Source organism: Carcharodon carcharias, chromosome 13, assembly GCF_017639515.1.
Source record: "Carcharodon carcharias isolate sCarCar2 chromosome 13, sCarCar2.pri, whole genome shotgun sequence".
Taxonomy (NCBI): Eukaryota; Metazoa; Chordata; class Chondrichthyes; order Lamniformes; family Lamnidae; genus Carcharodon; species Carcharodon carcharias.
Window position 1 is genome coordinate 33,968,609 of NC_054479.1, and position 51,061 is coordinate 34,019,669.

Here is a 51,061-nt window from a genome sequence, read left to right on the forward strand (position 1 = left end):
CTCAATTTACAGAAGTAAAAGAGACTGAGTGGTCAGGTTGGAGAGGACGTTCGGTGCAAATGACTCAACACCCCAAACATTTAAATGCAAACGAGCAGCCATGAATAATTATTCAATTGAGCTGACTACAGAATACTGCAGGCAGTCACATCATGGTGTTGTTTGTTAGCTTCGAACTGGCTAAGTTTGGAGTGAAAAATGGGTCCACATCTCTCTCCGCCTACCCGATCCCACCACCCCCTCCTACCAACCTTGTCCCAACAGTGTAGTCTAAATATCAGAACAGTTAATTGAATATCATAAATGTCTGCTCCAATCTGTTTTTATGTGGATTGCTATAGACAGTTTCCTCCAGGGTACAGGAATGGAGAGATCAAACGCAGACTGGGTGACTACTTTGCAGAACATCCTCGGTCTGTCCGCAAGCATTACCCAGACCTCCCTGTCGCTTGCCATTTCAACACTCCACCCTGCCTCATGCCCACATGTCCGTCCTTGGCTTGCTGCATTGTTCCAGTGAAGCTCAACGGAAACTGGAGGTACAGCACCTCATCTTCCGACTAGGCACTTTACAGCCTTCCAGAATGAATATTGAGTTCAACAATTTTAGATCATGAACTCCTTCCTTCAACCCCACCCCCTTTCCGATTTTCCCCCTCCTTTTTGTTTTTTCCAATAATTTATATAGATTTTTCTTTTCCCACCTATTTCCATTATTTTTAAATGCATTTCCATCCATTGTTTTATCTCTACCTTTTAGCCTTTTTCGATTCCTTCACCCCACCCCACCCCCACTAGGGCTATCTGTACCTTGCTTGTCCAGCTTTCTACCCTTATTAGCACATTCCTTTAGATAATTTCACCACCTTCAACACCTCTTTGTCCTTTTGTCTGTGACATCTTTTAGTTATCTCCACCTATCACTGGCCCTCTATCCAGCTCTTCCTGTCCCACCCACCCCTTAAACCAGCTTATACTTCACCCCTTTTCTATTTTTCCTTAGTTCTTTTGAAGAGTCATGCAGACTCGAAACGTTAATTGTGCACTTCTCCACAGATGCTGCCAGACCTGCTGAGTTTTTCCAGGTATTTTTGTTTTTGTACAGGAATGTCTATATCATGCCAACAATCACTGCTCAAGGAAACAGGTTAAGTCTATTGCCACCGTCAAATACTGACAAAGACACGATTGTCATAAAATTAAAGTGTGCCTCCTTGCATCCTTCTGTGAAATTGTTTTTATTTGCACAAACCATTACTTGTCCTTCTATTCTGTTTGAACGTTAAAAGGGGTAATATTACTTACTGTTTATGCAATCAAGATCACTCTGTACAGATACATAGATTGGCACAAGTGCAGTTGATTACCCCCTATATCCTGGAGATGCCATATTGGTTTAACAAGTTGTATTTGTTTCACTAATAAAGCACAGCTGACAGCAATCTTCCTGCATCAAGCCCAATAAACCTTTTTTGCATGGACATCCAAATCTGACATTTTGGCAAGTATAGAACTGCGGAATAAACACACTGGGCAGAATTTTGTCAAGATTTCAGGGGTCTCGCTGGGGAGCCGGCAAAAGACCCACACCGCCTCTTTTCAGGAAGGTATGTTGACAGGCCCTCCCACAGCTGGGTTAATACCAGCAGTGGTGGGATGAGGCCCTTAAGTGGTCATCAATTGGCCATTAAGGGCCTCAATTAGTAGCCAGGTGGGAATGGCCGGCCATGGGCCTTCCAGCCCAGCACTTGATTCTGGTGGAGGCAGGAATGAGGCAGGGTTCCGGTACACCATCATCCTACCTAAGTAAATTCCCTTTCCCCATCAAGGGGGTGAGGGGTGGACTTTGGGTGATGGTGTAAAACAGACAAAACTGACTGATTATAAATATTTCCTGATTTTCTTTTAAGTTCCTCTCTTTATAACTGAAAAAGTCTGTCCTCTTCTTCCAAGACTGCAATCTGTAGCGACCAGGACACGTTATACTTGTACAGCATAAATCCAGGTTCATTCAAATAAGAGCTCTCCATATCACACAAGTACCTGATACAAATATTCTGAAAAGTAGAGTAGGCTCCACAAAAGGTTCTATTGCCATCCTTGACTTGATATTTAATTTAACTTTTAATCAAAACTCAGAAAAGTGTACTTCTCAAGGCAGCTTCCCATTTTAGAATATAAAGGCCCAAAAAACTTCCATAAACCCTACATATGTGGATTCTTAGCTCAGAACCTCTGCCCCCATTTTGTTTCAATTTCTTTGCTTTTTATCCCTCTCTTGTTTCTCTCTTCTTTCCTTGACTTTGCTTTCGGACAGCAGCTATTCAGAATCCTGCCATTCGCACCTCCTCTAAACACATCTTTTATTTCATCATCACTCCCTTTGGCTTTGCACCATGAAACATTTTATTTCATCTCTCCCACCCTATTACAGACATGGCCTTTTGATCTTCTTCCCACCCTCCACTCTCTGTCTGACAACTCATTAACTTCTTCCAGGACTGTATGTGCCATAAATGGGACCCAGAGCTATTGGTGAGAGCAATTCCTTTCCTCCTGTGCGAACATCTCAATTCTAGGCCTGGGAAGGTAGCCTGGTCTGATCCCACGCACTTTTGCAAGTGAGGAGATTGTGACTCTGGTTCACCATACCTTGGCCGGCACTTTGACCATCGGCTGCACTTATTTTTAGTTAATAATTTCGCAGGGCTGGGATTTTCCAGCAACCTTCAGCAGGACCGACAAACCATTGAAATCCCCATTCGCATCGCTGGGACCGGAAGATGGCGCCGGTGTGAGGGGCGGGAAATTTCCGGCCCTAATCTTCTCTCTGCCAACAGCCAAGCCTTCTAATTAACCAACTAACGAGCACAGGGTTTAGTCTCCCTAACCAAGTATTTTTGGTTAATGACATCACAGAGCTGGGACTCCCCAACCTGATCTGGGATCTTTTGGCCGATTTCGGAACTCTCCCATGGGCCCAAACTGGGGTAAATCTGCTCCTTTTACGTAAGGGAGATCAAGCCCACTCCCCACCCCCTCTTTAAGCCCGACAAAAAGACCCAGCAAATGGGCAAAACTAAAAAAGGATTTGCACACAACAAAGGGTTAAAAGTCGTCTGGGTGTCAACCTGGGTCAGTCCCTGCAGCCGAGACCTGGAGGCTTCACAAACGCCACTTCGGAAACAGGTCAAAGGTTGGAGGTGACGTTACATTACAAAAGCGGGACTGCCCAGGTCCCGCAGAAGCGTCATATCCGGCCTGATGACGTCGAATGGTTAACCTGGTCCCGCTGATGGTGGGCGGGCTGCGTATATCGGCAGCCATTTTGAAATGATCTGTTAAGGGCCTTTTAAGCTCGTTCTCAGTCCCTGTGACGGCAATAAAACATTCCCGATTATATAATAATGAAACATGTCCAGTGGGAAGGTTAATCTTTTCCAGGCTCTGATGAAAGGGTAGATATGAAGGCTGGAGGTGGTCTGTGCCTGACTTTAGCAAGAGAGGATGCTGACAGTTATTTTTTTCAGAGGTTGTTGCTGTTCATAAACCTCAGGGTTATCCCTCAGGGGAGGGTCCGAAAATTGGTGCTCCAGTCACCTTTGAGCACTGCACCATTTGTAGTGGGAAATGGTGCCCCTTATGGGCACTGTACATTCTGTGGGTGGTACCTCCTCCAGTGAGGAGAAGGCCAGCTGTCCAGGGGCAGGAGTGTCATGAGGTGCAGGAAGGTGGGAAGCGCTGAGCAGCGAGGGGCCTGCAGAGGGGAGGCAGCAGAAGGCACTCATCTGCAGACAAAGGCTGTACCCTGCTAACTGTGTTGAAGAGGTGCAAATGTCATATCTTCAGATGACGGAGCAACAGTGCCTCAGCAAACTTCACCTTTCACAAAAGACTGTCATGTTTCAGGCTGCCTGTGGTGACCTGAGTGGGATCACTCAGCCTGTAGCACATCACTACATAAAGGTACTCATTGATGCCATATTTAGGCCTGCCGTTCGATATATTTCACATTTAGGCAATAGCACACAATTGGAAAAAGCCAGAGGCTTTACTGCCATGGCTGGTTCCCCATGGGCACAAGAGGTAAGCGATTGTACACACGTAGCTATCAAAACACCTGCAGGACAGCCAGGGGCTTTAATAAACTGCAAGGGAAAGCACTCAATAAAGACCACAATCAAAAAATCATGCAGGTGTATGCAAGTACCCGGGAAGCAGCCACAATTCATATATCCCACTCCCAGGTGGGAGGGACGTTTACAGACCCTGATTGATTGGATACTCAGAGACAAAGGGTACCCCCAGGGATCCCTTTAAATGTGGGTCTGTGATCTCCTTCCAGGTCATAGCTTGCCGCCTCTGTTGGCAGATGTTTCACTGTTAATTTTGAATTGGGTGTGCTGCCCACCATCTCCCGTTGCTATAGGCCAGCTCCCTGTTGGCAGTCGTTAACTGGCCGCTGCACTTATTATTCGCCATCTTTCAAAGTGGGGTGGGGTGCGGTGGAAGTCAGTGACTTCCAGAATGGACTCCCACCACCGAGGTATGTAAAATTCAGCCCCAGCTCTCGATTTACCAACTCCTACTAATCTGCAGATTCCCCACCAACTCCCAGATACCCAAATGACAGTCGTCCAATCAATGGGAGGAATTTGACTTTGGTGTCCAACCTTCTGAAACTTATTTCACCCAAATGTGCTGAGATTTTTAAGCTTCACCTCCCTTCTCTTGGATTAATAATTTCCCACTTCCAGACTTCGTCTCCAAGCATTATTTTCAAACTTTTAGCTCATGATTTGTGGTTAATTGTTTATCATTTCAGACTCAGGGGAGAGTTTCACTGATGGCAGGACTGGCTTTGGACAGGCTACCTTCAAGAAAGCAGGTGGGAAGCATATTTAAATATCAAGGGCTACTTTACCAGGTGGACAGCACTCTGACCTCCTTGGGAAAATTCCGCCCGTTAACTCCAATTCTCTCTCCTCAGATACTGCCTTACCTGCTCAGTACTTAACCAGTTTTTATTTTTATTCTTGATTCTTATCATATCCACAATCTCACCTCTCCAGAAATTTTCTTGCAAGTATTGTCTACTTCAATGGCCTTCCCTGGTAAACTCATCAATTCTATTAATGTTTAGCTGAAAAAATTCTGTTTTATGATCATTCGTGCACATAACTCATTTTAAATTTGACCTCCCTATACCTGAGCCTTTCACCCAGGTGCATGATTTGCATAGGAAATATAAAATTTGCGCAGCGATTTATAGTGATATACTTAGAGATTATGCAATACTGCAAAATATTTCACAATGTTTCTGAAAATAATAGATTTCTGACAATTTATATGAGAAAGTGAATGAAAACACATGCCCATTCAAACTCTTCCAATCTACCCCATTTCATTTATTGTTTTCCAATTAAGATGCTAGTTACTGATCTCATTCCAAGTTATTAAATAATTTACATGTTGAGATTGGGATTTTAGTTGCTGGTAGCACTGATGTTTTACATTTTTCTGACCCATACCCGTGAGGCCCTGTGACATCAAAGGAACGGAGTATTAAACTTTGTTTGATTGACTTTTAATCAAAGCTGGTCCTTTAGTTTGAAGTAATGATATCCCTGCTGACATTTTTCTCCTTAAAAGTGGCTGTTACAAATTTCAGGTCTGCTCTAGGTATTCTCTTGGATTCAATATCACCGATCTCTCCCATAAAATAATCCCATGCCTCTTACTGAGAACTAAGTTTAAGAACAGGATACAGTAATCTTGACCATTCTCCAATCAGCCAAAAATAAAACATGGTTTAGTGAGTTGGAGCCAAAGATAAATTAATAACACTGATTTATTTGATATAAAATGAACAGAATAACATCTACCATTAATTTTGTCTTGTTTAATTCAATTTTATCACACCAAATCACAAAGAAAATAAAATAGTCCACATTGTCTCAGTATGTAGGCTAAAATAAATTAACTTTTTTGCCCAAGGTTTTCTCTGGACCTGATTGGCATCACATTGTCCCTCTCAGTGGACCTTCTTGAACTCGCCATATGGAATGTGTGCATCTTCCAGACAGTACAACACCAATTGAAAAGTAGGGCTACCAATTAAACTGGCTGCTGCCAACCTTGGCAGCCCTCCCACCACATAAACCATCTCCTATGCCCAAATCAAGAAAATTCCACTGTCTTATGTAAGCAATCTGTTTAAATCAGAGGTGGGGAACCCATGGCCCGGGGGCCAGATCTGGCCCATTGCACTTTTTCATCCGGCCTGCAATGAGATTTTAAACAATATATCATGTCATGAAAATATAATAATTTTCCTAATATTATTGTGATTTATTGTAAAAGTAGGTTAATTGTGGGGTTTGGATTAGTTTCTCTGTCTGTATGTGCGTGATATAATTGAATTGAAGACAGCTGGTCTGGAGGTTTTGCGTTATCAACAAGAAGCTAGGTTCAAAATGCTAAATATGTAAACATGGCTGAAGTTTTAGAATGTGAGGTGTGAGGAAATTTTGCATTTGTAGATAAATTAGGGTAGTTTGAATTGCAAAGAGATGGTAAGCTGTCACACCTAGCCAGAAGAAGCCAAGCCAAACAGTGTGTTTATTTTTCCCAAAGGTTACTGATAAAATTAGTACTATGAAAGATTTATATTATGAGAAAAGTAAAGTTGCAAAAACATATGGGAACAATGGAATTTGCATTAAAAAGGGAGAAACACGTATAAAGGAGATGAAGCTCTGTGTCAGAGAAAAAAGGCATTCTAAGATCTAACACAAATGTGCAAAGCCTCCCATCTCTGTGAATCAAGTTGCTGTCTACAGGAACCGAAGCTGAAAAAAAATCACTTTGAAACTCACTGTCCAGGGTATCATGTTGCTTTGCCTGGGTCAGTTTGAATCTATTTGTTTTTACTGTTGCCTTAATGGAGATGTAACTGGGAGTCGGATTAATTAGGGGTTTTATGAATTATTATAGCAGTAATTTGTAGTCCCCAGTTGCTGTCTTCTCCCCGTTACCCCCTCCTCCCCCGTTCTCCCTCACCCAAACCTCCCTCCGACACCTTAATTCCTCTCCCCCACCTCACACCCCAGACACCCTCAGTCCCCCCTCCCAACCTCACCCTCCTTGACAACTTCATTCCCCTCCTCCCAACCACCCCCCCGACACCTTCATCCCTCCCCTCCCAAGCTCGCCCCCCAAAACCTCTTCCTCTCCCAGTCGATCCTAGACCTTCCTCTCTACCCCCTCGATCATCATCCATTGTGAGTAGACCCTCATTGGTGACTTTCCACCTTCCGTGAGCTCCTTCACAGCAGAGCCATATCCATGAGAATCCACCCAGCATGCCATGGACATTCCTCCAGTGTGCATTTGCTGTCGGGCTCCAGCATCTTCTGCTCCTCGAATGTCTGTGATGCGAGCAAGGCCCTGATGGTAAGTCCTGACTCCTGCACGTCACACTTCTCAAGACATGTCTACACCAGCATGTTTTCTCACTGGCGTTGCTGGATGATCTGGGGTTGGGGGAAGGGGGACAATTCCGGCAGGCAGGCCTAATTATGATTTGCTGATGAGGTTCCTGACATCCAATGGCAGGGAATGTGGCCCAACATCGGCGGGCTGAGCGGACAATTGTGAACTGGTTTCATGCCATCATGAAACTGATCGCTCCATATTGTTCACTCATACCACTGGACACACCCAACGCTAGGGGCACAGGAAATCTCAGCCAGTATCACTAAACAACTTGCAGTAAACCCCTTCTGTGATCTACTGGCCACAAATTTTGAAAGAGGACACTGTTTTATAAAAGGGGACAAAAAAGAAGGGGCCAAAGTGGTGGGGGGGCGGGGTGGTGAATTGAAAGAGGGCAGAGTTTTTTGATGAAGAGTGCCTTGTACAGACCTGCAGGTAAGACTCTGGTATATGAAACACCACTGGAGAATATATTGGGGCAACTTCATTTCACAGCATTAAGTTGTCAATGTAACCTGCATCAAAACAAAACTCTTAGGCCAGGATTTTCCGTGCCCCCTAGCATTGGGCGTGTTCAGTGGTATGAGCGGACAATATGGCACAATCGGTTTCACGACGATGGGAAACCAGTTCTCGATCATCCGCTCAACTTGCTGATGGTGGGCAGCATTTCCCGCCATCAGACATCGGGAACCTCATCATAATGCATTAGCATATCATTGTTAGACCAGCCCACTGGAATGGTGCCCACCACACCCCCCCCCCCCCCCGGCCCTGGCCACCCCACCACCACCACCCCCCTGCACCCCCCCCCCACCCCAAACCCCGCTGGATTGTCTGTCCACTTTAGCGGGAAAGCACGCTGATATGCTTCACAACAGCACATTAAAGGCATGTACCTGGTGGGCTGTACCAATGTGCAGCATTTGCCAGGGTCGCCTGTTGAACTTCAAGCTTGAGAAGCATTGGGCGGATGTAAAGGGAAGCCCTGCCAAAAACACATCCTGCAGGTGTGCGCATGGTTTCCAGGGAGTGTGCGTGACTCCTACATCCTCAGTTGGTCACAGATCCCTGGAGTCTTCCAGTGTCCACAGAAGCTTCAGGGATACCTCCTCAGGGACAAGGACTACCCTCAAAGACTATGACTGATGACACCCGTGCGGTGGCCTCAGGCTACAGCAGAGCGATGGTATAATGAGCCTCATGCTGCAGCTTGCAATTTGGTGAAGCAGACCATCGGGATGCTGAAGATGAGGTTCTAGTGCCTGGACCGATCTGGTGGAGCACTGCAATACAGCCCACAGAGGGTGTCACGCATCATCACGTCTGCTGTGCCCTTTAAAACCTGGCACTATAATGGGCAGACAAGCTGGCTGAGAAGGAGATGGAGCAGCTGGCCAATGAGGAGGGTGCCGATGGGGATGAGGGTGAGGAAGTACTCGAAAGCGATGATGACAAGGATAAGGCCCTCACACTGGCTAGACAAGGCAGGTGTGCTTGGGAGGCCCTCATAGCTGCTAGATTTGTGGAGGATGATGGCGACATGCAGTGAGGAGACACCATAGATCCTCACGTCGCATCTGTGAACATTTGACTCCAGTCTGGCTTATCGCAGCGTGAATATCCTCTGTGAGAATGCTCCTATCATGGAGATGTAGTGGAGGCCCTAATACTCACTCTGTTGCAGGAGAATGATGATGGCATACAGTGAGAACACTCCATAGATCTTCAAATAGCCTCTTAGAATATCTGACTCCAGCCTGGCCAAGGGCAGCTCGCTTGCACTCCATGATCAGGGCCATCTCAGAGATGCAGCCATGAAACTTCAGAAGAACCCGATCCTTTGTTCACCTTCAGTACCTGAGCCCTTCTGGACCACAGCATCACTGGTCACAGATGCTGAAGAGATGGGGGCCAGCCCCTCCTTAAAGGTGCTGAGAGCACACAGGGAATGACGGAACTCTGTGGCGCCTGCCCACTACATTCTGGCAGCAATAACAAGCACTGTCACGGTGCAGGGATCACTAATGTGCCCAAGGGGTGTGAGGCCGGCCAATCACTTTGGTTTAAAGGCTGCACAAAGCACAGGGAAGAGGCCCTGAACTGAGACACCTGCCTTTATCTTGTGCAGATATGTTCACTTCTGAGTGACAAGAACACTACTAATCGGAGCAAGGAGCCACAGGCAGGGAGACATTCTTGGGAGTTTATTGACAGTAGTGAACAGCATGTACAAGTGATTAATACCCCAAGCTGTACAACCACATCTTCCTAAACTTCTCCTCCATCCATCGAATTAGATATTCCACATATTTTGAATGATCTGATGACAGTTTGTGCACTAATAGTAACCCACAATTTGATTATTAAACCACACAAAACATCAAGTAGGGCAGCACACATATTTCCATATTTCTCTTTGATAAGGTTTTTTTCATCAACCATCCACCGAGTCCGTTCAGCATGAATATGATCCTTGAAAGGCTTGTTGAGAGACACATCCAAAGGTTGAATTATGGACTTTGGGCCCCCTGGTATAACTGGGAATTATTTCTTTGCAGTCATCTCTTAATCTCATTGGTTTTGTGGGATCCTAATGTACCCCATACAAATAAGCTGCATTGTTTACATAGGCCATGGGGACCCTATTCCACAGGTTATCGGTTCACAATTTCACTTCATCCTCATCTGCTCAACATTGTCATGAACGTACACAAAAACGCCTGCAGGAAGCTTGATGTTTGGTATGGTTTTACATTTTAAAATTACCATTGGTTTTAATTTTGTTCCATTGGACATGAAGGCTAGTGGTTTTCATGAGAACTATTTTTGAACCTTTCCATTCCACAGTTTGGTAATATTAAAATTCATGGGCATTTCATCCTTGTTGCTAGTGTGATGTAATGAGTACTCATACACAAAAGAACCAGGAACAGGAGTAGATCATTTGGTCCTTTGAGCCTGCTCCACCATTCGATAAGATGGCTGATCAGATTGTGGCCTCAGCTTCACCTACCTGTTTGCCCCCCCATAACCCTTGACTCCCTTGTCGATCAAAAATCTAAATAACTGAGCCTTGAATATACTCAACGGCCCAGCCTCCACTGCTCTCTGGGGAAAAGTATTCCACAGACTCAGGACCCACTTGAGAAAAAAAATTCTCCTCATCACCATCTTAAATAGGAAGCCCCTAATTTTTAAACTGTGACCACGAGTTCTAGACTCCCCCACAAGGGGAAACACCCTTATGTTTCTGTTGCTGTCGGATGATGGATCGTTAGAAAGTGGTAATTTTGACATTGTGGTTTTTGGTAGTCTCTGAGTGATCTTGGTCTTCTGCTGCAACACTAGACATTTTTGTTCCACAAAGAGGCTACACCACCTGGCTATTGCTCTGAAATCTTTGCTGGACCCCGGGTTTGATTTGGCTCACATAAGTACATGTATGTATTGCATTTCTGGTGAGGATGTGACCATTCTGACAATTTTTGAGGACCTGTTCCGATACATACTTCTTAAGACCAGGCCAGTGACTGGTTCCATGTTCTCTTGAGTCATTTAGTCTTAGACATCTTCTTCAGGGCAGATTCTTCCCTACTTCCATTCTCACGCCAGTTTTTCAGTAACACTGAGTTCCCTGAGCGCAGCACAGCTTTTTTTGACAGGTTAGTAAATATTATGACTTTTAGCTTGAAATCAACTTCAAACTTCATTCATTCTGTTGGAAGACTCATTTCTCTTCATCATTTGCCATGCAGGGTCTACTCTATGTGGATGTGTCTTAAAATCCTGCTCATCTCTGCGACAGTCTTTATTACCTGTTCAATCCCTAGAGTCCAGTAAAAAGTAAGTAAAACATGCATTTGTGGGGTCAAAAATTGAGACTATTAATGTGAGTATAGAATGTCATGGCTGGAAAGGGATTGGGGGGTGCGTCTGGGTGACTTACATGTCAGCATATGCAAAAACACGATTTTTGGGACCAGTAAAATGGGATTATCTAATATGCTAGGTCAACTTATATGACATGATCTATGGTACATATAAGATGTATTTCCACCAAATAAGAATGTTTTAGTATTATGAATATTATGATATATATTGCACATGGGGAGAAATGCATTCACAAAGCAGCACTATGTAGAGTTACATCAATTCTCCAGAGGTAAGTAACTCCATGGGCTGCTACCTGAGCAGTCTGCACATTTTCCTCATTGTTATCATTGAAGAATGCCTCATCAGCTGTGCAGGTAACAGCGCATGATTCTGTCTGCCTCCAGGGAATCAATGCATTCTGTGTAGCTCTTTTTAAAGCAGTGCTACACAAACAAATTTCTCCCCCATCGACTCCACAGCACAGAAACAAGCCATTCAGCCCAACTGGTCTATGCTAGCATTTATGCTCCACACAATCTCCCTCCCTTCCTTCTTAACCTAACTCCATCATCATAGCCTTATTCTCCTTTCTGCCCCAGGTACTTACTTGCTTCTTCTTAATGCATCTATGTTCTTTGCCCCAACGACTCTTTGTGATAGAGAGTTCACATTCAATCTCTCTTATTTCCCTACTGAATTTATCATATGTTTATTAACCCACAAATGGAAACATCTTCTCAACATCTACTCTATCAAACTTCATGATTTTAAAGACTTCTATTAGGTCAGCCCTCAACATTTTCTATTCTGGAGAATAGAGTCCCCACCTGTTCAGTCTTTCCTGACTGATATAAATTCTCAGTCTGGAACTCCTTTTGTAAATCATTTTTGCAACTTCACCAATACCTCTATATACATTTGTAATATGGAGACCAGAACTGCGCATGTCTAAGCATGATTTCTCTCCTTTTCAATTCCAGCCCTCAGTAGAAATGAACCAGTGCTTTGTTTGCTTCTGTATGGCCTTGTTAACCCGTGTTGCAACTTTTCACAAATTGTTCCTAGATCTCACTGCCTCTCTTATTTTCCAAGGAGTATGAGGCCTCCTTATTATGTTCAGCAAATTATTTTTGGAAATTAAGTATCAACAAATGGAACAAATGCAAAAAAATGCTAATATTCAACAAGTACATTGAAATCAAAATATTGTTGCTGCTGGAAAATGCAAAACCAGTTGATGTATTAATCTCTCAGTTATTTTTGTGGATTAACAACCAGATTAAAATGTTTCATTCCCTGGTGTTTGTTTCTCCCCATTAATTCACCAGTACATTTTCAGCGTACACATCTTTATTTCAGATCTCCATAGTTACACACCCTCAAAATCTCTGAGGAATGGCCACTTATCTTTACGATGCACTGATGTTAAAGCTCCTCTTCCAAGCAGTAAGCGAGTAAACAGCACTGGAACCTACCAGTACCATTTACAATTACCAGGTTCCAGCAGGAGGCCTGAAAACCTAACCAAGTTAACCATTAACCAGGTAAGTCAAAGTGCATCTTTTGACTCATTTTGCTAACTGCTAAAATAAACACCTCACTGTAAATGTAGGTATGGGTGGTTTTTGAGATGACTAGATGCCTAAGTGCAGCCTTTGTTCTGTTTTTCACTGGCTGTTGGATCGATTAAAATGCTAAAATAATTTTTCAGTCCAAAACTTACACTTATTACTTTTAATTATTGTTATCATGCATTGATATAACATTGGCAGAATACTGTATTGGGATATATTATTAACCTTCAAGGTAAGAGATCTATATTAACCTTTGAAAATAAGTTCATTCCACTCACTGGAAAAACATATTTACTATATAATCTGTATTTATATGATGAACTGGATTTGATCTAATGCTGAAACGAGGATACAGCAGTTATGATGTATAAATGTATAAGCAAGTGTAATATTCAGTAGAGTTGTGCTAACACTAGCAGTGTAGCAATGTTTTCCTCACAATGTGGAGGAAAGGGAGGTATTTTGTCACCCTGGGGGATATTTAGTTTCAGTGTAAAATGAGGATTGTCATCCCACAAGAAGGAAAAGCATCACCAAAGATATAACACCGGGCTTATTTCATACATGTCTGCAGAATATAAATGCCTTTTGAATCTGGTTTCCTATCTAAGTTCCCAATATAAAAGCACCTCTGTGACCTACTCTATACTTTTGTGCCCAAAGTGATTAATTTATGTCTCTGTGGGACTTACAGTGTGTGTACGCATGCTTGGGAGGGGAAAATAGGAGTTGCTTTATAGCTGAGTAATACCTATTCTGCAGAGCTACATTCAGTTCAAACTGACAGCATTGAAGTCAGAAAGGAGAGTTGCTATTTAACGATCACAGTATCAGAGGATTGGAGCAGAATCACAGGTATGATGGGTTTATAAAGGATATGGCAGCTTTCTCAAGGCATAGTAGTGTAATGGTTACGGTCATGAAACAGCAACTGGAGGAATTAATCTCATTCATGGGATGTGGATTTTAACCATGCATTGGTGCCTTCCTTCTCAACACCAACAAGTGCTGCATTCTACATTTTGGGAGGAATTGTTCATTTGATGTTGCAGTAAGGTTGTTGGGCATGTTGGTGAGGAGGGGACCATTACAGGCCAATTCGTGAAATACTCTGGAAAACACAGAAGTCTTATTGGGAGCTCATTTATGAAACCTATATAAAATATATGCCTTGGCTTGTATTGCTAAGGACCAATGCAGGTAAATGGAGGATCACACAGTTAAAATAACAACTTAAAGCCCATGTCCCACTCTTCACAGATTTGATATCCAGCGGGATAATGTTCCAAAGGATTAGACAGTCTTGGTGTTGGATTGGATATGGACTTTGAAATGAAGCCCAAGATTAAGTACTCCACTGAAACTGTGCATTGTCTAATCCTTTGGAACTCCCAGCTTCAGTGTGAGAAAGCAACCAATATTTAGCTGGAGTTCTGGCTCTTTCACAACTAGCTATTTGATAGGCAGTCAGACAACCTATCAGCAATCAATTTGGACTTAAAGCTACTTTTCTCCAGCAGAACAAAGATCTGTAAAGATGACCCTTATCTTATGCATAACCTGCATTTTGCTCTCTCCTGCCCTTTGAAGAGCTTCCAACATTAGGGTCAATATGGGTCGAGAGATCAGTCACATTATATAAGTGAAGCAGACTTCACAAAATCAGACAAGGTCAACACTAATGGTTGAGTGAGTTTTGACAATGGCCTGCCCAACAAACCCCAGGTCAGAAAACTGCTTGATAGACTAGAAAATTCTGAAAGTTTTCACATACAGATTTTATGCTGCATCACTCAAATATCTATTTCTAGGTTACAAAGTCTTCTCTTCCTACTTCCAGTTATTAAGATACTTTTCTTTCTCTCTCCATAGGAAACAGATTACTTCTGCTCATTTCTACACGAGGCCTTTCACAGCCCCTTTGAGATCAGGTGCATATACTGTGGGATACTGTGGCCAATCGGGGACCTCCTTGCAAAGACTTCATTATATTTTCCCACTGCCCTACTTCTGTAGATTCCAGGAGGTCTTCAAAAATCTCAACAATGAGTTTTATTAGAACTGATTTTGAATCAGGACCACACTTTTGAACTTAATCAAATCTGCAAACAAGAGAGAAAATGCCCCCAGAAATCAGTCTCCAACGTGCATACTGTTGTTCAATATTTCCTTGCTGAACAATTGTGTGCCCAGGAATGAATATTATGATGTTGTGGTAAGCACATTGAGTAACAGTGAGCATTTTCATACTTACACCATATCCTCATTTTATTCATCTTGGAACAATGAAAGGCTGAGTGAGCATCAACAGAATTCAAACTCAGGAACTTCTGAGCTGGAGTCAAGTACTCATCCAGCTCAATAATTCAAGAACATTTGTGCACTTACTTAAATATGATGAAAGGGAGAAGAAAATACTTTTTTAAAGTAGGAAAACAGTAAGGAAAACATGATTTCAGTTTTAAATTTTTCGTGTAGGGAATAGACGCGATCATGTATGTTCACTGTGCCGTCAAAGTTACAAACCTTATGCACAAAACAAGGGCTATCCGGCCCATCAGCTATTTGGCAATTGTGTCTGCGCTGTCTGTAAAACAGCTATACATCCTAATAGCATTTACCAGCTCTTGGTCCGCAGCCCTGTTGGTATTGTTTTAAATGCAATGACGATTTCTGCCTCTAACACCCTTTCTAGTTCGAGATCCCCACCACCTTCTTTATGAAAAATATTCCTCTCAACTCTCCTCTAATCCTTCTACTAATTACTAAAAATCCATAATCTCTCTTTATTGATCTCTCTGCAAAGGGAAATAGGTCCTTCCTAGCCATTTTATTTAAGCCCCTCATACTTTCCTGCAGATCAATTAAATCTCCCCTTAGCCTCCTCTGTTCCAAAGAAAACAACCCCAGCCTATCCAATCTTCCCTCATAGCTAAAATTCTCCATTCCTGGCAACATCCTCATAAATCTCCTTTGTAACCTCTCAAGACCAATCACATCCTTCCTGTAATATGGTGACAGAACTGCATGCAGTACTATAGCTGTGGCCTAATTGGTGTTTTATATAGTTTATATATAACGACTCTGCTCTTATATTCTATGTCTTAGTTGATAAAGAAATGCATCCCATGTGCCTTCTTATCCACCTCATCTATCCCTCACTCTTCCTTCAGGAATTTGTGCACATGCACATCAAGGTCCTTCTATTCTACTATACTTCTCTCAGTATCCTACCATTTATTGTGTATCCCCTTGCCTTGTTTGCCCTCCCCATTTGCATTACCTCGTACTTTTTCGGATTGACTTCCATTTACCAATTTCCTGCCCACCTGACCAGCCCATTGATAGCATCCTGTAGTTTGCGGCTCTCTTCCTCACTATCAGCAACAAATTTTTGTATCATCTGCAAACTTCTTAATCATGGTCTCTACATTTAAGTCTAAATCTTTGATATATATCACAAAAAGCAAGGGACCCAGTACTGAGCCCTTCAGAACCATCCCCACCTAAATACCCCCCAACCCCAGCCACAGAAATAACCTTCCATTTACAAAAACACCCATCAACCATTAGCCTTTGTTTCCTGTCTGAGCCAATCTCGGATCCAACTTGACATTTGCCTTTGGATCCCAAAAACCTTTACCTTTTTTATCAGTACACTGCATGGGACATTGTCAAAAGCCTTGTTACAGCAAATGCAGCACCCTCACCAAAACCTCCTTGTTACTTCCTCAAAATGTTCACCTATCTTGAAATGTATTAACAAGTAATGCTTGAAAAAAATTTCACATCCTTTTGACACGCATTTGCTAGAGACTAAGGAGTATATATCTTATACATAATGAATTTAGAAGATGAGTTCAACTATGAATATATTGGGGAAAACTTATCTTCAGTACCAATGAGTTCAGAAACAATTAGGTAGATCGTTAAACAAATACCATACACCTTATTGTTTCCTTGGACTACTTAAACATAACTAATCCTTTCAGATTTTTAGTGAACTAACTAATTACTATCAAATTCCTAAAATTCCTGTACTAATTAATTGCAGTATAAGTATTCTAGGTTAATCAGATACAGTACCAGCAACTCTTTACCTGATGTTGTATATTTCAATAGCCTGGACAGCTCAAAGGAAATAGGAAGGCACTTTGTAAAGACTATTCTTAAAACAAGCTCAGCTAATTAGTCCAGTATGGAATTGTAGAATCACATTGCACAGAAAGGGGGCCATTCAGCTCATCATTCCTATCCTGGCTCTCTGAAGCAGCCATCCAATTTGCCCCCAATCCCCTATTTTCTCCCAATAATCATGCACGTTTCTCCTTTTCAAGTATTTATAGCATGGACAAAACTAGCAGCAACAATGCTAGTCAGACTTATTCTTCACTGGTAAGCAGAGCCATCATTTCATTGAATCAGAACAGATTAATGGCACTTGAACTCGCCCTCCAAATTCTGATTCCCGCTCTCAATGAGTAAGTAAAGCAAAGGTTAAATTAAATAAAAACAGAAAATGCTGGAAAAACTCATCAGGTCTGACAGCACCTGTGGAGAGAGAAACAGAATTAGCGTTTCGCGTCAGCACGGCTCTTCTTCAGAGCTAAAGAGAAGTAGAAATGTGATAGGATTTATACTGATTAAGGGCGGTGGAGCAGGTGAAACTGGATAGAAGGCCAGGTATAGGTGGGGGCTAAGGAGAGAGTGACAAACGTGTCATGGGCACAAGACAATGGGAGTATTAATGGTAGTGGTGAAGACTAAAAAAAGGTGCTGATAGTGGCATAAAGGTAGGAAAGCAGTTTGTGTTAATAGCAGAACAAGGTCAGCACTCTGTGAAAAAAACAACATAGAACAAGTGACAACTGGCCCTTTCATTATGGGGTGGGGTGGGATGGGGGTAGGGAGCAGTGGTAGGGGAAAAGGATAAAGAAAAGCAATAAAACAATGATTGAATGAATGAAAATAAGAAAATAAAAAATAAAAATATTTTTTTAAAAAGCGGTTGAAAAAGAGGTGAAGATAGAGGAGAAAGTTCCCGGTTTGAAGTTGTTGAACTCAATGTTAAGTTCGGAAGCTGTAAAGTGGCTAATCAGAAGATGAAGTGCTGATCCTCCAGTTTGCGTTGGGATTCACTGGAACATTGCAAGATGGTATGTTGAAATGGCAAGCGACAGGGAGGTCTGGGTCATGCTTGCGGACTGACCAAAGGAGTTCCGCAAAGCAGTCACCCAGTCTGCGTTTAGTCTCCCCAATATAGAGGAGACCGCATTGGGAGCAGTAAATGCAGCAGACCAAATTGATGGAGGTGCAAATGAAGTGTTGCTTCACCTGAAAGGAGTGTTTGGGCCTTTGGGCGGTGAGGAGGGAGGAGGTAAAGTGGCAGGTATAGCACCTTCTGCAATTGCATGGGAAGGTGCCGAGGGAAGGGGATGAGGTGTTGGGGATGATGGAGGAGTGGACCAGGGTGTCCTGGAGGAAATGGTCCCGATGGAATGCTGACAGGGGGGTTGAGGGGAAGATGTGTTTGGTGGTGGCATCATGCTGTAGTTGGCGGAAATGGCAGAGGATAATCCTTTGAATGAAGTGGCTAATGGGGTGAAAAGTGAAGACAAGGGGGACCTTATCATGGTTCTGGGAGGGAGGGGAAGGTGTGAGGGCAGAGGTGCGGGAGATGGGTCAGTTGAGGATCCTGTCAACCACAGTGCAGGGGAAACCTCATTTAAGGAAAAAGGAAGACATGTCAGAAGTGTCGTTTTGGAAGATGGCATCATCGGAACAGATGCGACGGAGACAAAGGAACTGAGAGAATGGGATGCAGTCCTTACAGGAAACAGGGTGTGAAGAGTTGTAGGCGAGGTAGCAGTGGGAGTCGGTGGGCTTGTAATGAATATTGGTGGACATTCTATCACCAGAACTGGCGACAGAGAGGTCAAGGAATGGAAGGGAAGTGTCGGAGAGAGACCATTTGAAGGTGATAGAGGAGTGGAAATTGGAAGTAAAATTGATTAATTTTTCCAGGTCCAAATGAGAGCATGAAGCAGCACTGAAGCAGTGATCGATGTACTGGAGAAAGAGTTGTGGGAGGGGGCATGAGTAGGACTGGAACAAGGAATGTTCCACATATCCCACAAAGAGACAGGCATAACTGGGGCCCATGTGGGCACCCATAGCCACACCTTTTATTTGGAGAAAGTGAGACAAGTTAAAGGAGAAATTATTCAGTGAGAGAACAAGTTCAGCCAGACAGAGAAGAGTGGTGGTGGATGGGGATTGTACAGGCCTCTGTTCAAGGAAGAAGCAGAGAACCCTGAGTGGGGGATGGAGATGTAGAGGGATTGGATGTCCATGATGTAGAGGAGGTGGGTAGGGCCAGGAAACTGGAAATTGTTGATATGACATAGGGCATAAGAGGAATCACATTTAGGTGGGAAGAGACTGGACAATGGGGGAGAGAGAATGGAGTCAAGATTAGAAAGAAATGAGTTCCGTGGGGCAGGAACAGGCTGACATGTTGGGTCTACCAGGACATCCCTGTTTGTGGATATTGGGAAGGAGGTAGAAGCGGGCTATGCGGGAGTGGGAGATTATGACGTTGGAAGCTGTGGAGGGAAGATCTCCAGAGGAGATGAGGTCAATGGCTGTCCTGGAAACAATTGCTTGATGTTCAGTGGCGGGGTCATTGTCCAGGGGGAGGTAGGAGCAAGTGTCTGTGAGTTGACGCTCAGCCTCTGTGAGGTAGAGGTCAATAAGCCAGACAACAACAGCACAGCCCTTGTCAGCAGGTTTGATGACAATGTCAGGGTTGGACCTAAGAGAACGGAGTGCAGCAAGTTCAGAAGGAGACAGGTTAGAGTGGGTGAGAGGAGCAGAAAAATTGAGATGGCCGATGTCACGCTGACAGTTCTCAATGAAAAGATCAAGAGCAGGTAAGAGGCCAGAGGGAGGGGTCCAGGTGGAGGCTACATTAATCTCTGCATCACATTACAACATAAAAAATTGAAGTCATAACTTTATTTTCATTTTGCGAGGTGATTAAATGTCTCTCTGTTTCCCAATATTTTCTGAACCTCTTTACTCCCGCCTTCCTGAATCAAGCGGCTATGTGGGCAGGGAGATGGGCAGGCAGTGTCCCCACCAAAACAGAAACAGAATTACCTGGAAAAACTCAGCAGGTCTGGCAGCATCGGCGGAGAAGAAAAGAGTTGACGTTTCGAATCCTCATGACCCTTCAACAGAACCAATGTTGCTCTGAGTTAAGTCAGCAGGAATAGTGGATAGTGACCTGACGCTACATCTCTAATTGCTTTATCATTGATTTTTTAGATGATTTACCACAGAAGTAGTATTTCCATTCAAAAGCATTCATTCATTCATTTCCAGGTTTAAAATATTTGTAAAACAATTTCAGTATTCTGTATTACCTCAGAATCTTGACATGAACAACTTCACTTGGATGCTGGCACAGTGTCCAATGGATTCTGAGAAGTACAGGACCTGTAATCAGTTTAAGAACTCCAGCATCTCTATCAATTAACTTACTCTCCAGTGCTTAAAGGGAGTCACTATAAGTCTCTTTGCCAAAACAGTCTGCATGCACTGCCATAATAATTATTTATAGTTTTAAAACTGCTGTGACATCACTTTTATATCATAAAATATCAAGAAACTTGCAGATGTTGTGACACATTACAATGATATACATACATAAATTAGGCAGGATCATCAGAGGGAGTGCACTTTAGATTTTTTTGTGACTTTAAACTGACTTCATTCAATGTATAACTAGTTTAATAGAAAAAATTTAAAGCATTAAGGGTGGCTGGCTAGCAGATGTAGAAAGTTTCAAGATTGATATGCTTTAAAATTACTGTATCCTCATAAGTATCTTGTGTCCTTTTGCAACTTACAGAGTTGGTGCTGTGTTATCTCTCTTCATAATGTTTTCAAAGAGGAAAAGAAAAACACTGTGGCTTGCTTTGATAGCATCAGTTTGTGTGCTAGTTTTCAAATGGCAAACTGGAAAAACAGCAACTGAGAAGGATGATGAAAGAAAACATCCTCCTTCCGTCTCTCAAGTAAGCAAAAATGTAATTGGAGCAACTCAGTGTTTACCAGATAGAGGATACATGAGCCAGTCTTCAAATCTACCCAAGATGTACCAGAAATTTTTGGCATATAAACACTGCAGGACTTTCAAAGCTTTGCTGAAACCAAAGGAATGCACTGAAGAATTGTTTTTATTATTAGCTATCAAGTCTATAGCTCCCAACATAGACAGACGAGTCACAATTCGAAGCACGTGGGGGAAAGAAGGAGCTGTTGATGGAGTTGAAGTCAAACTAGTGTTTCTCTTGGGAATTACAGAGAAGTTCCAAGGTCAGCCCCTGCATCAGTCATTGGCAGCTGAATACAGACTGTATGGTGACATCCTTCAATGGGACTTCCAGGATAGTTTTTTCAATTTGACGTTGAAAGAGATTAACTTCCTCAGATGGTTTGCTACAGATTGTTACTCAGCAAAATTTGTTTTAAAGGGAGATGATGATGTGTTTGTGAACATATTTAATGTGATTGAATATCTCAAAGATTTTCACCCAGATGATAACCTCTTTACTGGGCATATCATTTACAATGCTAGTCCAAAAAGGAATAAGAAAATTAAGTACTTTATCCCTAACATCATGTATGAAAATAAACCATATCCTCCATATGCTGGAGGTGGTGGTTATGTAATGTCCAGGAGAACTGTATTGCTGCTGCATCAGACTGCAGCAGATGTGGACCTCTTCCCAATAGATGACGTGTTTGTTGGGTTGTGCCTGTTACGACTGGAGATAACTCCAATTTCACACAATGGCTTCAGGACACTTGGTGTACCTGATGCATTCAAGTTTGATCCATGCTTATATAAAGATCTCATAGTGGTGCACAAACTGAACCCAGTGCAGATGTGGATTATGTGGAGCCTTGTGAACGACACAAATTTCAGGTGTGCTAAGAAAGGATGAGAAGAGCAGCAACAGAAAACTGAATTTACATTTGATATAATCTCTGAAAACAGTGCTGAGCTGACTGGGTGCTGAGAAAGTGAGGGCCAATAAAATGCTTCTATAAAATTTGTTGCATAAAGTGCAGATAGCAACATGTATGGAGCAACCTACAGCTGAGGATGAGAGGAAAACATGCATTGGTAAATATTTCATATCCTGTGCACTTTGTGGTAATAGAATTGCTCTAACTCATTCTGTCATTCTAAAGTTAATACTGAGCTATCTACTGTACGTCTGGTAGCTGTGTCTCCAGTCAAACATTATTTGAAATTCTTCTGGAAAATGAGGGGGATGCCTTAAAAGTGAGTAGCACAAGAACAAAAAAGGACTACAAGTTGTCAATGTTCAAATGCATTTGCCATTTTCTTGAAAGTAATTGTGTCATACATGGGTGGATTATTTTTTACTTATGTATTCCCCGGGTGAAGGGGACATTAGAGCACCAACAGAAACTGGCTTGGTAGGCTTCTACTCTTTTCTCTCTGAAGCTTTCTCCTTAATTTTATTCCTGTCAATTTTCCACTGAACGTATTGACAACCTCTCAGGTGTATACTTCCAAAGCAGTGACTATTCTTGACAATGAGTCCTGGCAGACTGGTGTGTATAACAACCACATTTTCAGTGGGAGTTTTTTCTGTCCATTTCAACTCATTAACCCAGATATTCACCCTATCTCCCCACCCTGGCCCACCTTCCCACTTTCATCCTAATGCCTAGTTTCTCTATTACCTCCGTACTCTGTCCCAACCTACCCACCTTCTTGCTGTTTATGCTCGGCTTTACCACAAAAATTAAGAAAGTATAGAATCTGGCAGCATAATTATAGAGGAGAGAGACAGAAGGTAGACCAAACATATAAAAGAGAGAAGACGAATGAGGAAGAGTTGGAGAAAGAAAGAAGACAGTGAGAAAAAGTGTATGAGGCACATAGAAAGAAGGAAACAGTGGAGAAAAAAACAAGAATACAGGGAGCTAGATATGCTGGAGAGAAGCAAAGGTGTGTTTATATAATAGAAAAATAATGCAATGAGATTGCTCATGAACAATACCAGATTTCCTTGCAATGTGTTTCTATTTGTAAAGTAAGGGTAGTACTGTAAACCCAACCATATTTTTAACTGACAAAGTTATTTAACAAAACAATATTTAAAAGCTCTATACTGTATAGAAGGTTATTGATGTGCCTGTCTTAAGTAACAGACAAAAGAGATCTTTTCATTGGAAATTAGGTAATTCACCCAAAGATTGCAATAGCTGTCCTGGCATTAATGGTTGCTATAGGTAACAGAATTGATTATTAGCTCTGTTTATTTAAATTTGTCACTGGGCACCTGATGTCATATTAGGCATTAGCCATTTATTCTTTTTGTGGAAAAGCTTTTCAAATCATACTAACTGCATCGATTTCACAAATAGTTTAATTTATTGAGTGTTACACTCCTGCCACACCATGAGAAATTGGCTAGTACTACTAAATAACTTTAGTTGTACCATCGTGGGGACAAACAAAATTCTCACCATTTCCACCTTCTTCCAGAACTGTGTTGGTGGCAAATATTATAGAGAGAGCTTTTGTGCTTCCTTCACTTGTTCCATTGGCTAAAACAGTAGCCACTTGTCTTTAGGGCTGATCCAGAGTAGCATGATTCTAGAGACCCCACTTCTACTTGTCAAGTACATAACAGTATATTCATCACCATAATTCATCTTGCTTCAAGCTAAATTCCTTTCCTCAATCTATTGAGCTCTTTAGCTAAAAGATGTTAGAATTTTAAAAGACGAGCGAAGTTATCTGTTAAACAATTCATGTTGGTGGCAGCTGTCTTGGCAGTATTTTAACAATGCATTTCTATTTCGTGTGTTTCCAGTTTATTATGCTGATTTGTAGTTTAGATAAATAAAAATGAAAAGTATTTGACTTGTAATTTTCTTCTGCAATGAAATTCGAATAGACAATCCCTTTTTCTTTATTTTGACTTCAGTTGCTGAGTGTGCTCTAATTCTCTAGATGGCAGTGTAGCCTGTTTCAATGCAGTGTCTGAGGTTCAAATTCATAGTACCGGAAGAAAATCAGCTTCCTGCAAAATAATTGAATGCCTGTCTTCTAACAGAGAAACTGGTTGACTGCTGCATGATTTACTTAAGGTTTTTCTTATCGCTCAAAGGCTACATTTTACCTTTCTTTGGCTCAATAAATTCACCAAATATAATGTCCCATTCCCATTAAGTTTTCCATTCCCACTGGTGGTAATGCTTTGTAGTTTATCACAAATTGAGATGCTGGTGGGTTGTGACCACTACTTCATGCTTTGTATCCAGTAACAACCTGCTGTTATATCAGTGACTTTAACATAGAGAAATGTGGCAAAGTGTAATCAGACAAAAAAAATGACATTTCTTTAAAAGTTAACAGAAATGATTGCCTTGTGGTACCTTTATTTTTTGCAGACTATTAATAATTTTATATGCCTGTTTTCTGTTCATTAACTCCACGGGTACATTTTCCATGAGCATTCCTAGCTTAGATTTTCAGAAATCAACAACCATAAGGTTGTTGACAAATTGATACTTACCATATGTTCTTGGATTGCATCAGTGTAAAATCTCTTTCTATGCAATGTGCAACTATTGCAAGCTACCCACACGTGCTACTTCAATGATTAATTATGACAAGATTCTGGCAATCACCTTTCTGAAACATGAAGCAAAAAGGATTCATAAATAACATCTCTCATAAGAACATAAGAATTAAGTGCACAAGTAGGCGACTTAGCCCTTCAAACCTGCTCTGCTTATTCAATAAGATCATGGCTGTTGATCTTCTATCTCAACTCCATCTTCCCACATTATCCCAAATCCCTTCATACTCAAAAATCTATTGACTTTTTCTTGAATATACTCAATGACTGAGTGTCTTTCAGCTCTTTGGTGTAGAGAACTTCAAACATTCACAACCCTTTCAGTCACAACCATCTCAGTCCAAAATGGCCAACCGCTTATTCTGAGACTGTGACCTCATGTTCTAGATTTTATGGTAAGGGGGACCATTTATTCTCAGAATCTACACTGTCATGCCCCTTAAGAATTTTATGTTTCAATTAGATGAGCTCTCATTCTTCTAAAATCCAGGGAAAATAAGCCTAGACTACTCAATTCCTTAGAACAAACCCCTTATCCAGAGAACCATTCTAGTGGACCTTTGTTGCACTCCCTCTAGAGGTAGCAAGTATGATGTTCCTTAGGCAAGGAGATCAAAACTGCGTAAGACTTCTTTACTCTTATACTTCAAACCCTTTGTAACATACCATTTGTCTTCCTATTAAATCCTGTACCTGCACTTACAAGGACATCCAGTCCACTCCACAAGCAAGCATTTCCCAGCCTCTTACTATTCAAAAAATATTCTACTTTTGTTTCCTATCAAAGTGGATAACTTCACACTTGCCACATTACATTCTACCTGCCATGTTCTTACCTACTCGCCCAATCTATCTCTCTATAGCTTCTTTGCATACATCTCCTGCTTACTTTCCTACCTGCCTTTGTACTGTCAGCAAATTTGGATCTGTTACACTCAGTCCCCTCATCTAAGTCATTAACATGTATTGTAAATAGCTATCAGGTCTTGTCCCCTTCAAACAAAGAAACTTTTTACAGTTCATTGCAAATGTGAATTATAAAGATAGAGTCACATGCAATTGCAGTAAGATATATAAAGAATACTTCTGTATTGTTAAAAAAAGGTCATAAATGCTACATTTGTTAATTTTAGTAGGGAGGGGTTAGAAGAGCTATGATGGGAGACAGCATAAATGCAGATATAAAAACAAAAAACTGCGGATGCTGGAAATCCAAAACAAAAACAAAAACAGAATTACCTGGAAAAACTCAGCAGGTCTGGCAGCATCGGCGGAGAAGAAAGAGTTGACGTTTCGAGTCCTCATGACCCTTCGACAGAACTTGAGTTCGAGTCCAAGAAAGAGTTGAAATATAAGCTGGTTTAAGGTGTGTGTGTGGGGGGCGGAGAGAGAGAGAGAGAGAGAGGTGGAGTGGGGGTGTGGTTGTAGGGACAAACAAGCAGTGATAGAAGCAGATCATCAAAAGATGTCAACAACAATAGTATAAAAGAACACATAGGTGTTAAAGTTGGTGATATTATCTAAACGAATGTGCTAATTAAGAATGGATGGTAGGGCACTCAAGGGGGTGGGGAGAGCATAAAAGATGTAAAAAAAATGGAAATAGGTGGGAAAAGGAAAATCTATATAATTTATTGGAAAAAAAAGAAAAGGAAGGGGGAAACAGAAAGGGGGTGGGGATGGGGGAGGGAGCTCACGACCTAAAGTTGTTGAATTCAATATTCAATCCGGATGGCTGTAAAGTGCCTAGTCGGAAGATGAGGTGTTGTTCCTCCAGTTTGCCTTGGGCTTCACTGGAACAATGCAGCAAGCCAAGGACAGACATGTGGGCAAGAGAGCAGGGTGGAGTGTTAAAATGGCAAGCGACAGGGAGGTTTGGGTCATTCTTGCGGACAGACCGCATGTGTTCTGCAAAGCGGTCATCCAGTTTACGTTTGGTCTCTCCAATGTAGAGGAGACCACATTGGGAGCAACGAATGCAGTAGACTAAGTTGGGGGAAATGCAAGTGAAATGCTGCTTCACTTGAAAGGAGTGTTTGGGTCCTTGGACGGTGAGGAGAGAGGAAGTGAAGGGGCAGGTGTTGCATCTTTTGCGTGGGCATGGGGTGGTGCCATAGGAGGGGGTTGAGGAGTAGAGGGTGATGGAGGAGTGGACCAGGGTGTCCCGGAGGGAGCGATCCCTACGGAATGCCAATAGGGGGGTGAAGGGAAGATGTGTTTGGTGGTGGCATCATGCTGGAGTTGGCGGAAATGGCGGAGGATGATCCTTTGAATGCGGAGGCTGGTGGGGTGATAAGTGAGGACAAGGGGGACCCTATCATGTTTCTGGGAGGGAGGAGAAGGCGTGAGGGCGGACGTGCGGGAGATGGGCCGGACACGGTTGAGGGCCCTGTCAACGACCGTGGGTGGAAAACCTCGGTTAAGGAAGAAGGAGGACATGTCAGAGGAACTGTTTTTGAAGGTAGCATCATCGGAACAGATGCGACGGAGGTGAAGGAACTGAGAGAATGGGATGGAGTCCTTACAGGAAGCGGGGTGTGAGGAGCTGTAGTCGAGATAGCTGTGGGAGTCGGTGGGTTTGTAATGGATATTGGTGGACAGTCTATCACCAGAGATTGAGACAGAGAGGTCAAGGAAGGGAAGGGAAGTGTCAGAGATGGACCACGTGAAAATGATGGAGGGGTGGAGATTGGAAGCAAAATTAATAAATTTTTCCAAGTCCCGACGAGAGCATGAAGCGGCACCGAAGTAATCATCGATGTACCGGAGAAAGAGTTGTGGAAGGGGGCCGGAGTAGGACTGGAACAAGGAATGTTCCACATACCCCATAAAGAGACAGGCATAGCTGGGGCCCATGCGGGTACCCATAGCCACACCTTTTATTTGGAGGAAGTGAGAGGAGTTGAAGGAGAAATTGTTCAGCGTGAGAACAAGTTCAGCCAGACGGAGGAGAGTAGTGGTGGATGGGGATTGTTCGGGCCTCTGTTCGAGGAAGAAGCTAAGGGCCCTCAGACCACCCTGGTGAGGGATGGAGGTGTAGAGGGATTGGACGTCCATGGTGAAGAGGAAGCGGTTGGGGCCAGGGAACTGGAAATTGTTGATGTGACGTAAGGTGTCAGAGGAATCACGGATGTAGGTGGGAAGGGACTGGACAAGGGGAGAGAGAAGGGAGTCAAGATAACGAGAAATGAGTTCTGTGGGGCAGGTGCAAGCTGAGACGATCGGTCTACCGGGACAGTTCTGTTTGTGGATTTTGGGTAGGAGATAGAAGCGGGCCGTCCAAGGTTGGGCGACTATCAGGTTGGAAGCTGTGGGAGGGAGATCCCCAGAGGAGATGAGATCAGTGACAGTCCTGGAAACAATGGCTTGATGTTCAGTGGTGGGGTCATGGTCCAGGGAGAGGTAGGAGGAAGTGTCTGCGAGTTGACGCTCAGCCTCCGCGAGGTAGAGGTCAGTGCGCCAGACAACAACAGCACCACCCTTGTCAGCGGGTTTGATGACAATGTCAGGGTTGGACCTGAGAGAATGGAGTGCAGTAAGTTCAGAGAGAGACAGGTTAGAATGGGTGAGAGGAGCAGAGAAATTGAGAACTGTCGGCGCGACATTAGTCGTCTCAATTTCTCTGCTCCTCTCACCCATTCTAACCTGTCTCTCTCTGAACTTACTGCACTCCATTCTCTCAGGTCCAACCCTGACATTGTCATCAAACCCGCTGACAAGGGTGGTGCTGTTGTTGTCTGGCGCACTGACCTCTACCTCGCGGAGGCTGAGCGTCAACTCGCAGACACTTCCTCCTACCTCTCCCTGGACCATGACCCCACCACTGAACCTCAAGCCATTGTTTCCAGGACTGTCACTGATCTCATCTCCTCTGGGGATCTCCCTCCCACAGCTTCCAATCTGATAGTCGCCCAACCTGGGACGATCCGCTTCTATCTCCTACCCAAAATCCACAAACAGAACTGCCCCAGTAGACCGATCGTCTCAGCTTGCTCCTGCCCCACAGAACTCATTTCTCGTTATCTTGACTCCCTTCTCTCTCCCCTTGTCCAGTCCCTTCCCACCTACATCCGTGATTCCTCTGACACCTTACGTCACACCAACAATTTCCAGTTCCCTGGCCCCAACCGCTTCCTCTTCATCATGGACGTCCAATCCCTCTACACCTCCATCCCCCACCAGGATGGTCTGAGGGCCCTTAGCTTCTTCCTTGAACAGAGGCCCGAACAATCCCCATCCACTAATACTCTCCTCCGTCTGGCTGAACTTGTTCTCACGCTGGACAATTTCTCCTTCAACTCCTCTCACTTCCTCCAAATAAAAGGTGTGGCTATGGGTACCCGCATGGGCCCCAGCTATGCCTGTCTCTTTATGGGGTATGTGGAACATTCCTTGTTCCAGTCCTACTCCGGCCCCCTTCCACAACTCTTTCTCCAGTACATCGATGATTACTTCGGTGCCGCTTCATGCTCTCGTCGGGACTTGGAAAAATTTATTAATTTTGCTTCCAATCTCCACCCCTCCATCATTTTCACGTGGTCCATCTCTGACACTTCCCTTCCCTTCCTTGACCTCTCTGTCTCAATCCCTGGTGATAGACTGTCCACCAATATCCATTACAAACCCACCGACTCCCACAGCTATCTCGACTACAACTCTTCACACCCCGCTTCCTGTAAGGACTCCATCCCATTCTCTCAGTTCCTTCACCTCCGTCGCATCTGTTCCGATGATGCTACCTTCAAAAACAGTTCCTCTGACATGTCCTCCTTCTTCCTTAACCGAGGTTTTCCACCCACGGTCGTTGACAGGGCCCTCAACCATGTCCGGCCCATCTCCCGCGCATCCGCGCTCACGCCTTCTCCTCCTTCCCAGAAACATGATAGGGTCCCCCTTGTCCTCACTTATCACCCCACCAGCCTCCGCATTCAAAGGATCATCCTCCGCCATTTCCGCCAACTCCAGCATGATGCCACCACCAAACACATCTTCCCTTCACCCCCCCTATCGGCATTCCGTAGGGATCGCTCCCTCCGGGACACCCTGGTCCACTCCTCCATTACCCTCTACTCCTCAACCCCCTCCTATGGCACCACCCCATGCCCACGCAAAAGATGCAACACCTGCCCCTTCACTTCCTCTCTCCTCACCGTCCAAGGACCCAAACACTCCTTTCAAGTGAAGCAGCATTTCACTTGCATTTCCCCCAACTTAGTCTACTGCATTCGTTGCTCCCAATGTGGTCTCCTCTACATTGGAGAGACCAAACGTAAACTGGGCGACCGCTTTGCAGAACACATGCGGTCTGTCCGCAAGAATGACCCAAACCTCCCTGTCGCTTGCCATTTTAACACTCCACCCTGCTCTCTTGCCCACATGTCTGTCCTTGGCTTGCTGCATTGTTCCAGTGAAGCCCAAGGCAAACTGGAGGAACAACACCTCATCTTCCGACTAGGCACTTTACAGCCATCCGGACTGAATATTGAATTCAACAACTTTAGGTCGTGAGCTCCCTCCCCCATCCCCACCCCCTTTCTGTTTCCCCCTTCCTTTTCTTTTTTTTTCCAATAAATTATATAGATTTTCCTTTTCCCACCTATTTCCATTTTTTTTACATCTTTTATGCTCTCCCCACCCCCACTAGAGCTATACCTTGAGTGCCCTACCATCCATTCTTAATTAGCACTTTCTTTTAGATAATATCACCAACTTTAACTTTAACACCTATGTGTTCTATTGTACTATTGTTGTTGACATCTTTTGATGATCTGCTTCTATCACTGCTTGTTTGTCCCTACAAACACACCCCCACTCCACCTCTCTCTCTCTCTCTCTCCGCCGCCCCCCCCCCCCCCCCCCCTCCCCCACCCACCCCCCCCCACACACACCTTAAACCAGCTTATATTTCAACTCTTTCTTGGACTCGAACTCAAGTTCTGTCGAAGGGTCATGAGGACTCGAAACGTCAACTTTTTCTTCTCCGCCGATGCTGCCATAGATGCAGATAATCAGCCTGCATTTGGCACTTATCATTCGTAGCACTGTAACAGAGGAGTTAAAATGTCCCGATTACCTAGTACTCATGTGACAAACACTGACTGATGACATCTCATTGCTAAAATTCTTATCCTTGTTTTCAAATTCCTCCATGACCTCATCCCTCTCAGTAACTTCCTTTAGCCCCACAACCATCTGAGCTATCAGCATTCCTTCAGGTCTTACCTCTTTTGCATCCCTGATTTTAATCTTACCACCATTGGCAATTATGCCTCAGGTGCTTAGACCTTGAGCTCCGGAATTCACTCCCTAAAATTCTCCATCTTTCTCCTGCTTTAAGACATTCCTTAAAAGCTACTCAACCATCCAAATATCTCTTTAGGCAGCTCAGTGTCAAACTCTGATAACATTCCTGTGAAGCCCCCTGGGATGTCTCGCAAAGCACTTTATAAAGGCAAGTTGCTAATGAAAAAATGTCAATTATTTGCCTGTTGAAGGGCATTGGTGATGCACATGTGCAACATTCAGCAGTAACAGAATCAATTCAAAGTGATTATTCAACTCCCCATGATGGGATAGTATTCATTTGGAAGTATCACCACTGCAGTGAAAGTGAACGCTGTAACGACATTTCTGAAGGTGGTCTCTCCCACCAAAATCAGTTGGTGTTATCCTATTACAGATGTTACTAGCATCGACCATTGTTAAAAATCAAGATTTTCACACTCATCATTCAGGCAGTTTCACTAAAATTTACGTATAGTCGTTTGGTAGAACAGAGCTTGAGTATTGCTGAAAAAAGAGACATGTCTACGCTTTCTGTCTTGCACTCATCAGGACATTAGAAATACCAAAAGGGGAAAATTACAATTTATACTGTATGTGAAGAGAATGCTGATTGGTTGGCCAGTGACAAAAGAGTCAGCGAATGGCTGTCACTTATTTTGTTTAACTGAACCAGGCACAATGTGTGTACATGTTCTTCTTGTCTGCAAAGAACAGGGCCCTGTGTATTAATATATGCAGCTTCCAGCACACACAAAAGCACCAGGTTGCAAGCCCGACTGACGATCTTTAATTGGTTGTCAGCGTAATTCTTAGCATATTGAGGATTACTTAGCAAATGTTTAGCCAATCGCAGAATCGCATCTAATATTAAACACTGCGTTTTGAGTTTTGCAAGAACGGGTTGGTTGGATGCGGTCTGTATCTTGCCCACTGCAAAGAGTGGCTGGAACATGCTGTTTGACACAAGGCACTAGTCTTTGGGATGTTTGGCCTACGTACCTAGCATCACATTGGCACTGAAATTCATACACGTTATTCATTTGCATGATAGGCAGAATGTCTTGGCTTGATGGCAGTATCCTGTTAGTGGCAAATACCACCCGTGTTGCTACTACATAGTAGCAGTGTGAAACAGCTAGCTTCACCTGTTGCTCAAATTTTTGAGATAACTTGCCCTTCCAGGGTAATCTGAGGTAGACTGGGCACTTTTCAGGGCCGAAAGTGACGGCCTTAGGACCGTTCATGAGTTTTCATGATATATAGCGCATAATGATCTGATCAGGGTAGCCATTATCCTGCAGGATGCCTTTGATGCACCCTATTTCAGCAGTCAGCTTGCATGGTGAGCAAATGGCTCAGGCCCTATTTACAAGGTTGCCAACAAGACCAATTTACATATTCCACAGCTAAAATGATGGGCACTTCACAACATATCGGCTTGGTGACTATTAACTGCTTATTGCAACACAATTGGCTACTAATGACTCCATCTCCTCCAAAATCACACAATCAACCCTATTTGCTCACATGATTTTAATAGTGCTACACTAAACCAAACATTTCTCTCACTTGTACTTTATGACACAACTAAGCATTTGTAGAAAGGAAATAAATTTGAAAAAAATCCATCCCACAATGTAGTCCTTTGGAAGTTAACAGTGAACTACAACAACTACGTAAATGTCCAGACTGAGCAAAAGCACTACCAGGTCATGCATGTTAAACAGGTAATCCATCACTCTCCAATTTAAAAAAAATTGGTAGTCAAGCTTTACACAACTGGAAAAGTGCTGAAATAAAGTAATCACCTAATATACCAGAAAACACTATGGGAGGGAGAAAGCTTTAGGTGAGATCAGATGGCACTGTCTCCCCCTCATCCTCCCAGATGTGGACCATGAAAAAAAACAGCTGGATGGACAGATTATCACCAAAGATTGTCCAAACTGATCAAATATTCTATGGACATTTGTTGATCAAACACACTTCAGTCATTTATAGAATGAAACTGGTCAGAGCTGAAAGTGTGAGTTCAGCTCAGATAATATGCTAAAATTTCACTTCATTATCTTTTGGAATCTTTGGATTTATCATTGTGGAGCTTTTATTAATCAGTTCTTGTTAAATGATGTTTGCTACATTAGGGAGAAAGTGCAATGGACCAAACCACTTTATTTGGTTGTATGCTTTTTTTTAGTATTTAAAAGGGAGGATTATAGGAAAAAAAGTAAAGACAAGGTGAGCTGGAATGTAAAATCAGAAGCAGATCTCCTGCACCCTCCCCAAAGCTCATCAAAACTCCTCATTGTTCTAACTCAAATCAGCCCTCTGGTTAACTCAATGATGAAGAATGCTTAAGAACTGTTTGAACATTACCAAAGGAATGAAGGTCACTTTTCAGTCATTAGAGAATGATAAAGAACAACTTTCCACTGTGGGTTACATGTTGAAGACAGATAGTACAGCTCATTGACACAATTAACATAACATAAACATTGACTAAATTAGATAAGAGCTGGTACGGCTGTTGGCAATTCTATTTAGAGAATATTTTTATATGGCCTTAATTAATTCTAAGATCTCAACAAAAAGAATTTACAGTTTATTAAAAAATTGTTATTGGTATAATTTACAAATATTTGCATAACTCTTCACATAAGCAGAAACTGCTACATTCCTCAATTCTCAAGCACACCAAATCATTTGTCTATATAGATTAGTCTTCCCGTAGATACTGTTCGGGTATTTCTTCTTCTTTTACTGGCAGGTTTGCAGCCTCTTTGCTGGCTTTCGCTGCAGCCTCTTCTATTCTTTTCATGTGAATTTCTTCCACCTGTACTTGAGCCAATTTAGCCTCAGCTTTCAGGGCCAGTTGTTTCATCTCTTCCACCTGACTTTGGGCCATCTGAATGTGTGTGTGCGCAGTTACTGAGGCCGAATCGGCACCTGCAGAAAGAATCTTAAAATCAGAGCAAGGCCGTTTAGGATGTCCACATAAAGAATGGTGAACATCTGACAACTCTTAAGCAAAAGGCTATGGGTGCTGGGTCAGCCACAGGTGTTGGGTAAGGGCTGCAAAGGAGATGGAACTGAGACAATGGAATTTAAATACATAGCAGCCATGATCAAACTGAATGGTAAAACAGTGCTGGTTGTGGAGGGGGCTGACTAACTTAATCCTATTCCTGTGGCATTGAAATAACAAAGGGGGAGGGGAAACAAAAGAAAGGGAAGGAGGCAAAATTATCTGATCAAATATGGTCACATTTGGTCTTTCCATCTCCAGGATGGCAAGCACCAAATGCAAATTTTTTCTTACAATTTCAAGGGTCCTACAGAAAACAAAGGATGTACGTACTCAACTCAGATATGTGTTCACAACGCCATCCAAAATTCAACACTACTGGACGCCTCAAGACACCACAAGAATTGGAGATATTTATATTCAACTCAAACCATGCATAGCTTGGAGTTCACAACTTAAATTACCCCCATATTTTAGCACTAAATAGATGAAGAGTCATTTGGTAGTACAGAACTTGCGTATTGCTGAAAAAAAGGGAGTTTTTGTCAAAGCTTTTTGTCTTGCACTCATCAGGACAATTCGCAAGAAAACGCCATTGTCAGGGAAACAGCATATTTATACTGTATGAGAAGAGAGTGCTGGTTGGTTGGCAAGTGGACTCTGATTGGTAGAAGCGTTGCCATGGAGAATGCACCAGTGGGTGGTGACTGACAGTTAACTGCCAAGCATTGTTTGAAATTTAAATCAGGCAGCTTAGCTCTGGTTAAGATATTGCCCTGGGGAATGAACCAGCCAACCGCTGTCACTTATTTTGTTTAGCTGAAACAGGTGCAATATGTGTACATATTTCTATCTGCAAAGAACAGGGCCCTGTGTATTAATATATGTAGCTTCAAGTACACAAAAATGCGCCACACTGCAAACCCAAATGATAATCTTAAATTGGTTGTCAGCGTGATTCTTAGCACACTGAGGATCATTTAGCAAATGTTGCCCAATCGAGGAATCATATCTAATGTTAGACAGTTTTGAGTTTTGCAAGTATAGGATGTACTTTCTCCATGGCAATGCCTCTACCAGAGTCCACTTGCCAACCAATCAGCACTCTCTTCTCATACAGTATAAATATGCTGTTTCCCCTGACATTGTTATTTTCTTGCAAATTGTTCTGATGAGTGCAAGACAAAAAGCTTTGACAAAAAAAGTCTCATTTTTTCAGCAATACTCAAATAAATAAATCTTCCACCTCAACAATGGTTGGTGCCACAAATAGAAGGGATTTACACTGGTCTAGCAAGGGTGCTCTTCTGATATTGGAATTTTCAATGCTGGCAGACTATAAATTGGCACCAAATTTTTACTGCACTTTCAAATCTTGAAATGACTACATTTGTGCTGCCATTAATGTCCACCAAATGAAATAGTGTTGTCAGCTCCAGGATAACAACTAGAATAAAACACACAATCCCAAAAAGACGTACTCAGCACTCAACATAACAGTAATGAAATTGTGCTTTCTCACAAGTGTCCACACTGCTCCCCAAAGAGACAAAATCAGTTGGAAAACTAAAGAAAATGAAACAAGTGCAGTATATAGAATATTACCCTGCATTCCCACTCCATAAGTAGATTTGGCTTTTGCTCCTGATTCCTTTGCTTGTTGGCCTACTCTAGATCCTGGTCTAACAACACCTCAAATTCAAAACTGATCTCACTTCTCCCTACCTCTGACCTATGCCAGTCCTATAACCCTCCAGGAATCTGTGCTCCTCCAATTTTGGCCTCTTGCACATCCCGAATTTTCCCACCATATATAGCCACGCCTTCAGCTGTTTTGGACCCAAGTTCTGAAATCCTCTCCCTAAACCTTTCATGTTTTTGACCTCCTTTAAGACACTGCTTAAAAGCCAATTCCCTGACCAAGCTTTTCACCTGTGTAAACCTCACTAGGTGGCTCAGTGTCAGATTTTTGTTTGATAACGCTCCTGTGAAGCGCCTTGGAATGTTTTACTTTGTCAAAAGTGCTATATAAATGTAAGTTGCTGTTCTTGTTCTGTACATATGTAGATTTCTGCTGAATGAGTGAACTATCTGGCTAATATGTCTCAGAAACTTAAATTCCAATTGGAGGGCGTGTATGCGTGTGTGCGCACATATAATAAATGTTTAAAATGATTCTACCCAAGAATTTACATTGCATATTTAACCTAGGGTTGCCTTTGGTTTCCGTGAGTCACATTAGCAAGAACATAGAAAAATAGTAATTATTTTCTCATTTAATCAGATGTTTAATGATAAATGCCTCATTCTTCGATCTGAGAAGATCTTATTTGTCTTCCAGGGAAATGCTCCAAACAGTCACGTTTATTGAGTACAAACAATTCTTCTAATCAAAGAGTATTACTCATACCTTTCTCCACGGCATTTATATCTTCACTTGAAAAGCTTTTCTCTCGTATTATAACTAAATAGCAAGCAACTAAACCATCTCTTTCACAGCTTCAGTATACACATTACCTGCTTGATATGCAGCCTCTGCTGCCATTTCAGAGAGGCTGACTGCAGCCAACCACTTGGACTCAAAACTGAGATATTTTTCTCGATACATGCTCATCTGCAGTTAATTAAAAAAAAATCAAAAGTTACAAATCACTTGCAGCTTACCTAGAAATAAGTACAGAAAGTTTTCAATTTTATTTTGTTAAAAATATACACACCCCTTTATGTATCCCTGTGGGGAAAAATTAGCTTGTTTTTAATTTACTTACTTACAATTATAATAATTTTAATAAATTACTTGGAAGAATATGACAAGGTTCAAACTACTAAATCTAGGATAAGTGGAAGCTTCATTTCACCCAGGAGTGACGATACACATGATGTGGATTTTTCCATGCAGTAGTGGAGATGACAACCCTAGAATAATGTAAGAACCAATTAGATGCTGCATTGGAGATACTTCAGGGACGTTCTAGAAGGACAGGCAGAATGGCTTCCTCATTTGCAATATCCTTGAGACTTCTGAAAATTGGCACTGGAAAAAGTCATTTCGTAATAAACAATGCTTAATTGCAATTTTATCTGTGTATTCAGTTTATATGTTCTGAATTAAAGTCATTTCGTAATAAACAATGCTTAATTGCAATTTTATCTGTGTATTCAGTTTATATGTTCTGAATTGGTGTGGTTTCTGCATGTTAACTATTTACAGGAGTCTGTGCATTGGTAATACACCATCTTCGTACCTCTGGAACCTGGATTTAAATCCAGCTTTGCCTAATGGGATGAGGCCCTCTCCTTTCTGGCAACCATCTCCTATATGAAATGTGTATGCCCAGTTTCAAATTTGCCTCTTGCTCATGTGGACTCCAAAAATGACTTTAATCTGTAAATAGATCGGCAAACTTGATGTGTGAAATGGAATGGCTGGCAAAATAGAGAATGCTGTTCTGATGTTAGGGTAAAGGACAGTGTTGTAACACAATAGAGGAAGGTTTACTCCGCACAAGTTGAGTTAGGTGTAATTTGGTTACTGATGCTGGGAACCCAAAAGAGAAAATTGTTCTCTGCCCACAGTAATTTGAAAATACATATAATTTGAGAGGAAGCACTGAAATATACCTTTACACGAGCCTCAATTATGACTTGCCAAATAGCATCTTCCTCTTTTTCGCTTATATGGCCAACTAGACCAGTATACTGCCTCTGAAGTGAGATCAGGGTGTGGACAACCTAGAGTAGATCAACATATTAATTACAAGGCATTTCTTTTAGAAAACAGGTCATAAACAAAGACAAATTCAGTTTCCTTAGTATAGCACTTTAATCTAACAGACAGGATATGTTGCTCAAAAGATCTTAAAGCACACAGAGTACTGAAATGGGTTGTTAAAGTGTGGATCTTTTCTGGGTTTTGGTATGGCAATGATTTTTGCCATATACCACACTTTCGGGAGTGAGCTTGAGCTGATAATTCTTTTGTAGAACTAAGTCAGCCTAGCACGAACACAGAGGGCCGAGTTGTTTCAGGAAGTCGGTGCAATGTTGTCATATCCCACTACTTTGTCACAGTTCAGATCTCTTAATGCTGTCTCCAGTTCTGTGATCTTGATGGGATCAGGACTGCTGTGTTCTGCATGCTAGCTGGCATTGTTTTTTCAGCTCATTACAGATGGTGCATTTTGTTTTCTTATCCAATGGTGTCCTCGCTACATTGAACAGGTGGCAAGCAACCTGGTTTGGGGCGACTGATGGGCGATTTAACACAGGTGATTTTTGGGCTGCTCCAAGGCGGTGAATCAGGCTCCAGCACTTCCAACTGGAATGAGTGAAATTGAGCCCTGCAGTCATTTCTTCCCATCTGGTGCGGCAAGCAGCATTGAGAGACTTGATGAGGTGGTCAGGGTCACCAGATGATTCTTTGTCCCTTAAGAATGCAGAGCTCTCTGTATCAAGGCATGGTACATAGATAGGTTGGTAGTCATGAGGGATGGCTATGAAAGCAGCTTTGCGAATGGCACCACAAAAATGCTTATATATATCTTCCACAGGTACCTTATGTATAGGTAAAGTTACAATGATGTGGTCCAAGGTCTCGCTCTATTCTTGCCAATCAGCTTTATGGAAGTTCCATCGCATCTCCCTTGCACTGTTGATGCCTGCAAGGCAAAGGCCAGAGTGCTTCCAACTTGGGTCAGGACAGTTACTAAAACACTCCTTCACAATAGACGATTTGGACAAGGGAAAAGCTTATGGAGAAGATTGGCCAACAGACTATCAGAGGGCTCAGTGCCCCAACGCTGTTCAACATATATACAAACAACCTGCAAACAACTACATGCCTTAAGGTCATCTATGTTGACGACATCTGTTGTGCCACCCAAGCCCCAATCTTCTGCACTCTGGACCGGATCTTTAACAAAGACGTTATAAAGTTGATGGACAACTGCAGCATGTGGCGACTTACACTGAATTCCACTAAAACTATATTCAGTGTATGCCACCTCCATAAAGCCAGTCCAAAAAAAAATGACATATTTACATGGATGGTCAGAGATTAAAGTATGCTTGGGAATGACTCTAGTTAGGACTCTGCCCTTTCAGGAACATCTGAAGAAAACAGCAGCAAAGGTCAAAATTAGGAATAACATTAACCAAACTTGCTGGATCTATGTGGGGCACAGCTGCCACAACACTCTGGACCTCAGCACTTAGCCCATCATATTCTGCAGCAGAGTACTGTGCACCTGTCAGGCACAGGTCATCACACAAACATCTTGCTGACACTCAATTTAATGCAAAAACACGCATGTGAACATATTAACTAGTAGGAGTAGGCCACTCGGCCCTTCAAGCCTGCTCCACCATTCAATAAGATCATTGCTGATCTGATTGTAGCCTCCTGCCTACCCCCGATAATCTTTACCCCCTATAATCTTTACCCCCCACTTGTTAAATCAAGAATCTATCTAGCTTAAAATATTCAAAGACCCTGCTTCCACTGCCTTTTGAGGAAGAGAGTTCCAAAGACTTACGACCTCCAGAAAAAAATTCTCATCTGTCTTGAATGAGCAACCCCTTATTTTTAAACCATGACCCCTAGTTCTAAATTCTCCCACAAGAGGAAACATCCTCTCCACACACACTCTGTCAAGAGTCCTCAGCATCTTAAAGGTTTTGATTAAGTCACCTTTTACTCTTCTAAACTCCAGTAGATACAAGCCTAACCTGTCCAACCTTTTCTCATAAGACAACCCACCCAATCCTGGTATTAACCTAGTAAACCTTATCTGAACTATTTCTAACTCATTTACATCTTTCCTTAAATAAGAAGGCCAAACAGTACACAATACTCCAGATGTGGTCTCACCAGTGCCCTGTACAACTGAAGCATAACCTCAATACTTTTGTATTCAATTACCCTCACAACAAACAATAACATTCTATTAGCTTTCCCGATTACCTGCTGTACCTGCGTGCTAACCTTTTGTGATTCACGCACTAGACACCCAGACCCTTCTGCATCTCAGAGCTCTCACCATTCAGATAATATGCTTCTTTTTAATTCTTCCTGCCAAAATGGACAATTTCACATTTGCCCACATTATACTCCATTTGTCAGGTCTTGGCCTACTCACTTAACCTATGTCACTTTTCAGCCTCATGTTTTCTTCACAACTTACTCTCCTACCTATCTTTGTGTTGTCAGCAAATTTAGCAACCATACATTCTGTCCCTTCATCTAAGTCATTTATATAAATTGTAAAAAGTTGAGGCCCCAGCACTGATCCCTGTGGAACTCTCCACTCAATACCCTTCCCCTGGCTTCCTGTCCTGACAAAAACCCACAAGCTGGTTTAAAACATCCGTGATGTACCACACTTACCAGTCCACAATATTCAATCCACCTACTGCCTACCTTCCATCTTGGTGCCCTATATAGAGTAATCTCCCTCAGCAAGGTCTACCAGCAGGCATTCTTTGGACCAAGGAATGTGAAAAATGGGGAGTCGCTAATAAGCTGTTTGTGACAAACCCCACCTGTCGAATGGCAGGCTTTGATCTACCATGGCAGGCGTGGTCCTTGCTAAACAGGGCCCCTGTGCAGCCAACCTCCACCACTGGGGCCTCAGTACAAACCCCTTGTGCACTTGTGGAGAGACACAAACAATGCTACATGTTGCCAAGGAGTATCTTAGTCTATAGACTAAGTGGCGGACTAATCACCTTAAATTCAGCTAATGAGGAGGTGATCGCTTGGTTCCGGGGATTTGCATTCGCTAAACAATAAATCTAATGTACAGCTATCTATTGTCATGTTTTGAATTATTTAAATTTCTACTAATCTACATGAAAAGTTACATACTCATAAGATTACAATCTTTGATAACAGTAACTTCACAAAGAAAATAGAAGGAATTTTTTCTGACAAAGTTCTAGTAACACGGGGTCTGCTTTTCAATTACATTGCAGATTCAATAGGTCAAATTGCCTCTTGTGTGCTAATACTATTCTGTGATTGTCAATACGTGGAGGTGATAGGCAAGCTGACCTTCCCTAATCACCACCAGGAATGTAAGATGCCCAGACAGAGCACCTTGCTTTAGCCCAAAACCTCATTGCAGGAAAAAAAGGTTTCAGGCAAACTGCCAGTTACCTATCAGAGTAGCAAATGAACTTTCAAATTACTGCAAAGTGCAGTTGCTCTGGCGTTGCAGCTGAAGGAAGGAGTCTGATGATGAAAACTCCCGCAGGCAGGAAAAAAATGATAAAATTGTAACCTTTTCCCAAATTTAAACAAACTAAAAGCAATTTTGTTTCAACATACCTTAGTATATTCTGTCAAAGCATCAATTAGTGCAAGTGTTGTTTGTGACAGAAAGGTATTGGCACCATCAGTTACCAATGAGACAGCCCGTTTGATTAAATCCTCATGAGTGAGAGATGTTGATTGAGACTGTGGCAGAAAGTAAATGCAAACGTAAGGCATAGATATCATCAACTGGTAGAGGAAAAGGCCAAATTCATAGATACACAATATAAACATTATAATTAATAATTTAGACTAAATAAGCACATTACAATAAATCAATTCCATTCAATTAAATTATTAGAATAAGTTATTGTTTCCTTTGCCAACACTTCACCAGAACTGAAAACTTAATTTGTGCAAGAAAATAAATGGGAGGAAAAAAGAAGCCCCAGTTACAAAGACAGCTAATGGCCTAGATTTCATACTAATGATAACATTGAGACGATCAGCGCTCACCATTATCATGGAGCAAATTCTATAGTCTGCACACGTGCGATTAAATCTGGGAGCTACAGAGTTACACTGTTCCTCCACAAACTGTGCTAAAACAGATTGTCGCCAATAGACTTGGAATGGAAAGACATCAACAGCATAATTAGCGTTCTTCCCACTAAACATGCCAGATAAGGTTAAGTCTGGTGAATGTAGTGGTAAGTGATTTTTTGAATGGTGTGATAAGTGATAATTAGTGCCAAACAACGTCTCTGGCCCTCAAAATATAAATGTTCTAAGTGCAGAGTCTCATTCAATCAAAAGTTAGTGCTGGAGATTATTTTTAAAGTATTTTTTTAAACTTTTTCTGTCTATCTTATCTTTCTCTCAATCACATATTTCATTTCCAATCTTCAGTCAGCTTTCTGTACATAATTTAAATCTAATTTATACTTGCTGGTTTAGACTTTGCTTATTCAGTGAGGATTCGACAATCTGTTTGGTTGAAAAGTCTTGCTGTTTCTTGTCCAGTTCACAGATGACACACTTGCCCTGGAGAGGGCACTGTACTAGACCAGATGCCCAATTAAAGCAACTCCCTGCTCAAAAATCTGCATAAACTTTGTGGGTTTCCTGTCATAACTGAAGGGTGAATGCCATTCCTCCTCTGCTGACCACAAAATCTGGGCCAATGTGTTTACTAATCTGCAAATCATTTTATAGGAAATCTTTAGGTGGTATGAGAGATCAGTGAGGCAGTGGAAAAACAACAAAAACAATATGTAAAAATAGGGGAAGTTAGAGGGAAAAAAATCAGTGCACCAGATATATTTCTATTTGTTAGGAAACCAATTAAGCATTTATTAATATTCAATTATAACAAAAAGACAACATTCAATATCTACAAGAAATGCTAATAATCCAATGTGTATGCATCCTGCCATTAAATTTGTGTTGCTACATCCAAAGTGGATGAACTGTATGTACACAGTAGATCTCAAAAATATTTCAAAATGGAAAGGTGCAATTTTTCTTTGGAGGAAACCCAAGTATTTTTAATAGTTAAATAACTGCAAATATTCCTTACAGCAAAATTGGATTTATGTGGAAGAGTTTTCCCAAGTTGGTTTGTAGTAGGTAAACCCCTTAAAATAAATGGTCACACTGAGCTATTGTTTACCAACAATGTACTGACATTATCCAAGGGATTTGCTCACATACGGTAGCAAGTTCTGCCCGAGGTGCACCTGGTTATGTATGAACCCATGATGTTGTTCAGAGATCACATTGCATCAACATGCAAGGGGATCTGTAGGGTTTTACAAAAAAAGAAACACAGATTCTACAAGCTGGGGGGGGGGGGATGGAAAGGGGAAAACAATTCACAAGTTATCGCACAATTTTTTTCTTTGACCCGCTCAAGAACAAATAGTGTAACCAAGCACAAGAAAACAGGAATGGAAGTGTGTATGGCAACCCATCTACATGGGTGTTACAACAGTGTAGCTGTGTTGGTTCCAGCAGGTGCCTATGTAAAATGTGTCCATCAGCAGGCCACTTTTAGCAGAACTGCTTTGTTTCAACAGCAGAGGCATGAAATATTTCCAAACTACAAACAGGTGCAAGGGGAGGAAATGGAAGGTACATCTGCGGTAAAGCAGGCACTGCAGGCTACCTTACAGTGGATGTCTATGGAGAAGATACTCCTCCTTCTCTCAGATGTATGTGGTAGCAAGGTGTGTAAGGAGAGAAAGCTATTGTATATAAACAGTGGGAGGCAGTGATTAGAATTTTCCCTTTATAAATCAGGGTGTAAAACAAAAAAAAGGGAAGGATTGTTTCCATGCTATGCAGCAGCTTCCTCTGTGTTATACTGTGAACAGACACCCTGAAACATCTCTCAGACCTATGCAAGTTCACATTAAAGACCCTGGACATGAAAATGCCCAAGAATGCTCGATTCATCTTTTGCCCATTCACTGCATTGCCACTTTTCAAATGTCATCCAGCTTGTTCAGCTGCAGACACCTTCTCTGCCATCCAACAATAACTTAGAGCAACAAAGAACTTTGGACATCATCAGAAGCAGTCCATGGCCACAAGTAGCAAGACCTGGACAACATTCAGACTTAGGCTGATAACTGGCAAGTAACATTCGCACCACACAAATGTCAAGCGTCAGGCAATAACCATTTCCAACAAGAGAGGTTCTAACCATCTCCCCCTGATGTTCAATGGCATTACCATCACTGGATCACCCAACATCAACATCCTGGGGGGGTTACCATTGACCAGAAAATTAACCAATCCCACACTGAGTAACTCACCTGACTCTCCAAAGCCTGTCCGCCATCTACAAGGCACAAGTCAGGAGTGTGATGGAATACACTCACTTGTCTGAATGAGTGTGGCTCCAACACTACTCAAGAAGCTTGACACCAACCAGGACCAGTCTGGTTAACCAGCAGCCCCTCCACCACTGATACACAGTAGCAGCAGTGTGTACGATGTACAAGATGCACTGCAGCAACTCATCAAGATTCCTTTGACAGCACCTTCCAAACCTGCGACCTCAACCACCTAGCAGGACAAGGGATGCAGACACATGGAAACACCACCACCTGCAAGGTCCCTTGCAAACCACACACTGTCCTGACTTGTGACTATATCGAACTTCCTTCACTGTCACTGGTTCAAATTCCTGGAACTCCCTCCCTAACAGCTCTGTTGGTGTACCTACACCACAGGGACTGCAGCGGTTTAAGAGGTAGTCTGGCAGGATCTGAACCTGTATCAGGAAACTCTAAAGGATTTCAAACCCATTACCTAAACCACTCAGCTCTGTATACAGGCTCACCACCACTTTCTTAAAGGTACTTACCTTTGGACGAGCAACAAACACTGGCCTAGCCAGCGATACCCATATCCCATGAAATAATATAAAAGAGATACCATGACAGGGTATTAAACAAGACAGCTCAGAATAAGAAATAAGCATCAATAGGATTCAGTTTCCTGAGCTTCAAAGATCAAATATCCAGGCCTTGGGAGAGTAGAACATATATGCCCACAAACCATTCTGGATATCCCTGCCATACAGGATAAATAAATCATGGTTGTTGCTTAATATAATATGTCTTTGAAGACATTTTATTAATTATGAAGTGTTGTCCCTGTGTTTATTTTAAATTGTCTACCTCCACTGCTCCCAAACACCATCATTTCTCTACTCACTTCAGACATCCTCTCTACTCCTGTGACAGAGAGGAGGGAATATGAAGAGCAAATGGCCTCCCATGGGGAAGTCAATGCACTGGAAGACTGAGAAGTGCAAAAATTGGGGAAGACCTGTCAACTCGGCCCACACATTCCTCAGCAGCAAAACTACAATTCTAGATATACATCTTGTGCATCCTTCAGTTTGAAAAAAGGCAAGAAATAAAAACTGAGTACATATGTGAAGGAGTCAGCAAATATTAGGTCACCTATCTCAGCATTATAGTTCATAATTTTCCAAATGCTCATGACCAATGCCGACTAGTTGTTACCAAAGCAGACAGGGGATTAGGTTGTAATATTCAATATAAAATAAGGCACAACAGTTTGTCTATTTACAAGAACTAAGATCACATTTAGAATACTTAGTCCAGTTTTGATCCACTCATATGGTGGGATGTAAGAGCTTTTGACAAGATGTTGAAGAGGATCACAAGAATGGTTCCCAGCTTCAACAACCTTAGATATGCTTAAAAGGCTGGGTCTTTTCACTTCAGAGTGATTTGACAGATATAAACAGGTAGTCAAACTGCTAGATTGTGCTCCAATTGAAACAGTATGTATTAAGTTATGCAAGGTTAAGGCTAGGTGTATCGCCTCTCTCATATATTCAACTTCTCCTAAAGGATCGTAAAACAATGGAAGACAATGGTCAGTTTGCTCAGTGAGCATTATACCTACAAAAGTGAGCAAGACAAATTCCTGGGTGGGGCAGAGATCATGAATTAGGACAAGGCAACAGGCAATTCAAGAGTGGTCAATGTGGTTTCCTGGACTAGTTATGATGGTGTAAGAGAGTCAGAGAGGAATTTTGCAGATTTTATTCTCCCAACCTCACCTTGGATTTTTCTGTTCACTACCTCTCCCAGGCAGTAACTTCCACTACATACATCTTTCACAACATTCCAAAACTTTAACAGCAATGAAGAACACAATGACATAACATTTAATCCCAATGCTTCACTGCATGGGGCAGCCTTGGTTTTTTCCCTGCCCACCATTTTCATTACTTTGTAACACTGCACGAGACCCACTGGTATCCTGCATCCTTGGATTGCAGTACTGAACAAAACTATCTGAAGAATGCAGGCATTGAATACTTGTTTTCAAAATGATATCAACTCATGTCACAGCGATATCCTTCAGTGACTAAATAAGTCATCAACAATATGAAACTGTATCAATTGTTAGTGTACACAGATCAGGCCTAAAATGTGTGGCGAGGTTTTGACTTTAATAGTCTAAAAATCAATGACAATCAAAGACTTTGTATAATTCATCAGGTTATATGCTACTATTGCCTCTCTCAAACATTCAACTTCCACATTCGTCATTAGCATTTACAGGACTGAACTACTATCTCTCTCGATAAAAACAAAAAAACTGCGGATACTGGAAATCCAAAACAAAAACAGAATTACCTGGAAAAACTCAGCAGGTCTGGCAGCATCGGTGGAGAAGAAAAGAGTTGACGTTTCGAGTCCTCATGACCCTTCGACAGAACTTGAGTTCGAGTCCAAGAAAGAGTTGAAATATAAGCTGGTTTAAGGTGTGTGTGGGGGGGGGGGGCGGATAGAGAGAGAGAAGTGGAGGGGGGGGTTGTGGTTGTAGGGACAAACAAGCAGTGATAGAAGCAGATCATCAAAAGATGTCAACAACAATAGAACAAAAGAACACATAGGTGTTAAAGTTGGTGATATTATCTAAACGAATGTGCTAATTAAGAATGGATGGTAGGGCACTCAAGGTATAGCTCTAGTGGGCTCTCTTGCCCACATGTCTGTCCTTGGCTTGCTGCATTGTTCCAGTGAAGCCCAACGCAAACTGGAGGAACAACACCTCATCTTCCGACTAGGCACTTTACAGCCTTCCGGACTGAATATTGAATTCAACAACTTTAGGTCGTGAGCTCCCTCCCCCATCCCCACCCCCTTTCAGTTTCCCCCTTCCTTTTTTTTCCCCAATAAATTATATAGATTTTTCTTTTCCCACCTATTTCCATTATTTTTAAATATTTTAAAATCTTTTATGCTCCCCCCATCCCCACTAGAGCTATACCTTGAGTGCCCTACCATCCATTCTTAATTAGCACATTCGTTTAGATAATATCACCAACTTTAACACCTATGTGTTCTTTTGTTCTATTTTTGTTGACATCTTTTGATGATCTGCTTCTATCACTGCTTGTTTGTCCCTACAACCACAACACCCCCCTCCACTTCTCTCTCTCTCTCCGCCCCCCACCACACACACCTTAAAGCAGCTTATATTTCAACTCTTTCTTGGACTCGAACTCAAGTTCTGTCGAAGGGTCATGAGGACTCGAAACGTCAACTCTTTTCTTCTCCACCGATGCTACCAGACCTGCTGAGTTTTTCCAGGTAATTCTGTTTTTGTTTTACTATCTCTCTCCAACGCACAACTTAACAACTGGATAGATTGTACCTATACCTGTGAAATGGGAATAGCGGCCAGCGTTGCTCCCAGTCCCAGGGTCACTCTCTGCCACCTTCTACTGGAGCTTCTGCTGTGGTACAGAGCCAAGGAGAAAGCCCTTTTGAAAGGCAACAAAAAAAAGTTAAACCCGGCAGTGGGGCGGTAAAGCAGAGCGCTTCACCGACATTCTTACAGTTTCACATGTCCAAACGTGTCCAGCTCTGAAAACTCTGTCCAGACAGACCAAAGGGAATAAAGTAACAGTTTCATGTAGATTACCTGGACAAGCGGCTACACCGAGACATTAGCCTATAAAACACCGCGGCCATTGTATCAACATTCCATCCAGCTGTTACTCGTGACGTTATGACGTTCCACTTAAGAACCGAGCACGTGACCCTCAGTGAACTCACGCCAGCGCGCAGCGATATGGAGAAACTCAAAGCTGAATGATGTCATTGTGTCCAACAATTAAATTTCATCATTCCCAAGTATATGACCAAACCAGTTTAAAATTGGCTAGTCGCCGAGGCAAATCTTTACTCAGGCACACATAGGCACTCTGCCCAATATAAATAATGCCAGTTTCATATTGTTACACTGTTCTTGCATCATGCACCTTTCAGCATTTTTTTCACTGGCCTCTGATATACACAAGAAATAATGTGTATTCAGCCATTTTGCCTTAATTTGGACATTGAGTATGGGATTTGTTTGTTCAAAGTGGCTTTTTGACACTGAAGTACAAGTCTGTTAAACGTCTATGGTCATCTACAGATTCTATATGGAAAATATTTTGTTTATGAGCCTTTGTGCTCATTGTAACCAAGCAAGATTAGAGAAACATTCTTCTCAGTTTAGCTGACACATGCATTCCCAGAGAAGGTAGTTCACTTGGGTCAATTGGCAGTTTTACAAAATGCACCTCAAATCAATATCAGTTGAGAAGAGAGTGAAGATTATAGTGATATTATTAACAATGTCTGATTTCTTTCTCGGAATAAGTAGAGAAAGGAAACCCTGAATTCCCTAAGGATATCCCTAATGGAAAATCTGTTGGAATGAAAAGTGGGCAGTATTCAGGCAATATGTAGGCCCCACCCTACCAGAACTTATTGCTGTGGTCAGAGCTGATACTAAACTGAAAGAATCAACCATGAGGAGGAGAATGTGGGGTTCATGCAAATTACATATTTAAGATTTTAGATAGGGAGAATTTGGAATAGTTAGAGACGATGGAGGAGTACAGAATGGACTTTTTAAAGAGGGTCTTTACTAAGAAAAGTTTTGGAGTCAGAGACAATACTAGAGGAGAGTGAGAAATTGATGATGCTAGCAAAATTGGGCCAAGAAAAAGTTCATTGATCAAGAGTTGCATCGGGAGAGGGGTAAAGGAAACAGGTGGTGAGTCTTATAAAGGAGGTGAGTCTGAAGCAAGGTCTCCAGTAGCGGAGGAAGAGACTGAGACAGCTCATTTCAAATTTCAGGATGAAAAAGTATATCAGCTTCTCAAATGTGACGTGAGGATGGAAGGGGTGGGGAGTCGGGAATGCCACAGGATGAGATGGAGCAGTTTGGACTTATCCTTGCCCTGTAACAGGAGTTTCTAACAGCTGGGAGGAAGAGATGACATTGCTTGAGGTGGTTGAGCTAAACCTGATGATGAATAACCAGGTTGGTCAAGAATAAGTATGCACTCAAGCCTGCAGGCATCGACTTCGAGACTATGAATATTAGAATTGCACTGGAATAGCAAGGGTGGAAGACCAAGTACCCTGGTGGAGTTGAAGGCAGAAGCAAGGCTGCTGTTGAGTGGGTTTGTTCGCAGCAATAGTAAGAGATAGGACAGTTTCCAAAGAACAGCAAGGGATTGTCCACATGCCTTGATCAATTTTCTTCTTTCAACTGATATGAAGAAAAAAATGTACTCATCATGCATCTCATTGCTTTCAATGAAATAACACACTTCACTGCATGAAAGTCACTGGACTCCACAGCATCAAGTGCTTTGATGCATCTTGATGTAACAAAGTGATGTCTAACTGCAAGTATTTATTTCAATTCTTGTAGTCTTTGAAGTGAGCAAGTAGAAAAATTTGGTTAACCCAAAAATTCAGTAATACAAATGACACCAGTCTTTCTTATAATGAAATGGATAGATGACAATTTTTTCAGAAAAGATGCACAAAAACTACTAAAGAATAACACAAATAGAGTAAAAGTACAAGACAAGAATAAGAGCCAATGTAATATTAAAGCCATAGTATTGATTGTATAGAAGTCAAGATGGATATACAACCCTAATTGTCAGTTAAAGAAGCCAGAGATGAGATTGCTTTACATGGTATTGATAACAATAATTAAACAACAGAGTAAACCCAGAGTACAGCATTATCTCTTTATATAGGGAGGTCCAGAAAACAATAATATCGTACTACAGCCATTTGTTTATTATATTGTTTAATTGTGATGAAAGCTTTTTTGGAGCAGAGTGCTTGCGTCAAACTTGTGTCATAATCTGTGGAATCCAGACGGTGAGCGTGTGGAAATGCCAACTAAAATTTTGGAGGTAATGATTGCAGATGGAGCTGAGGGTATTACCATTTTATCTGGTCCCTATGTCACTACAGTTCCATTTGAAAAGTACCTGGAGGTAAGATGGACAAACCATGGATTTCACAGCTGGTCAGGTGCATTAACTGGCTTGCCTCTTTATGCCTGGGTCTCAGAAACTAAAAATAACCAAGAACATTACTATAATTTCTGGCACACCGTTGTTATTTTAATTAGAAATAGCACGTTTGCCACAACCCATGACAAGATATTCACACAGCAATAGTCACATCCTTGTAATAATCATTAAGTACATATAGAGGAATAGAAAATCATCCTTGTATTATAGTGTTTTAGGCTACAGAAACTGTTGAAATACAAATCGTTTGTTACTAACTAAATCTCAGTGCACAGTGTTAGTAGTAACAGTGTTGTGTTTCTCAGTATCAATCCCTTTGTTTAAATAGGGACAAATAAAGAGGAGGAATCAGATTCAGTAAAATATAACTGTAGTAGATAGACATAATTGTGGCAAATTGGGAATTAATGCCTTTATGTATTTTTTAAAAGAGATTAGATCTAAAAGGGAGACTATTTTCCACCATGTTAAAAATAAAAAGCAGACAGCTGATAAAAGCATCCCTGGGAAAACCGGTTTAAAAAGTATAATTGGACAGGCACTTGTAATTTCTACAATGCTTTGCCAGTTGTTAATTAACTGTTGGTTGCAGATGGCTCTGTGTTCCAGGATTGCTAAGCAATTAGGAATCCACTGTAAAGTGTGATTTAGGATTGGTTTCCTTGTGACAGGGTAAGGCAACATTAATGATTGATGGCTAATTCAATCAAAATAGATTGATCGTGTCATCCTCCAGAATTATACTTGATCTTCAAGGCAAAACCACCCTCATAATGCAGGACTCCCCCATGTTTTTAGTACTCTATTTTCTGTGCTGGAGCCTATGTTTTTACCATCAGAGATTGCATTTATATGAATTTGACGAGGGGGCAGAAATAAGAACTGTGGTTTATATTAACTAAAACTATATTGAATGTTTAAAGTGTAAATTTGATTTTTATGATGAATTGTGGTGGTGAA

The 51,061-nt window shown here is 42.0% G+C and overlaps 2 protein-coding genes and 1 long non-coding RNA gene across 3 annotated transcripts; 2 read left to right on the forward strand and 1 right to left on the reverse strand.

Annotated features, from left to right (window-relative positions):
• The first annotated feature begins 3,806 nt into the window (after positions 1 to 3,806).
• On the forward strand, positions 3,807 to 12,848 carry LOC121285539. The gene is made up of 4 exons (XR_005944709.1): positions 3,807 to 3,966; positions 4,826 to 4,888; positions 11,256 to 11,343; positions 12,733 to 12,848. It is a non-coding gene; the product is annotated as an uncharacterized LOC121285539 (long non-coding RNA).
• Positions 12,849 to 20,890: 8,042 nt separating this feature from the next.
• Positions 20,891 to 21,965, forward strand: LOC121286027 (N-acetyllactosaminide beta-1,3-N-acetylglucosaminyltransferase 4-like). The gene has a single exon (XM_041203048.1). The coding sequence runs from the start codon at positions 20,891 to 20,893 to the stop codon at positions 21,959 to 21,961; it is 1,071 nt and encodes a 356-aa protein (XP_041058982.1). The 3' UTR covers positions 21,962 to 21,965.
• Positions 21,966 to 31,193: 9,228 nt separating this feature from the next.
• Positions 31,194 to 47,796, reverse strand: LOC121286453 (diablo homolog, mitochondrial-like). The gene is made up of 6 exons (XM_041203575.1): positions 47,689 to 47,796; positions 47,425 to 47,527; positions 41,281 to 41,409; positions 37,575 to 37,685; positions 36,471 to 36,567; positions 31,194 to 33,874 (listed from the first exon to the last, which is right to left on the reverse strand). The coding sequence occupies exons 1-6, from the start codon at positions 47,736 to 47,738 to the stop codon at positions 33,645 to 33,647; spliced, it is 720 nt and encodes a 239-aa protein (XP_041059509.1). The 5' UTR covers positions 47,739 to 47,796; the 3' UTR covers positions 31,194 to 33,644.
• Positions 47,797 to 51,061: the final 3,265 nt, after the last annotated feature.

Bases quoted from the DNA above. Each gene is read 5' to 3' on its own strand.
- LOC121286027 (XM_041203048.1), top strand. From the start codon at position 20,891: ATGTTTTCAAAGAGGAAAAGAAAAACACTGTGGCTTGCTTTGATAGCA.
- LOC121286453 (XM_041203575.1), bottom strand. From the start codon at position 47,738: ATGGCCGCGGTGTTTTATAGGCTAATGTCTCGGTGTAGCCGCTTGTCC. The intron at 41,410-47,424 runs GTATAGGTACAA...TTTCTGCCACAG, and splicing joins CCGCTATTCCCATTTCACAG to TCTCAATCAACATCTCTCAC. The intron at 33,875-36,470 runs GTAATGTGTATA...TTCTTTCTGCAG, and splicing joins AGAGGCTGCATATCAAGCAG to GTGCCGATTCGGCCTCAGTA.